We start from the raw sequence: 72,089 nt of genomic DNA on the forward strand, positions 1-72,089 counted from the left end.
AATGATATGTTCACAACATGCATTCTTGCTGCTGCATATGTATCAATTCCTATATCCACAGGAGTGGTGCGCCAAAACCGCAAAATTTAGTACACACGAGTATGCAAGGATGCAAAAAAAACTACAGAATAAAGCCTGGGGAGTCTTTCGCAGATACCGAACTCATGAGAATCTTGTTTTTTTTCAAAAAGGCGAGAGCACATGCGAGGCGTATCCGGCGCAAGTCCGAGAAGACATCATGGCAAACTTATGTCAATTCTATAAACAGCTCAACCACATAAAAAAAAAAATGTGGGAGCAAGTTCGAAAATGAAATGGCCGTTACTCACCTTTCACAATTCCTCTTCTTACAACACCCGGCACACAAACGAGTTTAGAGGAACAGGCAGACATACAGGGGGACCACTTCGCTGTAGTTTCCGGTTCAGCACACTATACGCAGTCATTTCTTAAATACAGAAATATAGTCGAAAAACAAAGGCTCCTAACATATGGAGGTACTAATGAAAAATATAATAATCTTATTAAACTCCAAGAAATCAGCACTTTACTGTCTGCCGCTAAGAAACCTGCTCCAGGACCTGACCAAATACAGTATGAAATGCTTGCTCATCTTTCCAAGCCTGCTGTCGAGGCACTTTTAAGATTATTTAACAAAGTATGGGTATCAGGGAAAATACCCAAAGCTTGGAAAGAAGCTATTATTGTACCGTTCCTTAAACCTGAAAAACCCCCCACCTCCTCTAGTAATTACAGACCCATTGCCCTGAGTAGTTGCCTCTCAAAATCTTATGAGTGTCCTTAATATAAGATTAACGTGTTTCCTTCAATCCTGTGAACTTCTTGATGCCCATCAGTGTGGTTTTAAAAAGAGATGCTGCACAACAGATCACCTAGTCTGTCTTGAAAATACTGTTCGAGAAGCTTTCATTCATAAGCAACACTGTCTCGCTGTATTTTTCGGTTTAGAAAGGGCATACGAGACAGCCTGGCGGTTCGGGATTCTTCAAGACCTTGCCGAGCTTGGCATCCGAGGAAGAATGTTGAACTGCCTAAAAGACTTCTTATCTAACCGTTCATTTCATGTCCGCCTGGGTACAACCATTACGAGAAATTTCATTCAGGAAAACAGAGTTGTTCAGGGGTGCATTTTAAGCACAACTCTCTTCGTTGTGAAAATGAACTCCCTTACGAAAATAATCCCAAGGTCCGTTATGTACTCGGTCTATGTAGACGACCTTCAAATACCTGGTACATCCTCCAATGTATCAACATGTGAAAGACAAATACAAATGGCAATAAATAAACTAGCAGCATGGGCGGATAAAAATGGTTTCCGGTTTTCCCCGCAGAAATCAGTGGCAATTCTGTTCTCATTAAACGAAGATTACAGGCACATCCGACCCCACATCTGAACGACACCGAGTTGCCCGTAAAAAATGAGCACAAATTTTTAGGTATAACATTTGACAAAAAACTCACTTTCCTGCCTCATATTAATGCATTAAAAAAGAAAACTTCCCGATCACTGAATATGCTCAAAGTCCTTTCACATAAACACTGAGGTTCTTACAGGGCAAGCCTCCTAAAAATCTACCGCTCTGTGGTACGATCTTGCTCAGATTATGGCAGTATAGTATATGGTTCAGCAAGGCCCTCGTATTTGAAACGACTGGACCGAGTGCACGATTCAGGTTTACGCCTTTCAACTGGTGCTTACAGGACGCCACCTATAAGCAGTCTTTATGTTGAAACCAACGAGCCGTCACTTACTGACAGAAGAGCCATGCTCACATGGTCGTACATTCTTAAAATTCGTTCACTGCATAAACATATTTGCTACCCCATCGCTATAGAGTGCCCATCTAGAGTACTCTTTAACAATAAACCGCAAGCTGCCCGTCCACTGCTCTTACGATTCGAAGACATATGTCAGAATCTTGACGTACTAGACATATTGCCCAGACTTTCTCGAAGACGAGGTCCACTTCCGCCATGGTACAACTTTCCGGAAATCTGTGATCTCACTCTGACAGACTTCGGTAAAAAACAAATTCCGCAAGATCATATCATACAAGAATTCTTCACGCTTGAACAAAAATACAGTAATTACACAGCTTTTTATACAGATGGTTCAAAAGAGACGCTTACGTTGGAAATGCGACGGTACACGGGAATTGGAATAAAATAGTAAGAATTCCACAGTGTGCTTCAATCTTCACTGCGGAATGTTACGCTATCTGTGTAGCCATAGAAAAAATAATAAATGAGAACCTCGCCAACAGTATTATTTGCACAGACTCACTAAGTGTGCTCACAGCCGTTCATTCTAGAAATGCAATAACCCCGCTACTTGGCGACCTCATACACAACATTACAGCAGCACTAGCTCAAGGACTAAACATAAGACTCTGCTGGGTACCCAGTCACGTCGACATAAAAGGCAATGAAAGAGCAGATTTGTGTGCTGCTCAAGCTTGTGGCAAGCAAATAAAGAATTCAAATGTGCCCTATAAAGATTGCATGAAATTACTACAATGTAAGACAAGGAAAATTGGGCAGTCCTCTTGGGACAGCGAAGTAAATAACAAGCTACACATAATAAAACCAGGGCTCGTTGAATGGAAGTCATGTGTGCATCAGAAACGTTTCAACGAAGTCATAATCTGCCGCCTGCGTATAGGCCACAAACACATTACACAAAACTTCCTGCTAACAAAAGAAGACAAACCAGTTTGTACATGTGGAGATGAAATTAGTCAGTCACATTTTAATTTCATGTTCGAAACTGGAAAAGCTTCGGAAAAAATGCTTCTCTCCGTTTTATAACCAACGTATCCCTTTTCATCCATCACTGCTTTTAGATGAAAATGCAATTGTGGACATGCCCTGCGTTTTTAGATTTTGAACAGAAGCTGCTGTTCTTAAAGATATGAAAAACATGACCCAGTACTTTGCCTGATGCACCTCAGTCACTTTCGCATTCGCTGATCTGGAGTTCCCGGGTTCGAACCCGACCGCGGCGGCTGCGTTTTTATGGAGGAAAAACGCTAAGGCGCCCGTGCGCTGTGCGATGTCAGTGCACGTTAAAGATCCCCAGGTGGTCGAGATTATTCCGGAGCCCTCCACTACGGCACCTTCTTCTTCCTTTCCTCTTTCACTCCCTCCCTTATCCCTTCCCTTACGGCGCTGTTCAGGTGTCCAACGATATATGAGACAGATACTGCGCCATTTCCTTTCCCCCAAAAAAACAATTATTATTATTATTCTATAGAAAACGGCTGAGGTTTTTTATTTTGATTGATTGGGGGCCTCCAGTCCTTGCCCAGCCAAGGACGGCTGCTGAGGGTACCCAGCCTCCTTTGAAACCTTTAATATCTTGTTTTGCTCTTAATACTGGGCAGAAGGGTATAACATTTTAGGCATTCTACACCCCCATATTTTTATACCTTTGTAAAAATCTACAGAAAACAATTTCTTATACCTTTAGCTTGGCGCATGATAGCCTTAGTCGCTGATGCGCCATTAAACTCAACTCAACTCTTCCCCTTCCTTTTCTTACCTTCGGCTTCGTTTTTTTGTCGTTTCTTTGCTCAAGCTTTGTGTTCAGCCGATTTCTTTTTCATGGCCCTTCTATTTATTTACATTTTCTTTAATTTCCTCCTTCTCATTTCTCATTTCCTCGCTGTTTCTGTTTCCTTCTTCCAACTTTCTCCTCAGCTCCCTTCATCTTTCGTTTTTCCTTTTCTCTGCTTTCTCATTTTTGCCTCCTTATCGCCGTTCCTCTTCCCTACCCTGTGTTTTCCTTCGTTCCCTTTTCTGTTCCTTCCCTTTCCTCTTCCTCCTCTTCCTTTTTGTCTCTCATCCTTCCGAGCCCAGGCAAATTACGCAGGCACTTCTAGTTTTCACCGGTGCCGCCATGTGCCGCGTGGCGCGGAACATTCGTATTCACTGCGGTAACTTCGTCTTCGGTACATGCCTTTGATTTTCTGCGGCCGCCACAAATAGATGATGTCAGAGCAGAAAATATTTTTTACGTCAGCTTTCACCGTGATGAGAGAGACTCTGTCATATATTCGCCGTGCTGGCGCAGATACGCGAAGTTCGCTACTTGCAGCGAACAGATGACACTTCTTGAAGATGTCAGGGAAGCTGAGCATGATTCCTATTCATCCTTATTTCCTCACCTTCCTTTTCTTTCTTTTTCTCCTCCTTCCCTTCCTAGAGCAGTTTCCTTCCCTCTGTCTCTTGCTTCTTTCATTTTCTTTCCTCTATCTGCCTTCCATTTCTTTTCTGTCCTCTTTCTCTTCCTTTCTTTTCCCTACTTTCTTCCTCTTCTTTCTTCATTTCCCTCTTCATTGACTTTCTTGCTTCTCTTCCGATTCCTTTTCCTTCCTTTCATTTCCTCGTGTCCCTTCCTCCTCTTTTCTTTCCTCTTCCTTCCACTCCTTTTTCTTCCTCTTTCTTCTTTTTTTACGCATCTTCTCTGCTCTCCTCTTTCTGTCCTTCGTTTCCTATTGCTTCCCCTTCCTCTTTCACTTCTTTTCTCTCCTCTCTCTTTATCTTCCTTTTTCCTATCCTTTACTTTTTCTTTTCTATTTCTCTTCTTTTTCTTCTCCTTTCTTCTACACCCTCTTTCACTTCCTTCCTCTTGCTTTCAACCCCTTTCTCTTTCTTTCCGCTCATTTTTCTTCATTCTCTTCCTTCCTTTCTCTTCCTTTTTTCCTCTCTCTTCCTATTCTTTCTTCTGCTTTCCATTGTTTTCCCTTCCTGTCGCTCCTTTTTGCCATTCATTCCTCTGTGCTCTTCATCTCCTTTACTTTCCTTACTTTCTAATTTCATTCATTCATTCATTCCTTTCTTTTTTTACTTCGTTCGCTTTCAGCGAAAAAATTGCGGCCTGTGTTTCTCTGTGAAGCCTCCACCCCCCAGCCCCTCTAGCAGACCGGAGCACATCGGGGCTTCCTCCGGCAACTATTCTGGCATCTCCCAGCTACGAGCCTTCACTCGCCAGTATACACCCACCTCTTGTCTCCAGAAGATCCTGCAAACTGAAGCCCCCGCATCAGCGGAATAAAAAAGAGACCGGGAACTGGACACCCAGCAAGCCTAACGCAGATTTGTCGCACCACATAGTATGATCGCCCGCGCATTTTTTCTTCCATCTTTCATTCATTTTCCTTCCCTTTCATTTCACGTTTCCTTTCCCTTGCTTCTCTTCTCTATTCCTTTTTCACTTTCTTCGGCCCTCTACCTTCCTTTTCCTTTGATTTTGTCTCCGCAGATGAGCGGCGATGATAAGCATTCCAAGCCAGTGCCTCCCTCTGTATTTCATTGCTATCGGCGTGTATAATAAACTTTCAGTGGGCCCGCCGCGGTGCCTTAGTTGATTTGGCGCTCGGTTGCTCATTCAATGGGTGCGGGTTCGATCCCTTCCGCGGAGGCCGCATTTCTGTTAAGACGAAATACAAATTGCGCCCGAGTGATGTGCGATGTCAGTGCACGTTAAAGAACTCGTGATAGCGTAGATTGATTCGCAGCCCTCTTGTACGGCTTCTCTCGTATAGCCTGTGACGCTTTGGGACGTTAAACATCACAATTTAAAACTTATTTTTATAATATTTTAGCCATTGTGTAAACAGTTCCTTCATTAACGTGTTCCTACATCTGCGAATTTTGACAGCAGAATAACAATTGATGTAGGCAAAAAATGCAGAGATTTTAGAGGTATTTTACGTCAGAAACACATTGGCAGCAATAATTAATTTAACGAACAAACGATTAGATTGACCAGGTGATTCCTCTCGAGAGTGACAAGCTACACGCAAGAAACAAGCAAGAGAAGAACCCAAATCTCCGAAGACGTGCGCTAACTCCGAGTGAATTTGTCACAAGAAATTCGCGCACTTAAATCCACAAATGTTATAAAGTCACATAGAAAATCCCGCCTATCTGATGCTGTTGAAGCGCACGCGGAAACTTCTGGTGATGAAATCGACGTCCGATTTGAAGACGGCGATTCTAGTGAAACACAGCGCTTTACCGCCTGAAACTATTTTCGAATGCCTTGTTAAGTTCATTCGAATGCCCTGGGAATATGCGTAGAGGGAGTAATAATGAAGTTGATTTCGGAACATTGTATTTCATGGCGGGTTTTTGTGTTTTTGTGTTTTCATCCTCTGTCAACTTTTATCGCTCTAGGCACAAAACAGGTAGCTCTGGTATCCAGTGACCTTTTTTTGTTTTTATGTTGAAAAAGCTACCTACATAAGTTCAGCATCGCTGAAAAGTACTTTTTTTACAGTGAGAACTGCTAGGACAGCCACATCCGGCGAACTACGCATCGGTCTGTTCTGCAACCCTCCTTCCCTCTCCCTTAACCCCTTTCCCTAGTCTTCCTTCCCCCACCGGCTCCTTGTTATGATAACGGGCGCGCCAGCGCTGCGAGTACACTGTGCAGCTGAGCGGGCATCCAGGGACCCTCCCCTCCCAGATTCCACCATGCTTTGCACGCGCGCCCCGCAGATGGCTGCGATCATCACCGCTCTCTCGCAGCGCCTGACAGCTTGCCCTTCTAGCAGGCCTGCCGGTGAGGGTAGGTACGCGGAAGCTGGCGCGCAGAACTCAGAGCGCTGGCGCACTCTCAATGATAGCAAATGTCATGCAAAGCCCCAAGAAGCTACACAGCACGCGCATGCAGAACAGCTTTCTCTTAGTTTAGCGCAAACGTTGCAAACTGATAGGTTGATGATTATATAGTTTTTGTTTAAATGAATGATACACAAGACATCCAGGGGACGTGTTCTATTTTTTTCCTCAAACCGGTTCGGTGCTTATTGGCTTATGGTTTATGGTTTATGGGGTCTTTACGTCCCAAAGCGACTCAGGCTATGAGAGACGCCGTAGTGAAGGGCTCCGGAAATTTCGACCACCTGGGGTTCTTTAACGTGCACTGACATCGCACAGTACACGGGCCTCGAGAATTTCGCCTCCATCGAAATTCGACCGCCGTGGCCGGGATCAAGCCCGCGTCTTTCGGGCCGGCAGCCGAGCGCCGTAACCACTCAGCCACCGCGGCGCGGCGGCCGGCGCTTATTAAAGACGGACCTGTTCCTGCTAGTGATCCGCCGTGTGCAGATGCGCATAGCCGCGAGTGGTTTCCCGCCGCGCCTGTCGGGGTGCGCTGTACGCTACATTGGTTAGCGAAGTTCGCGAATGATGGCGCTGTTGCGCTGGTATAGTAAGCGCCTTGATTACGTAATGACGTGTGTTTCGTGCCGCGCGCTTGATTCGCTGACCCGGTGGTCAAAATGGCGCATATAAGATTGGTGAGGAGGATCCTCGGAAAAGGAAGGGAGAGCTTAGCGATGAGATGTTCACACTGCGCGGTCGCCGCGCGCACCACATGATCACGATGGCGCGACGAGTGCGGATGACGATTCTCGGCCAGAAGAGCTTCGAGAGTCATGGTATAGATGGCGTTGGCCCGCGATATACGAACTTGGTATACCCACTTGCTATAAAATGGGTGAATCGTTAAGAAGTCGTTTCTCGGGGCTGATTAATGTCGATGCTAGCGTTCTTCTAGCAGACATATGGAAATACCATCAAGATTTGGCGGACATTTACGCACAGGAGACGAAGGCTCTATGGCGGAGATAGAGGGCACAAAAATGGGCTATTTTTGTTTATAATGATTACATTTTAAAAATTTGGAGCTATATACAGTTAAGGAGTACCACTGTCTCAATGTATAGATAAAGGATAGCAGAGGCTGCCTGCGAGACCAGAGGGGTGAAAAATTCAAGAAAGCGATAAAAAACGCTGTCAATAAGGATAAGGCTCTCTGGAGACATAACAAATGTAAAGTGATTCGTGGAGCCTGGAAAGGCGCCATGGTACCTGGCTTTAAGGGTGAAAACGCTGCTTGGGATCTGCCAGAAATTCTTTACATGAAATAAAAAGGGGGACAGTCGGCAGGCTTCCCTTGGGTACACATAGTACTGTAACTATTAAAGCAGTCCAAGGTAATTTGCAGAGGTCTACGGCGGAAGCGCGTGAGGCAAAAAGTAACGCTCATTGAGAAGTGGTGGGTGGAAAATATTTCAGGCACTTAAACCGCTGCAGTGTCGATAGTACAAAGAAATGCAAATAATAAAAAAGTACAGATGTCAAAGGAAAGAAGAACAGCTAACCATGCAACCAAAGCTAAGAACCTCAGAAAATACTCACTGACAAAAAAAATGCTGGTAATCCAAGTTTAGAGCGCTACAGGGCGCCTGAAGATAAGCTTAAAAGAAAAAACTCGTACAATTCGAAATGAAGCACTTCACATTTCGTTGCTAGGGCTGGGTGATTGAGAACGAAGTGCTACCGGCAAAGACTTGACACGATGGGTGACATTTTCTTTCGCTGCATTCGGAACAAAGAAGCGCTCGAGCATATTCTTATCCAGGATTAGGCCCTCCAGCCTTCAGTTCACAAAGCCACCATACAGATCTGAGATGCACTGAGGTTTAGGAACCGCCAGGTCATGCTCAACTTTCGAAACGCAGAAGGAAGTAAGAGGCGATAACAGGGTTGGTGGTAAAGGGCTACAGAGCAGTTTTCAGGCTAGGAATTAATAGCTGGGTGACAATTATCACCGTCCAGCTACAAAGGTGATACTACACGAATCATGTACCTCTTTCTGTCTCCGTAGCACCACTGCATAGTCGACCGAGGCATCTTCGCCGGTGTGTGATCTGCCGTATCGAAAACAGGAAACAAAACGTCCTACTTGCATGAGGTTGAACTGGTGACCAACGCGAGAGTGACAGCGTGAAACGCGTACGATCGCAGGCCCGCCGCTGCAGCCGCCACCCGGGCCTTCCTTCCTCTTTGTGCTGCGGCCGCCTCGTCCTTCTCTGCGTTTCCCAAGCACGGCGGAAGACAGAACCCCTAGGCACGCTGTGCGCTTTCTCCTCGCCACTGGCAGCCGTGGCGTGGGAAGTCCGATTGGGCTGTTTTTATATTCCTTACCGTACGTAACACGAGCTGCCAGAAACATCACGGCGTATTCAAAATCGACGCTCCGAAAGGGCGCAGTTCTTTGTAGACACGTTCCGCTCATTTCCTTTCTCTTCAGAATGATACTGTTCGAGAAGCTGACTGCGGAAACCCTTGTGACGTAGTGCTTGTCGATAAGCATACCCTTTAAACGGAGTGTGGGCTGGCAGACCCACGAAGCGAGAACACTTTGCGTGGTTTGTTATTCATCAGCTGTGTACTAACAATCACTGCTCGTAGTTAGCTGTCCTAGTCTCTCTTTTTAGTGCATCCATATATTCTGGAAGACTCAGGCTTGCGTTTGTTTTTAGGTCAGTGTTTCACATTCCCAGACACTGATATTTCGCACTGGCATTTTTTTCTTCGCCCCATCAAACATTACCAAAAATAGAATGAACTACCAGCGAAGTTATCAAAGTTTTTTGGAATGTTTAATGCAGAATATATTTAATGCATGCTCCCAGGGATCTTCTGTCTAGAGATATTGATCAAAAAATTTCCTTTATGATTCTTCTTCTTATTAATGCGTTTATCCAGCGCAGCTGTTTTATGCTTTTGTTATTTGTATCTTATGATCAGTGAATTTACGTATGTGACTTGTCTTCTTTTGGAGGCATATGCTCACGGTGACGTCAAGGAGCGGGTCACGTGGGCTACTGGTCTCGCTCTGCGCCAGGGTTGCAGTGAGGTGCAAAAACACCCTCGTTCTGTGCGATGTCGGTGCATATTGAAATGCACCAGACGGTCAGAATTAATTTGGAACCGTTCACTAAGGCATTTCTGATAGCTTATGTGCAGTCTTGGAGCGTTGAACCACACAGGCCGCATAACACCCCATTTGCTGAGTATACGCATCGCCTGCTGTTCGAATGGTTGCTTTTGGTCATCCGTGAAAAAAGTAAAGGTTTACATATGCGCACTAATAAGAGTTTTACTTACAGGACGTATGTCCGATATGTGCTGTGCAGCCCCCACGGCCGTCAACTCGTTATATTTTGGTACGGGCTGCTATGGCCACCACACTAAAGTTTCAGTCGGGACGCTTGGTAGGTACTAGGCTCTAATGATTTAGAAAAAAATTGACAGACACTGAGGTGGTCTCATGCGACAAACTGGGTAGAGAGAATGCGCTTCCAGGATTAGGTTTTTCTCTGTTGCCGCATCTCAGTACTGCCTGAAAGTTGCGCCAATGAATTTTCCTTTACTCATGCTGGCTTTTATGGCTCGCTGATGAGTTTATGCTTTACATTTGGTTCATTTACAGATTGGTTTATTTTCGCTGGCTAAACGGCTCACTAATGATTTTCTCGTCCTTTTGCAATTCTGGCATTATGCATACTCTCCTTACATGGCGTGCACCAACAGACCTAATTTTGAAAAGTTTTCCAATATTATGTACTAAAAACGGTTAGCTGCTGTTCGGGCCTCAAATGATTACGTTATACATGATTCCGCCAATAGCCACGAAGTTAGTAGTGCATAATACTATTCACTTAAATTCGCTAATGCTACAGGCAGTGTCCACTGCATTTGTAAAGGAGCACAATATACAGTCACGTTGTGAGAAGTGTCGAAAGCACTCCTAACGGCGAAAGGCCCGTTGGAAAGCAGCCAGAAGGTGAATCACTGTTGCAGTTCATTTCTTCTCCGGTGACCAGAGCTTCACTCCTTCACTATCGGCCCTGTAAAATGATGCAAAACTAAGAAAGTAAATAAGAATAAAACAGACGTTTTAAAGCTAGCACTGTGTGTGTAGTAAGAAATTCCACACATTGGCCGCATCGGTGGCCTAGTGGTTTGAGCAGCAGCCTCGCATGCGGGAGGTGCGGGGTTCGCTCCCCAGTGCAACAGGGTACCCGCCGTTGATACAACGGGTACAAGCTTTTGCTTTCTTCTGCCTGGTGCTCAGCTTCTTTAGGGTGAAACTGCTTGGGAAATGTGTCTTTGACCCCACTTTGAGAAGTCGTAAATACCTTGTGCCATGGCACTCTTTGGCCATAGATTCCTTTGCGCCATTAAAATCCCTAATCGTCATCATCATCATCAATTTCCACAGCTAATTTTATCCTGCGCATGAGTGCGCGTCCGCAAGAAAACGTGAAGTCTTCTAAGGGGATTTGAATTTCAGAATGTTAATTAAAGATCCGTTATGTATTCCGAATATTCTTCAGGGACTTACACGAGAACCATGATTTACTTGCAGGATGAGTGCATTTCATTGTCAGAAGAGGAAAAGAGGAGAGAAACTTTGACAAAGCCAGGAGTTGAAGGTTACCTTTGGCGCTGGCATGAGCAGGCATGACTGTCCTGCGCTATCGGTCGGCGTCTATGGCCCGGCTCAGCGTTCCAGGCATGAGGACGCGACCGCGTCTTTGGTAGCCCACGCGAGTAAAGCATCGATGTTTCTGCACTGCTTGTCCTCACCGCAGCAGGCCGACAAGCCGATGTCGGTACCGTTACCACACCGGTGGCCACCTTTACTACAAGCGGCTAATATCTTTGCGCGAGAGAGTCGCTGTCGCTGTCCGCGGCGGCGGCATTCGGATCGGCCATTAGTTTTGGAGGGTCAGCCTACTTCCTTGGTGTTCCACACCAGCAAGCACCTCGTGCACGGTAGCTAGCGAGGAGCCTCCGTGCACATCTCTTGCTTGCTCTCACATATCCAGCTGTATTAGCCAATGGGGAGAGATAGAAAGAGAGGTCTTCAATGATAAGAGAGGTGGAGAGGCCAGGTACTGGAAGGCGGCTCTGGCATGCTCCTCCACACTGGGGGAAAGAGGAAGGGAAGGAGAGAGTGCCGATAGGAGGTAATCATGTCATCATACAATGACCTGCACGCAATGTCCGATATGGTGCGCATATTCACAAAGGTTACCAACGTTCTCTTTCAAGCGGCGTTAAATCTATATATCAGAAAGTCTTTAGGCTCATCCTCAGATGTATGGTGAAGCTGAGTCACAAAACTGATCCTCGTTCGAATTTCATTTCTGTATCCAAAACTATTAACAGGTGCAGGAGGACCCGCTCCTCTCTGGTGCCAGCCCTTGTTGACGTTGAGCTGATTGGAAAGCAGGTCGGAATATGCCAGTAGATCCCGACATGAAATTCAGATCTGCGGCACCCTCTCAAATAAAACAAAGCCATATAGGCTGTTTCAACAAGGCAGTTAGGAATTTTAAGAACAGTATTCTTTTGTTTAATGGTTATTTTAGCTAAAGTTTTGTCATTGCTGGTTGCCACCAGAAGACGCCTTATGCATTCAATTACCAAGTTGGCTCACTAAAATCTAATAGTTATTTTCTAGGCTCCTTATTTACCTAGAGATTTGTAGCTCGAAATCTCTGATATCTACATAACTTTTCATTTTTCGAAAACGCCAATCTCGTTGGAGCTACAGAGCAAAAAGTACGGGCCGTTTTCACGCACCGAACAGAAACCCAAGACAAGAGCACCGCAATCAGCGCACGCCACTCGGCAGATAACGTGTCATGTGCTCCCTCCGCGCAGACGCTCCAGGGTCCGCTCTAATCTGATGTACATTTTGATACCTACCAGAGCACTCTGAAGCTTGTGGAAAACGCCTGGCTTATCAAAGGCATAGAAGAGTTGGAAGAAAAGCTCTCCCCACTATCCAAAAATTTGCAAAATGAAACATGCTATAAGCCGAGCCATAGCGTGCACAGAACGAAATCGCACCAGCCTGATATCAAATCATTGATATTGTAAAACGGTATATCTGCAGCCACCGTCGATACACAAGCGGTGCGTGTGGTGGCTTCTCTTCCCCCATTCTCCCTTCCCTAAAATTTAACTCTCTTCACGTGCAGCACAATATGACCTTTGAAATACTTTGAAAATTTAAATACCTTCCAACTATGTACGCCTTCATTATGTATGTATGTAGATGTCTAGTACAAAAGGCGTATGCAAGATAGTTTTACTAATCCACATGAAGAGCGATGTCAGATTTGAAAAACTAGAAACCGATTAGCTTACCCTGCAATACCTACATTCTATTTCAATGGGTGACTTCTTTCTAAAGCAATTAGAGCAGCACTTAACTTCAATTAGAAAAGGGGACAAGTTTCGTAGAAGGTACTGGGGCTCTATGTAACGCAGCGAATACCACTTTATTGGAAATTTGCGCCGTTTATGCAGCGTTGAATGCCAAAAATCTGTCTGTGAAATTTAAATCGGTCCTGCAGATTTCTTCTCTTAAACGGTCTGCTAACGATCTTATTCCTTTTCTCGTGCTGAATCGTGGTACTCTGCAAAGCTGTGTTCGTGAATACATAGTTTTCTCTGCATCATACTACAACCGACCTGTTTCTTCTTTCACACTGCCACACTGCATCGTGTTAGTCTAAAAAGTAAAACTGTGATCAGAATTAAACAGTGCTTCTCTGTAATCTTCTCTTAACGATTTTTTTTCTTCTCTCACCCTGCATCATGACCCTCTGCAAACAAAACTGTAAATGGGGCTGAATAGTTTCATTTCTTTTGGTAGGAGGGTTACTTTTAGTTCACAATGAGTGCACAACAGTGACAGAGATTTATTTGTCTGCATACGACGCCAATACAGAAAAATATCAGTTGTATAGAGTTGAACTTATTTCGTGAAATAAGCTCTGAGTTGCAAAAGAAATTTTATCACATAAAGATTTCAGGTTAAATAACAATTGTGCCTTAAAAAGTTAAAGTACAAGTGAGAAGTGAGCATGAAAGTAACGTAAATAACGCAGGAAAAATAAAACAATGCGGACAGACAATTTCATGCACAGCAAATATTTCCCAGAATGCGTAGGAATTGAAATAGAGTAAATAAAATCGAACTACGCATATGTACGTGATACTCACGCAAACGCTCAAGAATTACAGCGGAACGTAGAAAGAGAGTATACCACTGTAGGGTCGAGAGAAGTAGAATCAAGACAATATAATAGACGATTAGAGGGCAGGTAACGTGCGCCCAGCAGTAGTGCACTTCTAGAAATCGTTAATGAATAGAGGACGTAGCAAATCGCGAGCGCGTCACGGCGCTCAGACATGGGAGCAAAAAAAAAAAAAACCCCTCCACATGAACGCCTGGCCTATTTTTTTTTTTTTTTTGCACAACACCGATCAGAACAGAACAGCGAACAGCAACGTGGTCGCTCACGTGGTGCGGAGCAGCTCCCGGCGGCGCGGCGCCCTGGCTGGTCACGAGATTCGTCACTTGGTGCGGTTTGCAGAGAATGCGCAGACCGGGGAGGCGCGCGCGGCGACGGCGGCTTTGGCGCGCCACCTGTGCGCCGTGTGACGTCACTGCTCCTCGCGAATGCGCAGCACGGTTCTCCAGGAGCCACGTGAGACTGTTCAACCTCGGCCGGTGTAGCTTACGCTACAAAAGTTACTTCTCAGCGAGAATAAACAATATTGGACAGTGTGAAGAGAAACTGATTATTGCGGAGTTTGGTAGAAACAGAAAAGAAGCCCTAATGTTAATGTTAAAGGTTAAGGACTAGGATGAGGCTTTATGTCTCACATCCAACCGCTGTACTGAGCAAACTAAGAGCGTACAGAGTCAAATATCAAAACAAGAACGAGCGAAAAAAAACGCATGTTTGGAGGGCGTCAGGATGATTTCTGCATATTTCTTTACCGAAACTTCTGTTGCTTGCTGTCACGCAGTGCGCTGATATCACCCGAACACAATTATGTCGTCATGCATACCATTCGCATAAAATGGCTTGGCGTAAAAAGGTTTATGGAGGTTTAACGTAACAAAGCGACTCAGGCTATGAGAGACGCCGTAGTGAACGGATCCGGAAATTTCGACCACCTGGGGTTCTTTAACGTGCACTTACAACGGACAGCACACGGGCCTCTAGAATTTCGCCTGCATCGAAATTCGACCACCGCGGCCAGGATCGAAACCGCCTCTTTCGGGCCAGCAGCCGAGCGCCATAACCACTCAGCCAGCGCGGCGGCCTTGGCCTAAAAAGGTACCACTTCATTCGAGAAGAGGTTTGAGAATATAAGTATTTATTTAAAACAGCCATTTCTCTCATAAAAAGGGCGCCTCACAGAAAAAGATGACAGTTTTAGGTTGCAAAGAGTAAACTATACTGGTCGCGGCATATGGTAATGCACGCCTCCTATTTACATAAAACACAAGAATGAAGACCCCGACCAAGTTTTAAAAGTGCGTGTGCATGAATAACAGTAGAAGCTAAATGCGGGGAAAGACAGGAGATGGTAGAAAAAGAACTGGGGAACATGGCGGTGCACTGCATGTCTGATAACTTTGTGATGCAACAGCATGTATGTATGTGTTTTGAGGTTACACAGCGGCAAAGCCGAGACGCGAGGGCGGTGCGCAATACATGCGGCGAAGAAAAAGAATGCTGCAGGGGTGCGAGCCGCATCCTGCCAGAGTAACTAAATAGCAGTGGCTAACAAAAAACCTGACCAAGAATGAAGTGCCAGTATCATTTCGTAATCTGTACTGTGTAATCCCTAGAATCCACTTCCGTTACTCAAAAACTCAAGAGACGCTTAGCAAACGCATTAAGTGACAATGTTGCCGACATTCTGGCCTTCTACTCACTGCCGAATACTCTGGCTCCTGCGTTTTGTGTAGATCGTCTGGTCAGGAATTGCCAGATAGCAACAGCATGCTCGATAAGGCCCCGCCGCATGCGCATGTTCAGGCTCCTTAAGCGTAGTCATTTCTTTTAGTCACGTATCAGAGCGTCTGTATGTCTGGCCAGACGATGTTATAAAACTATACATGAAAATGTTTTGGTTTTAGTTGGTTTTATGGGGGTTTAACGTCCAAAAGCAACTCAGGCTATGAGAAACGCCGCAGTGAAGGGCTGCGGAAATTTCGACCACCTGGGGTTCTTTAACGTGCACTGACATCGCACAGCACACGGGCCTCTAGAATTTCGCCTCCGTTGAAATTCGACCACCGCGGCCGGGATAGAACCCGTGTCTTTCGGGCCAGCAGCCGAGCGCCATAACCACTCAGACACCGCGGCGGCATCCACATGAAAATGTGTTAAGGTACATCCAAAACAGCAATTTCTGTAACATTCTTACGTGGGCCCTGTGGTTTTATCCTTGGCTTTTCGACCACATTTCCGCGGCTGGCCATATGCCTCTTATCTTTATTGCAGCTGAAAAAAATAAACGCCAAAAGTGCTTTCACCTCCTCTCTGCCTTGTAGCGTCATATAGGCGGCGCGGTAATCTTTTCTCCTATTTTGCAAGCCAGACGAGAGATCATTTCGGCTTGCTGGTAAGACATGATCGTGAAGGAAATAGCACACATACACAAGGTTGGAGGCTAAGAAAGCGCTCGTCCTGTTCGTTTGTTTGCTTCCGTCCCTGTCTCTCTGCGAATCTTCCTTTATGCTCGCAATCCACCTCAGCTAACCGCCTATTAACGTCGAATAAGTGATAGATATATTAGGCAATACTGAAATGCTAACAAAACAGCAGTTAATAATTATAACACTAATTGACTACCTGCCGGCTGTAATTACTTACCATTATTAGAGTATCTCTATAAACACTCTTAATTATTACTGATCACTAAAATAATTTACTGCTAATCAGTTACGGCAAGGCACGAACGACTTTGACCTTTTCGGCACATTGTCTACGATTGTGCACGCGAGATTTCAAAATACTCTTGTAAGCGCCTAGCGCTGTTTTCATGAAGTGAATGATGCCTCCTGCATTCGAAATTTATGCTGCACTCAATAGAAGGGTCATTCTATGTCTAGAAAAAGAATCTCTTTTTACGAAGCAAAAAATAGCAATAGATGTCGCAAAGTTCTACGGTGCACCCAGAAAGGGCTGCATGATGCTGTCACTTGTTTCTTCTCTGACGTGGTGGAATGTTTTACAAAAGGACACATAGCTGAGTTTTTTCGGCGTAAACAGCCTTGGATGATAACATTATTAATTGGATATGAGGTGCGCGGCTTGTGTGCATACCTAAAGCCATTTGAGCCGCCACCACCCAATGATGCATTCATGCTGTTAGAAAGCCGCAGGCGTATGTATATTCTTTGTTCCGAGAAAATTGTTTTTTATAGTTTTATTTCCTTCGTCCATATTAGCCCAAGCAGGGTAGAGCCTTTTAGCCGACACGATCGTCGCAGCGGTAAACAGGAAAATCGTAATGCTCTAGCGAAAGGGATCGCGAAAGGCTTGAGTTCAAAAGGTACTCAGATTCAAAAAGCTGCGGGCGCCATATTCAGTAGTGAAAGTTAAGCTCTGAACCACACCAAAGTTATAGGAAAAGGTCATCAACGAAGAAGGGAAAAAAGGCCGCCAAGTTCAGCTCGTTATGCAGAGTGTTTAAATTTACACACTGGATTCTGAGCTGCCTTTGGAGGCTTCCCGCACGCATCGCGCCATCGAACAGGGCATTCTTTAGCAGGAAAATAAGTTGAACGCCCGCGCGAAGTGCAAATTGAGGCTTCTCGCGGTGGCAGGCTTTGGTCGATGCCTACTGGTCTAGCTGCATCGGTGGACGCCTGTAGGCTGGTCCGACGGCGCATCTTGTAAGCGATTTGCTTCTTTTAATTACGATTCATAGCATGATCAGATAAAGCACTTCAATGCATGTCAATACCGGAAACCGCTTTTACAGAGGCGTCGTAAAAGCGTCTCATTAGCCGAGTAGTGGACGTGTTGCACGAGCCAAACTTGGCGTGCTCATATAACCTCCAGCCCGATAGTATAGTATCCTAGTATACTGTCGAGGGAAAGAAATTAAATTTTATTTAGAGTAGGCGAGAATTCTTCACGCTACGTGGAAAGCGTAGGTGAGCAGGAAGGTAAATAAATTCAATACCCGCGGAAAAAATCACTAAAATAAGGCGATAGCGACGGAGCAGGATCTGGCTAAATGAACGGGCTACAGTTGAACCTCGTTATAGCAAAGTCGAAGGGCTCGCTATTACTTTGTTATAGCTGCTGGCGACTTCGGCTACAACTTTTACATGCCAAGTGGTTTACCTTCTCTCATGAACACTGAAGGCAACATAGATGGCATTCAGTCTGCCGCCATTTGTGTGTGACGTCATTGGTAGCCAGTGTAATTGTGCGCTCAAAACCGGCCCTCCATCCAAGCCATCCAAAACGGGTACTCGAGACAAATTCGCTGCTACGTGCAGGCTTGACCATATAGGCCTCAGCTACGTGAAGCAGGTGCTTAAAATTCGGAAAATGTGATTTCCTGTTCACATTGTTCCTGTATGAAGATATTCGATACGCGCACAGAGCGCTTTGATGTGACTGAATATGGGTACACAAAGTGAATACATCTGCCTCGTCAAAGAGTATATATTTCTTCCACGGCCCGCATAGGCTTCAATGCCTCGAAAACGGGCCTTGGAGGACTAATGTAAATGACGGGGCACACTACTGTGGATATTTCTTGGCGCAAAAGGCGGTACGGATGGCGTTAAAAACGGGCGCGTGATTCCAATTCCATCGCGATTACACGTTTTGGTTCGTTCCCTCGCATGAAGCACGAGCACACAGCTCTCAGCAGCGCCACCACGCGGCTTCACTGCCTGAGACCATTGGAGAGTTTTAGCACCATCGTACAACGAATACAGTAATTTAACCGCACGGTAAATGGGGTCATGCAAGCACGACTATGGTTGCAACGACAATCGTAACTGCATTGGCTGTACGGCTGTCCGGCTTTGGTAGAACTCGACTGTTACATGGCGCAGGGTGGATACGTCAAACCAAAGGCTATCGAAGCTTTGATCATTGCCGCCTTTTGGTCAAGGGAAATCGTTTTTCAATTTCATTTTTCCCGCCGTCACTCATGTTGCCGCTGTGAAATCAGCAGGACATCGATGTAGTTAGGCACACCAAATGCGCTTCCAAACCAAACCTAAACTGCACACGGCACCTAAAACGACAACACGGAGTGGTTAGCGAGAAAGCTGTCGAACGGGCGAACCCCACTGACGTTCACAATTCTGTCGCGATGCAGCGGGCCACACACATCCATGCTTTGTGGCATCGCTCAGCGGGACGCGTGGTCGAGTTTCGACGATGAGGGGCGCGCCGACGTCGGAGTTTTGCAGTGCTGAAGTCGATCCGGAAAACGCTCCATGTGGGCCTCGCTTCAGGCGGCAAAAAGTTTTGAGCCTGTTTTGTGCGTTTTTTGACAGGGCAGGTTATGCGCGGTAATTTTTTTTTTACCGAATTGATTGGCTAGGGAACTGTTGCGCACCGTTACAAACAGGTACGCTCAGCGCAAGATGACGAGTTAAGTTCACTGAGGGTTCAACATATTGCGCCGTAAGAGCATTTTACTTCGTAAAAATAAGACATCATGCACATTGTGTATGAGAGCTTACAAGTGAAATAGCTATTCTTTCATTATCGGCATTATTTCGTTTTAAACCGGTTTGTTAATATAGATGTTTGACTCTATTATGAAAAGTACCGTCTGCAGGCCTATATGTCTTTAGTTCCGTTTAAGAAATGATAAAAACACTTAAGCTTTTGTTACGATTTGAATCAGAAACCAGGAAATGGAGAGGAATATTCGTAGGCAAATATTTTACCGGAAATCTGTAATAGACTTGCAGTTCTCCAGTGTTTGTATGCACGCGTTAAATTGTCCCGGTGCATATTGGTCATAAAAAGCGCTGTGCACAGCTTTGGTTTTTGCAGATTAGCCAAAACTGAGGTACACTGTTCACGAGAACTGATGGATGTCGATGGAGCCGCCCTCGCAGAAGATTCGAACGACCTCGTAACTCTCTGAATTAAGACTATGATTAGTCGGAGAAAAATGAGATGTAGAGGATTAGAACGCAGCAACGATGCCAGAATTTTAGAATTCGAAATGCTTCCGCAGTTATAGAGCCATTTGCTGATTCTAAATAAAAATGGACTAGAATGGTCGTCACTGCAGGAGAGACAGAGAGTACGTGAATCCTTTTTTTTTTACGCTGAGTTGAGTGTATTCTGTTTTATACAAATGCGACTTCGGTGATGTCATGCTCCACGTCCAACCTGATGCTGAAAACCGTCTGAGGTTTCAACCAAAGGCTAGTAAGTGAAAAGCGCACTCATAAAGGAAAGAAACTAATTTATACGCTTGCTTTGTTTGAATCCTTCTGACGCACTGCGATTCGTCTGTGCATGATCAGTGTTATACGCGAGACAACACGATCTCTATCGAAATCTTTTCACTATTGCGGACACTTTTTGCTGGTACTTCAGTATCTGTAGCGCTTTATTCTAGCTTTTCTTTACATGTTGGATCTCAGAATGAACCGCGCTTCAAAATCATAAGGTACTGTGTCATACTGCATAAACGATGTACCAGGCGGTTGCCTGGTAGCCTCGCTAACATTGCTAACATATCGGCTAACAATGCGGCCCTAATGCAATCAAAAGGAAGGCATGTTAATATTGGTTCCCCAAGTTAAGGAGTGCTTGCGCGCAAAACGTAGAGCCATGAGCGGCGACTCTTTGTGCAGAATGATGTTTCAAATATACTTTCTTCACTCTGAGTCCTAATTTACGCCTTTACCACCACAACAAATTACCCAAACATGCAGGTTCCTGATTCCTCACGCGGAGCCGACTACCTCGACGTGACGAGTGCTCCTGGCCGCCAACATTTCCAGTCTTTCTCTCTCTTATCTCTGTGAAAACCCTTATTTGTTTTTTTTTCAGCATTTCTCAACGTTTCAGTGTACGAGGGGGGAATGTTGTGAACTTCGGTTTTGATTATATTGTGACCAGTTTCGTTTCTTTTTCACAGTAGTACATGACGCTTTCAACTGCATCTTGGCTCCCTGTGACAAGTGTTGGAGTGGCATGCTCCTGCGACCAGGCACGTGCCATATCAATACTAAGCTTGGAATCCTGGCGCTTCAATGCTTAATACCAATGCTTAATACCCTAACAACTTCCACTCCTTTTTTTAAAAGTTATGTGCAATGTTTAACTAGAGCGCGGTGTACATGGTGCTGTCACTGATTATGACGACAGGCAAGTGAGCTTACACTAACGCCACCACCGAGCTTCTCTTTTTTCCAGGGCCGGTGTTGAAGAGTGTTTGCGGATCCCTTTCACGCTTATCGTTTCCTATGACCGGTTTTCAACAGCCCATATGGGCTACCTCCTCCAAAGCCAAGAACAAAGACTGACATACTAGAAAACACGCCGGCCAACCAGGGCCTAGAAGCATGCAAATTTAGCATATTCGTGTGGCATAATGGCGATAGAATTATAAATGATTGTTGATGACTGTGTTATTTTGCTTAAGAAGCATACAGGACACTGTCGCAAACAGCAGTACAAGGCCTTCGCGACCTATACTGTACGCCTGTTCGTGGCAGTCCTGCAGTGTGCTAAACACTAAACATAATTTTTCTGTGTGGGTGCAGAGATGGCCAAACAGAATATATGCTTCAGTTACTCAACGTTAGAAAGCAGGCGTACATAAATCACTTGATGCGCGGCGAAGGTCGAGCGCAACGGATGAGCTGACGAAGGTTGAAAAAAGAAAACGCGCGATAACTTCTTTAGCTACTGGACGAGACGTGTAACCTTAAAAAGGGTATATCGCTAATACATCTTAAGGAACTCATTCGCTTAGAAGATCCCCATTCCAGAGCTACAGCACCATTACGTGCACTTTAAGGATTTGGCTTTCGGGGCGCTGAAGCAAAACCGCACTATAAAACTAAAGCGCCGCAGCCACAGGGTAGGGAGCGAGAGGGAGGAGTTGGGGGACAGTTTGCGCAGTCCGTCGCTGCTGCGACGATAGACTACACCCAAGCACCTAGCGACTGCTGGTTCTAGGATAAAGGGAGCGCTTGCGGCGACGGTTACTGCGTTTTTCTTCCTTTCATATACTGCTCAGAGCCAAAATGCGACCGCGCTCGATTGCGCGTATACGAAGTATGCGCTACGAGCCCCGTTTACTGCGATTTTTCTTTTATCATAACCTTTTTTTTTCGCAAGGCTATTTGCGATTCAGCATGAGCGCCCGGGGGGGCAACTGATACCTCGCCGTTTTTTTTTTCTCGCAAAGTCAAACAGCCGGAAAAACCGGACTTCCTCAAGACCGCAGTGATACTGTAAACTTAAACTGGAAAGTGGAAGTGTAGCGTACAGTGGAGACAGTTGCACCGGCACGCCGGTTGAGACACGCTGACTAGAGTTAACGAGCTCGAACTCTCAGTGAGAACCCCCGTGTAGCCACTGCGAACCACTTTGTGAGGGTTCAAAACTGGGTGCGCCCCCGAAGGGGCGCAGTGAGGTTTGCGCAACCTCTTTCAAGCGCACACCCCTGAGGAAGCCGCGCGCCAGGCCGGGGAATGCTTGTACCCATTTTTTGCCCGTGGGTGTCCGGCGGTTGGTTGTGAACCAACCACCTCCCGCAACCTCAGCTTTCGACCAGACCGCTAGGCCACGACTGGGGTTGTCTGCGCTTTCGAGGTTGAGCTTGTGGGCTCCCGAATAGGGCAAATAATTGCGAGACACTACTAGTCAGTACGAGCAAGAGAAAGCTCTGTTTTCTCGAGTACGCGCTGTTCGTGCCTGGGTCGGGATTGCAGGTGGTGTCTTTTCGCCCCATGAGTCTTCCGATCAGACGTTGGAGACAACTTCTCCGACTAAAAACAGCTGCTCCGACGGGACACGTTTGTGATAGGCTCAAAAAGTAAGCTGAGGAGCTTAAAATTTTTATAGCGTTCGGGTTAGGTGTACTTGGGAGACTACTGTACGGCGCTCAGCCTTGATACATTTCGAATTACGTTTTCAGTGTGTCGTCAGCGTGTGGTTCTTTGCATTTGTGGAGCGTTGTGTCCATCCTTATTGATTCACGGCTACTTCCCCATTCCCGCAAGATTTAAGTACTACAAATGGACTCAACTATTATGTTCTTCAGTTTTATGGAATCATTTCGTCACGCTTATCTAATACTGTGCCACCATAGAACTTTTGCTTCTTGTTTAGCGTTTGTATGAATGCAGTGGAAACAAGCAAAGAGGACAGAAGCAAAAAGGACAAAAACGCAGAAGGCCCAAAATAATGCGCCAGTTTGGGAGCTTCCTTTTGTTTGTGGGGCCACACTTTTCCTTCGGGCACCGCCGTCCTTGATTACTGCGATGCAATAGAGATGGCGGAAGTTTGTGACAGTCGGCTGTCCTTGAGCACCACCCTCGATGAGCAGGAAGCCGCTCTTACCTTTTTATTCCTCATTATAACGCTCTCGGTAATTTCACTCTTTTATCATCATCCCAAAACAGATATCTTCTAGGCGCTTAAAATAAAATAGTCATCGCACGTTGTTTCAGTCTGTACCTTGCCTTGTGGAGACATTTAGCACCGAAAAATCTGTTCGGTCCTTGAGGCATGTTTCGCAGATATTACAATTCAACGGTAACTGCAATAAACGATGTTCTTGCAGCATGATGCAGCAATTTCACGCCCAGCGTGTGCTTATATTTGGTAGAACAAACACCTAAATATTGATGTTCTCTCCGTGGAACGGTGTCTGAAGCGACGTAGTTGTGGTCAGAAATATAGAAAACTCAACGGAGCGAAACGATTATACATTTAATAAATCATAGAAGACGATGAAATGTGCAACGGGACTGAGGTTTACAAAAATTTGCAAGCGTGTTCATGCGCCGTAAAGACGGTCTCCCGCAGTATGGCCGAGCCATGTGGGGAAAACATCAACGTACAGAAAACGTGCCGCCACCGAGGGCTATTCGTTACGCACGATGTTCATTTAATATGCAATCTTAGTATCCAGTAGCTTTACGGTGTCGTCACAGATGCATCGAAAATTAGCTTCGAGGGAAAGAAAGACGGCTGCGGTTGGATCACACTTGTTCAGAAACGAACGACACTACTCCGACGCAGAAAGGTCGCCTACGCGCGCGCCATCTGCCGGGTCAGCGTCGTGCATGGCGAAGGGGGTTTCAGTGGATACCACACGATGGCGCTGCAACTGCACGCCAAGCACGGAGGAAATTTACGAGAAACGCATGGTACTCGAGGAATTCTGGCATCCGTAATTTACATGCTCATAATTCCTCATGTACGCCTCAGTACAGATATCGAAAACACGTTTCTAAGAAGCCCATACATTCGCTAGACACGCCTTTATTCATGTTCAAATGTCGAGTCGTAGTGGCGGAGTGGCAGTGTACCCGTCTCGAACGCTAACGCCCTTGTTCGATGCCTGGCCTAGACAGAGATTCCCCAATTTTATTCATTTAGTCGGCGTGGGCTTTTATGCAAGTCCGCGAATATTTCGGTCATGTGATGCGCACAACAACAACCACTACGACGCTGACAGCTTTTCGACGGAACTAGCTATATGCGCTGCCGCGGAAAAAGTGGAATTGACCACCAGGGTGTCTTTGCCCTGCCCTGATACCACACAGCACACGGGCATTTCTGCGTGTCCTGGCCGGTGTTCACTCGGTAGCGTTAAAGGGACACTGAGGAGAAATTGAAGTTGGCTTGTATCGATAGAATAGCAGCTCCTGATCACAAAAACGCCTCTCTTACTGAAAACAAAGCTCTTGTAATGTAGAAAAAAGCAAGAACCAAAATACAGGTGTCGCCGCCACAGGCCAATCTCGCAAGTACAAACGTGATGACTTCCTAGGACAAGAGGCGCCACCTTGGAGGAATTTTCTTTACTTCATGGAAACCACGAATCTCTGAGGCTGGCAAAGGAAGGTTGCGCACCACACCGCTAGCCGTCAGAAATCACGGAGTCTGCGTTTACGTCACGTATCACGTCACTGCGTTCTGTGACGTCATAAGAGTTCTCCGTGTCGTCAGAAGAGTTCTCGAGTTTGAATCAGAGCGGCGGGAAAACCTTTCTCAACTTCGTATCCAAATTTCTTTGAAATAAATGCATCTTTCGCGCCCGGACAAGCGGCAACAAAGCCATGAAATGCCGAACTATCAGATTTTGCTAACAAAAAAAAAATGATAGAGTTCTCCTCAGTGTCACTTTAAAAATTCAGTTCAGCGGAAAAGCCGGCGTTGCAGCTGTTGCCACTGTGTAGGGAAAATCCAGATTGGTCGAGAGGGCCGTGACGTCACAAACGCATTACTTCGGATGGGTAATTCAAACACCCCGCAATCTTCACAAAGTACAAGAGTGATGACGTCACTACACGGTTCTTCATTAGTCTACACTGCCGTAACGTCATTCCCCTCGAGGAATTCCGTAGTGCCCCTGAAGAAAGAAAAGCAATGCGCTGAAAATGAAAATGGTGCAACCGGGACTCGAACCTCTGTCTGTTTGGTTGTGAGCCGCGCGGGCCATCCTTCGACCACTGAGGAAAGTCCATTTGGCTGTCTTAAAGAGAGGCGTTGTGCATCTTGCGCTAAAAAATAACTAAAATGAAGATACGAAAGAAATGAATACATAAAGAACGGTGTTAGTGTCGGCGAAGTGATATGCGAAGAGGTATGCCGACCGCGGAAAAGACCCATTAACCTTATCGCGTCATACCCTTAGGTTGGAGCTTATGTGCCCCACGCATTTTGAATTCCGTGTTCTTGCGCTCTGCATCCGAACGCGAAAGCCACTGAGCCACCCTGGCTGGTATTTGAATTCTTCCGTTGGAAGCGGAATGACTATGCTAAATAGACTGCAAACATTGAATCGCCCGCTCTTTCTGCTAGGTTGACGCTTGTACGACAGCAGTAGAACGTTTCCTGGCCGGAAAGATGGATTTGAAAATATACCTGCTGGTCGATTCAAATTCGCGACGTCCTTACCCGAAAGGAACGGTTGCTACCGCTTTGAAGTCAATGTTGGTGTAGCGTAGCCTCCGGGATCCGGGTTAAAATTATGGGCTCTTACATTTTGACACACTCTCGTCTACATCAAGAGTCCTTCGCATAAATAAAATTGTCGGATTAGGATCACATAATTCTAATTGTTATGAAAAGCATACCATTTCATGATCACAATTGCGCCTGCGACAGAGGCTGAAAAATTTTAAGTTTACTCCCAATACGAAGTATCGGTGATGATGAGCTCTGTACGCGCGTGGGTAGTTTGGCTACTTGAATTGTTGCGAAGCCTTATATTACTCATGTGAGCGTCGTGTGGAATTAGTTTATTACAAGTATTACGAAAAAGTTTACGCCTGGAAGATTGACATTGCTAGTGAAAAATTGCGCTGTGAAAAAAAGACGCAAATATTTTGCCCATATCTTGCAAAACGCGCTCGACAAACAGTGAACGCCAAACAGGATTTTGTCTAAAGGACACCTTGAGGCTAATACTCTGTATAACGTGGAAGACAAACTAAATTATTTTGCTTCACCAGAACAGCCTACTTGCCTCTACTCGTTGATCCATAACTAAGAACAAAAACGATAAAGGGGCAAAAAAATGCTTCGTCATTTATGTTGTTCTGCGCCAAAGTTTCGATTCTAATAGCGATATATCACACACATTAACACCTTAGAAGAATTTATATTTGTAATGTCCACTTCCATATACCAAAGGCAATGAAGTCAGTGTGCTCCGTATGATTGTCTGTATGCTTTACAAGCTTTATTCTACAACCGTTCACGTCATTACAAAAGTAAAGGTCGCTGTCTACGCAAAGTTTTTTGCGCAATGATATTGGAATTTTTTTACTTGCTGTGTTTTGTTTGAGGTGCAGTACCACAAAAAATTTGCTTCGTGAGCGTCTCTACACAGTAAGAATTTTATGCCCAAATTTTTATTTGTTTAAATTCGTAAACATTCTTCATAATTTGCCGCTTCTCTTTGTAATCTAGTAATCAGAAGCTCAGTGCGTGCATTTCACCAGTATTGTCGAGTATATTTATTCTACGAAGTGACTTGGGCGTGGCTTCAAGGAAAAAAAAATCTTGTACGCCAAAAGACACTGAATTTCCGCGTCTACTCACGTCTCTGAACCAGGAATTTTTGCCTGCAAATTTTTCACTGTAATTTCAACGTCCTCTGCGCGCATCGCTTGTTTTGTTTTCTGAAGATTGGGCGTTAGAAAGGGCTTGAAATATATTCGGGTAGTTTACTGTGCCCGAAAAGTGCCACATCTTCAGCCAGCTTACTTTTCCCCAAACTCAATTAATGGCAGCGAAGCACAAGTGCTGACAGGAAGGGCATTCAACTCAACGCCCCGCACAAGAGAGGCAAACACGAGCCGTAAGCATCACGCGCTATAGTGGCGCACATATGTGAATACTGCAGGGCAAGAAAACAACGACAGGTGCTCATGCTCATGCTACAGCACGGAAAAGCCTGCACGAAACAGAAGGTCTTATCAGGCGGCTATTCTCGCTTTTGGTCTACCATTGTCGCTGAACATGAAAGCTTGAAGATCTGCATACTGTAGTATGACGACGTCCATTACGGGGTTGGTGGAGTCCGAGAGGACCTAATGGACAATCAGTCTGGCTGCGGATTTCTTCAGTTGCTTTATTGCCTTGGTCGGACCAAAAACAAGCATCCTCGCAAGGCAGAAGAATGGTTTATTATGATACGTGCTCGCTTTTGGTTCTGAGTGCCCACTGATCCTAAGGACAGATATGACTAAAGCGTAACAAGACACGTTCGCTGTATCCTTGCGCTTGGACACTGCAAATGTGAAGCCGTTGAATGTGGTTCGTGATGCAATATGTTACTTACAAAATACATCTTGAATCTCGGACTACTTTCAAAGTCATCACACACTCACCGAACACAGGAAACGTCAGCGTGCCTCATCACAACGAAAAAAAAGGAAGCTCACCTAGAGGGCTCAATGAATGTTCCAAGTGGCTGTACCTTTGGTTTTACGGCGCTGGTGAAGCCCCAGTCTGCTTCTGCGGTACGACGTGAGGAGCCCCGACATGGCAACGGGTGACCACTCCGCAGCCCTCGAGATCGACTAGTCGTGAGAGCACAGTATCGACGCGACTGAGCGACACACTCAACTGTCAACTTTTGAAAGTTGTTTTTTCCTGATGCGCGAGATTCTTTTTTCTTTTTGTATGTGTAAAACAGCATTCATCTTTTTATTATGCGTGCTTTCATCGCTTTATTCTCCAATTGAGATTGTGTGCTTTTATTGGTACCGATATGTTGCGCTAACGTTTACGACTGGTTTTCTGTACTGATACAAATATCTGAAACTTGAACCATGCTCACAAAATAAGAGACTTAAAACAACGGCTTTCTGCCCTTGATTAGGAAAACAGAAAACGCCTTTACTTTACTGAAACACCAAGTGCTGCGTTACCAAGCCAAGGCAGTACTGAAGCGCACAACTAAAGTTTTCTCGTATGTGCAAGAAGCTAGGGAGGCGGAGTGAGCCGGTTCGCTCATGAAATATACTGATTTAGAGCAAGCGAGGCGACTTTCAATCCTGTTCACCTGGAGTTGTCAGTGCAACTCTCCTGCTAATACTCTGGGAGGTTTGGTTCAAATGCGTAGAGTACGTGAATTGCCTTCATGCTCAGAATAATGCAGTTTTTCGCTCTATCTAAATTTCCGTCGTCAGTAAATCCTTGAAGGTCGCTTTGACATCGTAGCTTATAGTTGATGAGATAGAGATGTGTTGTATTCTGTTCTGTTGTATGACGCACAACCAACTAGGACTACTATGCACCGAACGGCGAAGAGGAATACTGCAACTGAATTTTTGGGGTGATTGCTGACCTGAAATTACAACACGAATATCAGCCGCGGCTGAAATTTGCACTGTATATGTACGCAAGAGATTCCCGATTGCTCAATATTGATCGGATGGTAGCAGTGATTTCCTATCGAACGATATCGCTTCTTAACGGTTAAAAATCGCTAAGTGAAATAATTCGTTGAACCCCGCCGTGCGTACCGAACTTAATATAGGCTATCGCTTTGCCTTTGATGAGTCATAATAATTATTATCAACGTCATCATTATCAGGGCAACTGCGTCCTCTGCAAGACAGATACCTCTCTCATTGGCTTAAAACTAATATCCTGCGCCAGCTGCAGCCATCATATCCCCACCAACTTCCCAATCTCAACCACTAGTTTGATTCCTTTGGCAACATGCCTTCTTTGACAGTAATCACTTATAACAAGCCTAAACACAGGTCGTTTCTACGGTAAGAAAAATGATGTGTGCAATGACTGGTATGGTATGGTATGCGGCGTATAATGCTCTAAAGCTGCACATGAGTTATGGGAGACGCCGTAGTTCGTCTGGGGTTCTTTAAAGGGGCCGTGAAACACTGTTTGATGGGATGTCGATTATACTTCATGTGAATTCTTTATGTCACACAGATGGCGACTCAGAACGAATTCCAGGAATCGGCGCGTAGGAACGGGAGTTATTGAATGAACGAATTTCAAAATACAAGCAAGAAACTGCTGCCCTCATCTCGATTTTCGCGGTGCTGCCCATTCCCATTTCACTTTCCTAAAGACATTGGGTGGGACCAATCAAAACCTATCTGAGCACGTCGCGTAAGTTTGCACACCATGGTTGTCTGTTCGCTGAATTATGTTCTTTCCAAGGCTGGCATTGTTTCGATGGTTAGAATAGTTAAAACAACCATGTGCATGCCCAGCTGGCCCACCGATGCCTCACTGCGCTTCACCGTCACTTCGACGGCGCAGGAGGAAGCATTGACCTATGGCCTTCCCTCACTTATCCGAAATCTAGAGCGGGATATTGGCACGGAGTGACCACCTGCGCGAGATACTTTTTAGCATAACGCGCAGCGCAACCACCACCCCTCACCGCGTACCGTGCCTTGCCACTGATCGCTGTTGACGAGAACGTGGCGCCATATAGAGCCGCCGCCCGGTGATCCTCCATAAGTTCACGGTGTGCACTGGTAAATGTGAAACGAGATGGCTTTTTTCTTTGTGTTCTTCCTTCGGACCGAAATGAACGCTCGCAGAATGCAATGGCTCGATCACGTCGATTCCGCCAAGCCGTTCTCAGATACACAAAGAACAGCCTTAATTCCTGTGCGCTAGGTCGTAGATGGATATGAACAGAGTGGTGTAAAGTCCTTCGATGCACAGCAATAACCAGAGCCTGTGGTGGTGTTTTTTTGTTTTTATTGCTTTGCAGTGCTTTTATGTACGGCAAAAATGTTGGCTTTGTTGACCTAATATAAAACCCAAAAACGTGATGAAACGTATCTTCATTTATTGCCCCAGTTTGCAGTATATTTACTTCCTGTCCAATCACCAAGATCCCACCCGATGATGTCATATCCACTGCTAAAAACCGCCACTGTGTGGTGACACCGTCAGCGCCATGAATTTGCTCTTGCGGGAAAGTTTAAATACTAAAAACCGGACTATCGCCGTCCCACCGATGAAAATACCATCACTATAAATCATTCTATGCAGCCAACAGGAAAAAAAATGCACTGAAAATGTATTTCGGGGCCCCTTTAAAGTGCGCCGATATTGCACCGCACATGGGTATTTCTGTATTTCACCTGCATCAACACGAAGTCGCCGCGGTTCGAATTTGAACCAGGCTGCTTGGGTTGAGGAACCGAACTCCAAAACCACTAAGTCGCCACGGAGGACTCATGCGTGCTGCCCTTGTGTGTGCTTGGTCGTTCTTTTTTTTTCTTCCCTCAGTGTTTCTCTTGCAATGGTCATCGAGTGCAGGTGCCTAGCGCTCATCCAGGACAGCTTCATTAGGCTCCATTTCGCCACCATGAAAGTACATTAAATGCAACCACAGACTGAAAATTCGCAACTGTTGCAAAAATTTTCGTTTCCCATCGTAGCCATGAATACTGCAGGTAGGTGATCATGAACTTCCGCCCCTTTGTGATGGTAAGTCAAGCCAAACTAAAAAATGGTCTCGTTTGTGAAGGACTGGATTTTATAGATGTCTAATTCTCCACATTAACAGTACCAACAAGCAGTTAATTAAATGAGATTCGGACACAAATAATAGACGCCGAAGTCATTAGTTTTTTTTATGGCGAAATTTATTGCTCCATGGCATCAATAATGGGTGAATGTGTGATGAAATATGTAGTAGTGATTAAATGAATGGAAAAAGGCTAGCTGATTTGATGAAGCCCAGTAGAGAACGATGTTAAGGTCCCTGCATCCAGGCAATGTATGAAGCAGGGTTGCTTGGTGAAAGACCCGCTACATTGACGTTCCAGATCCTTGTAGGCTTGAGAGCTGGCCAGTCCCACAGCAAGTGATGAATTTCTGCTTCAATGTACTCGTGTTTACATATCGGACACCCTGGCAGAGGAAACAAATCTCGGTACTGAGGACACTTCCGAGTGACGGCAGGTGTGAGGGCAACCCCGACCCGGATCCTCCTAAGCGCAACCTCCTCTGCACGGGTAAGACCGCGGGGAAGGGTTACCGCACACGGAGGGATGAGAGCGCGTGTGTGGCGTCGGAGGAGTTCCTTTCCTGATGAAAGGAGTGTAAAATTGTCCAAATGAAGCAGCCGAGTCAGTGATGAGGCTGGCTTCGCAAGGCGGGCCGCTAAATCTGCCTGGCTTTGAGTGGTCAGCAGATCCCGTGGGACCCACTCAATACGTACTGGCTGCGGGATGCGTGCCGCGAGCCGGTGGATGTCCTGACATATCGTTGGACAGCGGGTAACACGTCGTAGCAACCGTACAACTTGAAGGGCGTCAGTGCGGATAACAACGCGGGCCGCAGGGAGCATAGGTATGGCGGCCACGGAGCAGAGTGCTTCTTGAACGGCAGCGAGCTCAGCACAAAAGGACGAAGGGGGTTCCGTAAGCTGAAGCCAAGAGGTTTGATTCAGCGCAGGTCTGCACTGGCAGTAGATAGCTCTTGTTGCTTTGCAGTCTTGTATGCTTGCGTCTATGTAGACAACAATGGATCCTTCAGGCAGGCAAGCATCTTGTTCCTCAAATTTCTGGCGAAGCAATGATGCCGAATGAGCAGATGTTGGCTGGCGATTATCTGTTGGCTTGCTGTCGCTGAGCTGTACAAACTTCCATGGGGGAAGAACTGGCGTTGGCGGCTGAAGAATGGAGTGTGGCGTTGCATAAGTCCTCAGTGCATGCATGGAGTGCGACAGACTGGCCTTAAGGCTGCACGCATCACGGTGCTGCTGCACCAGCTCCTCAATGGTATTAAGCTGTGCATTCTCTTGTAAAGCTATGACCGCTGTGATGCGTGGAAGGCCCGTAATGGTCCTCATAGCCTCATAGCCTCTCGGTTCACGGCTTCAAGGCGATCCCATTGGGCTCTTGTAAGATGTTGAAACTGGGCTTGATAAACAATACGTGGCTGCAGAACTGCCCTCACCAATTGCTGTGCAAGGAACGAGCCTGCGCCACCCGTTTTAGGAGCAATTCTTCTAATCAAACAAAATGTCTAAATTGCTTTCCTTTTTGCCTGAGAAAGCCATGCTGTTGCTGATCCTGATTAGTGAATCATTAAGCCAAGGATTTTTACACTCGGACTTTCCTGTAGTGGGGTGCCTGATAGACAAAGACGGATTAAGCTTGCAGCAAGTTTCCGGCGTCCCTAGCGGTTGGCGGCTGACGTTTGTGTTGTTTTATGCACAGATAGCTGAAGTCCGATGGATGGCGCGTAATTAGATGTTACATCCAAGGCAGATTGAAGGGCAGCCTCCTGAGTACGGAGATCTTGGTGAGTACTCCACACCGTGATGTCATCATCGTGCTCAAGCCTAGATTTTCCCAGGTGATTTAGATTTTGGCGATCTTTCAGTGTATCAGGAGGCAGCGACGCATAGGTATACGACTGAGATTTTGTTCCCAGGACATTCAATGTTTTAACTCCTGAAGCCTATGGAAACATACAAAATTGAAATTCTTTTGTGGAGACGACAACTTTATGTGTTAAGAATCTACTGCTACAATCCTTTTTTGACAAACTAATCACATAGAGTACGGATTCAGCTTTATGCTGTTCAAATATTTGTTTGTCCGAACGACCAAGAAAAGTGTCCAAAATTGACATTTTCAGAACACATGTCTAATCCCGAATGAATGAATCAATGAATGGATGAATGGATGGATGGATCGATGTATGTATGTATGTATGTATGTATGTATGTATGTATGTATGTATGTATGTATGTATGTATGTATGTATGTATGTATGTATGTATGTATGTATGTATGTATGTATGTATGTATGTATGTATGTATGTATGTATGTATGTATGTATGTATGTATGTATGTATGTATGTATGTATGTATGTATGTATGTATGTATGTATGTATGTATGTATGTATGTATGTATGTATGTATGTATGTATGTATGTATGTATGTATGTATGTATGTATGTATGTATGTATGTATGTATGTATGTATGTATGTATGTATGTATGTATGTATGTATGTATGTATGTATGTATGTATGTATGTATGTATGGATGGATGGATGGATGGATGGATGGATGGATGGATGGATGGATGGATGGATGGATGGATGGATGGATGGATGGATGGATGGATGGACGGACGGACGGACGGATGGAGGGCATCTTGTAAACTATTCCATTGACCTTTGAACTAGGCGCAGCATCTTTAACATTTGCAAGATCCCCGCGCACAGTGATAGCACATGGGCAATATTCACCTAGTGCTTTTCGAAGACTCGTGCTCATCGCTTGTCTGGAATGTACAAGGCCGTCCACCCTTAGTATGAATACGATGGATGGATGGATGGACGGATGGACGGAGGGACGGATGGATGGATGGATAAGGCTAAAATATTTAAATCGGGCGGTGCCTCAAGCCACCTAGCCATGACTCGGGAAATCTCACTCTTGTTTTTATTTTAGCCACCAATCAGAAAACCTTCGCTGTATCACTTCCACCCGCTTAAAATCTGCTTTTTGTTTACTGCCCTTAAAACCCAAAGCTTTGAATAAAACAGCCCCGACACTTTCCACTGCAAGGTAAAGCCCTTTACAGAACAGTATCAAGTTTGGTTGGTTTGGTTTATGGGGGTTTAACGTCCCAAAGCGACTCAGTCTATGAGAGACGCCGTAGTGAAGGGCTCCGGAAATTTCGACCACCTGGGGTTCTTTAACGTGCACTGACATCGCACAGTACACGGGCCTCTAGAATTTCGCCTCCATCGAAATTCGACCGCCGCGGCCGGGATCGAACCCGCGTCTTTCGGGCCGGCAGCCGAGCGCCGTAACCACTCAGCCACCGCGGCGGCAGAACAGTATCAAGTGTTCACTCATTTCCTCCTCCTCTCCAAGCGCACCGCCTAACGGGTCTATCTCGTGATACCTGACTTTATATGCCTTATTCCGCAAAACTCTCGTCCTGCTCTGGAACAACAAAGAGCTTCCGTACAAATATCATCGATAATTTCTTTGGCTGTTTCGTGCTCAAAGATTCTGCATGTTCCCAGTTCCGATTTCATCATCACTGCTTTCCACAGAGATATCTTTCTGTTTATTAAACCTTTTTCTTAAGCGATAAATTCTGATCTGCCCCCAACTGCTGGCGAGATATTGTTTCTCAGTTTTCTAGGTCGCTGTCTTTATTTTTGGTCCACATTTCTTATGTACAGGTACCTAAAAACTTTCCTAGCCCAATGCTTTTCCACTATTTTTCTTAATCGCTCCTCAAACGATATCTTACTCTCGAACGCCGCCCATGCCATATAACCCTGTACTTATGATTTGGTGTATTGCCATGTGCTCCCAAAGCTAGCCTCTCTACGCCACGCTGTTTGATTTCTAACACTGCTTTAACATCTGGTCTCATGCACAGGAGCGCATTGCTGAGAGTCAGACTAGGAACCACCACCCCTTTCTATATTGCTCTTTTCACTTCGTACCTATTGTAATCCCGCAATGCCCTAATTTTCATGACAGCTGCATTCCTACTAGTTTTTTTTCATTACGTATATTTCATTCTCTGTCAGATTCTCAGCACCATTATTTATCCACCTCCCAAGATACTTGTACCTGCCCGTAACGTTCCGAGACTGAGTCCAATAAAAATATGCGTTTAACATTGAAATAATTTGTGCAGCACCCCTTCGAAATAGTCTCGCTTGCAGTCTATACACAGCTTCCAACGTTTCTTGAGGTCTTGGAATCAGTTAGAAAACGTATCTTTTCGCAGGGCTGTCAGCTCCTTTGACGTGGCGTCTTGAATACCCTCCACGCTCCCCATCCAGCCGCCGTTTGGGGCTCTCTTGACACGAGGAAACAAGAAAATATCGCATAGGGAGAGGTCAGACGAGTATGGCGGATGGAGAAGTACAGTAATGCTGTGCTTGGCGAGCAATTTTGTCAGGCTGAGAGCAGTGCTCGGCCTTGCGTTATCGTGGAGAAGGCGCCATTGTCCAGATGCCCATAGGTCAGGGCGACGGCGTCGCAGTGCATCACGCATGTGTTGGAGCCCTTCTGGGATGAACTCGTGTTGTGTGACACCTCTGGCATCGAAAAAAGCTACCAGCATCGTCGTTGCTTTGGTCTTCTGTCGCCGCACCTTTCTCAATGCCGGAAAGCTTGTGGACCGCCATTCGGTGCTCTGACTCTTTCTTTGAGGATCGTATTAAAAACACCATGTTTCTTCTTCAGCAATGATACTGTCGGAAAATGCAGCATCCTTCTTTGCCTCGGAGAGCAAATCCGCCCTCACTGAGGCTCGAGTGTCCTTATGGTTCTGTGTGAGGGAGTGCGGCACAAGTCCGGTATTCAGATTTCGTTTCCCCAAGCTTTCACGCAAAACATGGTGGCATGTTGTCTTCCTATGTGTCGAGAGCATCTGATAGCATGCGTATTGTAATGGTGCGGTCTTGCTGTACGATTTCCCTGATCCTAGCCCCTGCCTTGTGTCGTCTTCCACGGACGTTCTGCCCGATACGAACCTCTTGTGCCGCTCCAAAACTCGCGCCCGCGATAATGTTTCTTTGCCGTAAGCATCACGAAGGAGCTCTTACGTCTGTGTGGCGGTCTTGCCAAGCTTCGTACAGAATTTTATGTTTACACGCTGCTCGAGGTGGACGTCCATCTCTCCACATTCACTCATAGTGGAAAGCGCAGACGACTACAGTATTTCCCGCTCAATTTAATCCAAACGCCAGAATATTTAATCTGAGTGGCATTGAATTTAATCCAGGTGCCACAGAAAAAAATCCAAGCTCCAAAGCATTTAATTCAAACGCCAGCGAATCTAATGCTCATGCATTCTCAGCACGAGACCGCTCAAACTTAAAACGCGGTCTATATAACCCAGGCGCCTTATCGATGAGTTGTTACGAACGAAGCTTTAGACACCCAGTGAGCAAGTAATATCAACTTTTTTAATCATAATAAATAAGGGCTGCGTTTTTATACCACCCACTACATCAACCGAAGTACAAGGTGAGTGCGAAGAATATTGCAGATATGCAACTGCGGTGTCCTGCAACTCACATCATAATGGCACACCTTTATTATCCTGATAAGTTTAGCGACTCACAATAAAGTGATTACTGAGATAAACTCCCTGTGATCAGCCGATAGTCCACTCACATGACTGTGCATCACACTCAACCTCACGTCCCACATTCTCAACAAAATTCATGAGGGGTATGGAACGAAACGTTATGTCGAATGCAATGACGCTATCACTTCGATCGACACACGTTTAGCTAGCACATTCAGTGTATTCCTACATGACATCAATAAACTGCACAAAGAAGTGCACTTCTTCCCGCCTTATAAAGTCACGTGACTTTCAGCAAAGGGGACGCACTTTCTCGACCCAACAACATTGGTATCGAATTTCCCTGGAGAATACGGCTATCCTTTGCACACAACTATTTCCTTGAGTCCACTCTCATGTCTCCCGCAACTTAAAATACCATGCATCACATCAAGTCACTATTGCAATATTATCGCTATCGCTAACTCTAAACGCTTTCGCTGTGTCATTACAAGTTGTGACGTCACAAGGAGCGACTTTCATCATGACGGGATGTTATGGCAACCCTGCAGTGATGAGCATCACACCAATCGGATTTCCTGTGTAATAAGGCTGTTGTGATGATGATACGTGTTAGCCAAGTCATGTGACTTGCGGTATCATGAATTACGACACGTGACTTTCGCAGCCCTATGATGTTGGGTATGAAACGAATCGGTTTTTCGTGCGAAATAAGGCTGTCGTTAGATTGAAAACACTATTGATGCGGCACTATGTGCTGTGACGTCAAAAGGATCGACTTTAATCATGACGAGACTTTAATGCTACCTTGCAGTGATGAGCATCAAAGGGTTCAGTTTTCCCACTTTAATAAGGCTGTCGTGAAGATGATACATTTTCGCCGAGTCATCATGCGGGGCCACCTGACATATGGAGTATCGTGAATCACGACACGTCACTTTGGCAACCCTATGAAGTTGAGTATCAAGCAAAACGGTTTTCCTAGAGTAAGAAGCTTATCGCAAATATGATACAATTTCGCCGAGTTATCATCCGGGGTCACGTGACTTGCAGTTTCATGCATAACAAGTCTTTGTCATTTCTCTGATGTTGAATGTAAAACCAATCGGTTTTCCTAGTGTAATAAGGCTGTCGTGATGATAATACATTTTCGCCGAGTCATCATCCGTGGTCACGTGACTTGGAATATCGTGAGTAACGACACGACCCTTTGGCAACCCTATGAAGTTGGGTATCAAACGAATAGTTTTTTAGTGCAATAAGGTTGCCGTGAAAATTATTCATTGTCGCCGAGACATCATCGGGGGCACGTGACTTGCAGTATCATGCTTCAGGAGAAGTCTCTTTTCTCAATCCTGCGACATTCGGTATGAAACCAATCGGTTTTATGTGCGGAGTAAGGCTGTCTTGAAGAAAACACATTTTCGCTGAGTCACCATGCGGGCCACGGAGTATGGAGTATAGTGAATCACGACACGTCACTTTGGCAACCCTATGAAGTTGAGTATCAAGCAAAACGGTTTTCCTAGAGTAAGAAGCTTATCGCAAATATGATACAATTTCGCCGAGTTATCATCCGGGGTCACGTGACTTGCAGTTTCATGCATAACAAGTCTTTGTCATTTCTCTGATGTTGAATGTAAAACCAATCGGTTTTCCTAGTGTAATAAGGCTGTCGTGATGATAATACATTTTCGCCGAGTCATCATCCGTGGTCACGTGACTTGGAATATCGTGAGTAACGACACGACCCTTTGGCAACCCTATGAAGTTGGGTATCAAACGAATAGTTTTTTAGTGCAATAAGGTTGCCGTGAAAATTATTCATTGTCGCCGAGACATCATCGGGGGCACGTGACTTGCAGTATCATGCTTCAGGAGAAGTCTCTTTTCTCAATCCTGCGACATTCGGTATGAAACCAATCGGTTTTATGTGCGGAGTAAGGCTGTCTTGAAGAAAACACATTTTCGCTGAGTCACCATGCGGGCCACGGAGTATGGATTATAGTGGATCACGACACGTCACTTTGGCAACCCTATGAAGATGAGTATCAAACCAATCGGTTTTTCTAGCGTAAAGGCTGCCGTGAAAATGACATGTTTCCCCCGAATCATCACCCGGGGTAATGTGACTTGCAGTATCATGCATCACGACGGGTCACTTTGTCAACCCTATGAAGTTGGATGTCAAACCAATCGGTTTTCCTAGTGTAATAAACCTGTCGTGAAGATGATTCATTTTCGCCGTCATCATCCAGAGTCACGTGTCTTGGAGGATCGTGAATCACGACACGTCACTTTGGCAACCCTATGAAGTTGGGTATCAAACGAATTGGTTTTCCTAGTGCAATAAGGCTGCCGTGAAGATGATACTTGTTAGCCAAGTCACGTGACTTGCAGTATCATGAATGACGACACGTAACTTTCGCAAACCTATGATGTTGGGTATGAAACAAATCGGTTTTTCGTGCGGAATAAGGCTGTCGTTAGGCTGAAAAACACTTTTGATGAGGCACTATGAGCTGTGACGTCACATGGATTGACTTTAATCATGACGAGACTTTATTGCTACCTTGCAGTGATGGGCTTCAAAGGGTTCTGTTTTCCCAGTTTAATAAGGCTGTCGGGATTGATAGATTTTCGCCAAGTCGTCATGCGGGGTCGCGTGACATATGGAGTATCGTGAATCAAGAGACGTCACTTTAGCAACCCTATGTAGTTAGGTATCAAGCCAATCTGTTTTCTTAGAGTAATATGCTTGTCGCGAAGATGATCAAATTTCGCCGAGTCACCATCGGGAGTCACGTGACTTGCAGTGTCATGCATCACAACATGTCATTTGTCAACCCTATGATGTTAAATGTAAAACCAATCGGTTTTTCTAGTGCAATAAGGCTGTCCTGAAGACAATACATTTTCGCCGAGTCATATTTCGTGGTCACGTGACTTGGAGGATTGTGAATAACGACGCGTCAATTTGGCAACCCTATGAAGTTGGTTATCAAACGATTAGTTATTCCAGTGCAATAAGGCTGCCGTGAGAACGGTTCATTTTAGCCGAGTCATCATCGGGGTCTAGTGACTTGCAGTATCATGCATCACGACAAATCTCTTTGGCAACCCTATGATATTGTGTATCAAACCAATCGGTTTTACGTGCGGAATAAGGCTGTCTTGAAGAAAATACATTTTCGCCGAGTCATCATGCCTGGTCACGCGACATGGAGTATCATGAATCATGACCCGCCACTTTCGCAACCCTATAAAGTTGTGTATCAAACCAATCGGTTTTTCTAGGGTAATAAGGCGGTCGTGAAGATGACACTTTTTCGCCGTATGATCATGCGGGGTCACATGACATAGAGTATCGTGAAACACGACACGTCAATTTGGCAACCCTATGAAGTTGGCTATCAAGCCAATCGGTTTTTCTAGCGTAATAAGCCCGTCGTGAAGATGATACAATTTCGCCGAGTTATTATCGGTGGTCACGTGACTTGCAGTGTAATGTATTTCCGGGATTCCATCCCATGTGCCGCCGGGTACCCACTGGTGATACAATAAGTGCAAGCTTTCCCCTGGCCTGATGCTCGGATAGTAAGGAGTGAAATGCTTGGAAAATGGATCTTTGATCCCATCTTTAGTTGTAGAAAAATACCTTGCGTTATGACGCTCCTTGGCCATAGACGCCCTTGCGCGATAAAAATTCATAATCATCAGTATCATGCATCACGACAAGTCTGTTTGGCAAACCTATGATTTGGGGCGCTGTGGGTACTGAATAAATGAAATGAAATGAATGAATCAAACGAACCGATGTTTCGTGCATAATAAGACAGTTGCTACGTCTAAACACTTTCGCTTCGGCATTACGAGCTGAGACGTCATATGGAGTGACTTTGACCCTGACGGGACATTATTGCGACCTTGCAGTAGTGGCCATTAGACGATTAGATTCTGGCAGTCTTATAATGTTGTGAAGGTTATACATTTTCGCCGAGACTTCATAAGGGGTCACGTGACCTGCAGTATCAGGCATCACGATACGTCACTTTGGCAACTCTATCATATAAGGTGTGAAAAGAATCGGGTTTTCGTGCGGAATAATGCTATCGCTGGGTCCAAGCACTTTCGCATCGTCTTTACGAGGCGTCAGGTGACATGAAGCAACTTATCAGGATGGGCATATTAGTGACAATAGAGTGATTGATATGAAATGAATCGTTCTTTTTTTCCAGAGTAATAAGGCTGTCGTAGGGCCTATGTGTTTTTCAGGCTTGCAGACCCAAGTGGCATGTGGTATCGTGCGCCATAACACGTTACTTTTACAATCCTAGTATGCTTGTTATGGATTTAATCTGTTTTGAGAGAGAAAATAAACTGTCGATAGGTCTGCACCACAGCAGCATTTATGTGGAGGCAACACAGATTTGTTCCACAGTAGCTATTACCGGTCCGGCGCAGAGTGAATGATTTGGATGACCTACAGACAGAATAATCAAGAATACTTCGCCGCCAAATCAGCGTCAGTGTGAAGGGTTAGCCTTTCAGGGATTTACAGCATTTCCATACCTTTGTTGAAAACCTTGTATATAACTTTCTGCATGTGAATTTGATGACTAAACATGCGTTCCGAAACTGGACAAATTTTTTCGTGGCAGACGAGGCAGGACTGGTTCGTAAGCCGAGAGAGTCAAATTACTTACATGCGAAGAGTGATTTAATTGCAGTTCATAGCGGAGGTGCGTGGGTCGCCTTGCATCGCGAGTTCCATGTCACATGTCTTCAGAATTCAGCGCGGGAGACACGAAGGAGAAGTGTTGCCTTTCGCATGCGGCGCACTCGGAAGGAGTAATCTGCTGCAAGGATACTCCACGGCCCTGGTCAGTAGTGCGCGCCTATAAGCTTTCTTTGTGAGATTTACTGGGGTTGCCAGAAAAATGTGTTCATGCTCATGGAGGAAGCCTTTCTCGGAGGATTTGAATTTTGAAAAAAAGTTCTTCTCTGGGATTAAAAAACGGACTGTATGGAGGAAGCCGCCTCACGGAGTGCTGTTCCGTAGCGAGGATAGCACTTTCGGCGCGGCTGTGCGCTGGCGCGTGGTCGAATAGGAACACTGCCTGTGTATCGGGGTCCTGTTCGCGTACCTTTCGCGAAGCCTCAGCAAGGAAATCCTTGAATGTGGCCCAGTGAACTTTGTCCACTATGCTGTAATGGAGCAGTCCTTCTGAAGACATTCAAACCGGGATATTCAGGTTTCTGCCTTTATGGTTTGGCCCGAGTCTCACAGCTGGCACGCCGCGCTGTGTTCTCGCGATGCTTCGTGAACGCCAAACAGTGTAGTTCGTTTCATCCACAGAGTAGTGGGCCAGAGCGGTTCCTTGGTTCTGCAGCCATTGCGCGTAATCTCTGCGGTCGCGCTTCACGTCAAGGCGGTTTCTTTCAACATGCCTCGGCCTTGCAAGTTTCAGTGTGTAGCCGTGGCCATCGAGAAGGCGATCAACACTGGACTTGCTGACCTGAATCTCCGGGAACCTCTTAATCAGGGCGTTTCTTATCTCATCCAGTGTCGAAGCAGAAATTCTGTCGACAATATCGCACAAAGCCCTCTTGACAGTCTGGGAGAAGTTATTGGTTGAGCCACGGCATTTCTTTGCCGCTTTTATATCAGTCGCTGCAATCCACCGAACAGACTATATATTTATATCAAGTGCAGCAGTGAGCTGGTTGAGTTCGCCACCGCGCCTCGACACATTGACGATCCTTGTCCGATCCTTTACGGACACCGGCTGGTACTTTTTCGTCTCCTCGCCAGGCAGTTTTCTAGATCGTCCTCGCTTCTTCACACTCTCCATCTCAGTCGATTGTGGAGTGTGCTTTCTGTACGGTCGTGCGAACAGTAGGCTTGAAGCTTCACAAGAAGACCGCAACAACGGACAATACAAATTGTGCTGCCAGCGGCACTTCTGTGTGTCTGCTTACCCGGACACACGAGAGCATCCTTATTACACTAGGAAAACCGATTGGTTTGATACCCAACTTCATATGGTTGTCAAAGTAACGTGTCGGAATTCACGATCCGCCAAGTCACGTGACCACCGATGATGACTTAGCGAAAGTGAATCATCTTCACGGCAGCCTTATTGCACTAGGAAAACCTATTCGTTTGATACACAACTTCATAGGGTTGCCAAATTGACGTGTCGTGATTCACACTCCTCTAAGTCATGTGACCCCGGATGATGACCAGGCGAAAATTATTATCTTCACGACCGCATTATCACACAAGGAAAACCGGTTGGTTTGACACCCAACTTCATAAGGTTGACAAAGTGACGCGTCGTGATGCATGGTACTGCAAGTCACATGACCTCGACTGATGACTCAGGTAAAATGTGCCACCTTCACGACAGCCTTATTACGCTAGAAAAACTGATTCGTTTGATACCCAACCTAATAGAGTTGCCAAAGTGACGTGTCGTGATTCACACTCCTCTAAGTCATCTGACCCCGGATGATGACCAGGCGAAAATCAATTTTCTTCACGACAGCATTATTACACTAGGAAAACCGGTTGGTTTGACCCCCCAACTTCATAGGGTTGACAAAGTGACGCGTCGTGATGCATGGTACTGCAAGTCACGTGACCTAGCATAATGACTCGACGAAAATGTTTTTTCTTCTAGACAGCCTTATTCCGCACGTAAAACCGATTGGTTTGATACGCAACATCATAGGGTTGCCAAAGAGTACTGTGATGAATGATACTTCTAATCAGGTGACCCCCGATGATCGCTCTGTGTAAATGAATCATATTCCCTACAGCCTTATTACGCCAAGAAAACCGATTGGCTTCATACCCAACTGCATAGGGTCGCCAAAGTGACCTGTCGTCATTCACGACCCCCCAAGTCACTTGACCCCAGAGGATGTCTCTGCGAAAATATAATATCTTCACGACAGCCTTACTACACAAGGAAAACCGATTGGCTTGATACCCACATTCGTAGGGTTGCCAAAGTGACGTTTCGTGATTCACGATACTCCAAGTCACGTGACCCCTCATGATGACTGGGTGAAAATGTATTGTCTTCAAAACAGACTTATTCCGCACGTAAAACCGATTGGTTTGATACCCAGCTTCATAGTGTTGCAAAAGTGACGTGCCTTCAAGTGTGGTACTGCAAGTCACGAAATGTATCATCTTCACAACAGCCTTATTACGCTAGGAAAATCGATTTGTTTGATACCCAACATCATAGGCTTGCCAAAGTGACTTGTCGTGATTCACGATCCTTCAAGTCACGTGACCCCCGATGATGACTCGGTGAAAATGTATCTTCACGACAGCCTCATTACACTAGGAAAACCGATTGGTTTGATACCAAACTTCATAGGGTTGCCAAACAGACGTGTCGTGATTCACGCTCCTCCAAGTCACGTGACCCCCGATGAGGACTCGTCGAGAATGAACTATCTTCACGACAGCCGTATTACACTTGGAAATTGAAAACCGATTGGTTTCACATCTAACTTCATAGGGTTGACGAAGTAACCGATGCACGATGCTACAAGTCACGTGACCCGCGACGATGACTCGGCGAAATTGTATCATCGTCGGGACAGGCTTATTACTCTAGGAAAACCGATTGGCTTGATACCCAACTTCATATGGTTGCCATAGTGAATTGTAGTGATTCACGATAGTCCATGTCACGTGACCCCGCATGATGACTGAGCGAAAATGTATCATCTTCACGACATGCTTATTAAACTGGGAAAACCAAACCATTTCATGCACATCACTACAAGGTAGCAGTAAAGTCTCGTTATGACTAAAGTCGATCCATGTGACGTCACAGCTCATAGCGCCGCTTTCTGCACAAAAACCGATTCGTTTCATACCCAACATCATAGGGTTGCGAAAGTGACGTGTCGTAATTCATAATACCGCAAGTTACATGACGAATAACACGTATCATCACCGCGACAGCCTTATTACACTGGGCAAACCGAGTAGTTTGATGCTCATCACTGCAGGGTTGCCATAACGCCCCGTCATGATGAAAGTCGCTCCTTGTGTGGTCACAACTTGTAATGACGCATCGAAAGCGTTTAGAGTTAGCGATCGCGATAACATTGCAATAGCGACTTGATGTGATGCATGATACTTTAAGTCGCGGGAGACAGGAGAGTGGACTCAACGAAATAGCTGTGTGCAAAGGATAGCCGTATTCTCCAAGGAAATTCGGTACCAATGTTGTTGGGTCGCGAAAGTGCCTTCCCTTTGCTGAAAGTCGCGTGACTTAAAAAGGCGGGAAGAATTGCACTTCTTTGTGCAGTTTATTGATGTCATGTAGGAATACACTGAATGTGCTAGCTAAACGTGTGTCGAAGTGATAGCGTCATTACATTCGACATAACGTTGCGTTCCATACCCGTCATGATTTTCGTTGAGAATGTGGGACGTGAGGTTGAATGTGATGCACAGTCATGTGAGTGGACTATCGGCTGATAACAGGGAGTTTATCTCAGTAATCACCTTAGTGTGAGTCTCTAAACTTATCAGGGTAATAAAGGTGTGACATTATGATGCGAGTTGCAGGACACCGCGGTTGCATATCTGCAAAATGCTTCGCGCTCACCTGGTACTTTGGTTGATGGGGGGGTGGTATAAATACACAGCCCTTATTTGTTATAAATAAAAAAGTTAATATTACTTGCTCATTGGGTGTCTAATGCTTCGTGAGTAACAACTCATCGATAACGCGTCTGGGATTTATGGACCGCGTTTTAAGTTTGAGCGGTCTAGGGCTGAAAATGCAGGAGGTTTAAATTCGCTGGCGTTTAGATTAAATGCTTTGGCACTTGGATTAATTTCTGTGGTACCTGGAATAAATGGAATGGCACTCAAATTAACCAATCTGGCGTTTCGATTAAATTGAGTACGAAATACTGTAATAACAACGTATTTTTCTACATGTAGTTCCATCTAGTGGCTGCCACAGCAATTAGCATAAATAGCTGAAATGACGCTACACCTGCGAACCAACACTTGTTTTGTGGAATCATTTCAAGATAAAAAAAATAAATCAGTCGCAAAACTTTACGGACAAAGGTTGTATCCACTAGTTTTAGGTGAAGTCTTGTATTCTATGCTTGCCGCCCTTATTATTAATTGTCATGACTGCAATTTTTTTTTTACTAAATTTGAAGCCTAATCATGTCCCTCAGTAACGAAGATGTCTAAACTTCAAATCTTCCTTGTTGTCAGCCATTAGCCCTATAACACTATATAATTGATAAACCACAGATGTCTATCAACTTCTGCAAATTATCCTTATTGTCAGCCATTAGCACACCATCTGCATGCTTTAGTCGCGGTAATGAGTGTTTAAACCAGTCGCCTTGCTGGTAAAATGAAAGGTCGAAGCCTAGGCTGCTGCTCTCTAGTTTAGTCTCTAACCCCTGTAGGAACAACATGAACAACAAAAGAGATAGAAGACGTCCTTGCCTAAGCCCTCCTGTATCTATACGCCCTGACACATTTTCTCCCATTTTATAAACACTCCACTACAATCATAGACATCTTTTAAACATTATTTTACTACATGTTCCACATCCAGTGTGCCTAGTATGTCCTACAAATCCTCGAATTACTTTGTCGTAGGCTCCCCTGATATCCAGAAATGCTAGCCATAGGGGCTTGTGTTCCTTTTACAACAATCCGTATCATCATCATCAGCTTGACTACGCCCACGGCAGCGCTAAGGCTTCTCACATGTCTCTCCAATTAGCCCTGTCCTTTGCCAGTTGCGCCCACAGTATGCCCGCAAACTTCTTAATCTCACCCGGCTACCCAACATTCTTTCCGCCCCCTGTTACGCTTGCCTTCTCTTGAAATCAACTGCGTTAGTCTTATGGAGCAGTGGTTATTTTGCATCCACATTACATGCCCTGCCCAAGCCTATTTCTGCACCTTGATATCAACTAGGATATAATTAACAGGCGTTTGTTCCTCCCCCATTCTACCCGCTGCCGGTCTCTTAACGTTGCACCAATCAATTTTCTTTCCACAGCCCACTGCGTTGTCCGAAACTTGAGCCCCGTAGGTGAGTGCCGGCAATACCCCTGCCACATGGCAAATTTAATGTCATTCCCATCGATTGACACTCGCAACTAATGCCAGTAATTTGGTGCTACACGGCAGCATTTAATGTCATTCCCATCGAATGACATTCGTCACCGAATGAGTTTGGGCAACTCACTCGCATTCGATCTCGAAGCGAATGTGTACTCTGGACACCAGATACGCAACAAAAACAAGTGACGCAAAAAAAGCATGCGCACTGCCAAAGTTAGAAATTGTATTTATTTAGTTCTGATAAAGAAATATTGATTTTTGTGCGAACTTCTTGACACTAGAAGCTGTCGTGGATAACTGCTACTCTCGGTCCCAGCAGGAGCCAATGGCAGCGGCTGACTGTGAAGCAGGGCCTTTCTCGCGACCGTCGATCATTTCGGGTTGCGTGTTCCTTGCTGGTTGGCGTTCCATGTTCGTTTAGCTCGCAGGTACTTAAAGATGTAACTGAGCACTTTACCTTTTCGAAGTCATTTCCACGCTCCGCGCGCCGCCGCGTCAGCCATTTGGTTTGTTTACATTTAAGGGATTTGTGGTTGACTTTTTATGGATTAAATGCTGGAGAATCGCCGGAAATAATATATTAAGCTTATAATATTGTACAGAAATGTTCTCACCCGCCTTAAAACACCACATAATAATTTCAAACATCTTTTATGCGTGCTGATGTCTTTCAATTGTACTATTTTTTTTCACTGATCGTCACTGCCATCATTTTCGAATGACATTATTTTTTACCGTGTAGCACCGAATGAGTCTGAATGACATTCGATACATCGAATGACATTTGGTTAGAATGACATTAAATTTGCCGTGTGGCAGGGGTATAAGATACAGCTGTTGTAGACTTTTCTCTTGAGGGATACTGGCGAACTGCCTTTCATGATCTGAGGAACCTGCCATATGCGCTCCACCCAAATCTTATTCTTCTAGTTGTTTCTCTTTCATGATCCGGATCAGCGGTCACTATCTTCCCTAAGTAGGCATATTCCTCTACCACTTCCAGCACCTCGCTACCAATTGTGAAGTGCTGTTACCTTGCTTGACTGTTGAACAGAGCTTTGCTTGTCAACATGTTAATTTTTAGACCCACCGTTCTGCTCTGCCTGTCTAACTCATTGATCGTGTTTTAGTGCATCTCCTGAGTGACTCAGCATAGCAATGTGATCAACGAATCGGTGATTAGTTAGGTACTCTCCATTGACTCTCATCCCAAACTGTTCCCAATTTAGGCCTCGGAGTACCTCCTGTAAACAGGCGGTGAATAGCAATGGCGAGATCATGTCTCCCTGCCTGACGCCCTTCCTTATTGGAATTTTATTGCTCTCTTTATGGGGGACTATCGTAGCTATGCAGTTGCTATAGACATCGTCCAGTATTTTCACATAAGGCTCTTCTACACCTGCATGGCTACTGAAGTTTCCATTACGTACAATGCTTTCTCGTAATTCATAAAGGCTGTAGATAGGGTTTTTTTATATTCCGCCCATTTCTCTACCACCTGATTGTTTGTCTGAATATGATCTATTATTTAATATCCTTTACGAAATTCTGCTTGATTATTTGGTTGACTGAAGTCTAAGGTTGCCCTGTCTCTGTTAACGATTACCTTAGTAAATACCTTGTGGCAACATACAGTAATCTGATCGGCTTGTTATTTTTCAAGTCCTCGGCGTCTCCTTTCTTATGATTAGCGTTCTTCCAAGATTCTGTTAGGGTCGAGGTCATGAGGCATTGCGTATACAGGTTGGCTAGTTTCTCTAGCACACTCTCACCTTCGTCCTTCAACAGATCTACTGCTGCCTGATTCTCACCAGCTACTTTTCCGCTTTGCATTGCTCCTAAGACTTTCTTTACTTCCTCTTTCGTTACTGACGGGATGACGCATTGCTGTTCGCTACTGCCTCTGTCGTTAACGTCCTGATTACATTGCCTACTGAGTAGATTTGTGTAGAACTCTTCGGCTACTTTAACCATGTTATCCATGTTGCTAATGACATTGCAATCCTTGTCTCTTAACGCATACATCTGGTTTTTACCGATGCATAGCCTCCTCTTCGCCGCTTTTAGGCTACCTCCGTTCTTTACAGCATGCTCGATTCTCTCCATATTAAGCTTTTCTTATATCGGCTACCTTGCGCCTATTCTTCGATAGCTCTGCTAGTTCAATTTTGTCTCGAGCGTTAGACGCCCTCATGTATTGGCGTTTCTTAACCAGATCTCCTGTCTCATGAGGCAGCTTGCCGGTATTCTGTTGAACCATCCTACGAGCTACTTACACGGTGCACTCTGTAATGATAGCAATAAGATTATTCAGTAACATTCACTGCTTGAACGATAACAAATTGTCCTCCAACTTCTATTGTTTCTGGAACCTGAATTGTAGCTCCCCTAGCACCCTCTTATTCTCCACTCAAGGCGGAAGTCTGTCCTTAATAATCATCATCACCACCCTGTAAACCACAGACCCCACTGTTATTGGACAGTAGTTGTTAATGTCAGCTTTCTCTTCGTCTCCCTTATATATTGCCGCATGCATGAAGACGCCAAAGATGAAGACTTGGTGTACGAGTGCGAGGCAAGAAGAAGAAGAATCTGAAGTGCGCAGGGACCTTTTCTGATTAACCAGTAGACCGTTTTACCTTCAGCTCTCCTCGGGGTTCTACCGAGTCCTGACACTGGTGGAGCGTGCTGGGTATGCACAGGACTCCTTCCGGCAGTCCACAGCGAGTCCCGGACATCGACACGCCTGTCCATCGCGCTAGCCGCCGACGTCTTGGCCTTTCCCCGGAGTACAACCATCTACCGGGCGACTCTTCAAACGTCCAAGTTCGCCGGGTCTTCCAAGCCATGGCACCTCCCACCCCTACGTCGGTGACTCTTCACAACACCAAGGTACCGGAGTGCTTCCGCGGGAACGCGTTTGAAGATGTGGAAGACTGGCTTGACCAGTTTGAACGAGTGGCCAAGTTCAACCAGTGGAGCGTGGACCGGAAGCTTTGCAATGCTTATTTTGCACTTCAAGATACTGCTAGAACTTGGTATGAAAAAAAACGAGGCCAGCTTGTCCACATGGAATGACTTCCGCCGCCAGCTGGTGAACACTTTTGGCACTACTGATCGACAAGAGAATGCGCTGCGCCTGCTTGAAGTGCGCGTTCAGAAGCCAAATGAAAGCGTAGCTATGTTTACGGAAGACATGGCTCGACTTTTTCGCCGTGCCGACCCCGATATGACTGCGCAGAGGAAGCTACGACATCTCATGCATGGCGTCAAGGAGCAGGTGTTTGCCGGCTTGGTGCGCAACCCACCTCAAACCGTCAGTGAGTTCTTCAAGGACGCTACAGCTATAGAGCGAGCCCTCCAAGAACGGTGCCGCCAGTACGACCGACCCTTCACCGGTGTTCCACCGACTGCGGCGGCACTCACTGCATCCGATAGGAACACTCTTCGAGTCCTCATTCGAGAAATTGTCCTTGAGGAGCTGCAGCGAATTACTGCTACGAGCGTTCAGTCACCAGAGGCCGTCGCAGCAGCCGTTAGGAAAGAGCTCCGGCATGCTCTGTCACCGTCTGCGCCATACCACGAGTCTCATCCAGTTGACAGCGCGGCAGCCGTTTGCGAACCATACCACGTGCCGCAACCCAGCAGCAACACGGCCGTCAACACGGCGCCTTACTATGAGCCGGAGCTGCAACCCGCGAGCTATGCGGAAGTCCTTCGTCGCCCGCCGCCAGACCACGCCCCAACGAGCTCAGGGAGCCGTCAGCAGACGCGGTTCTTCCAGGAGCCTCAGTGGGCACGTCCCGGCCGCCCTCAGCCGCGCCGAACTGACCTGTGGCGCTCTTATGACAGCCGACCACTCTGCTTCTTCTGCGTACAACCTGGCCATGTGTATCTGTACTGCCGCTACCGCCAAGAGGGGCAGGCCTTTCCGCCTGGTTCTGCTCGATGACATTTCAACGCTGGCCGTGCCCAACTCGACGACCCGCCGCTCAGCAGGAAAGCCGACTCACCGGGCTTCCGCCGCCGCTCCCCATCTCCACGGCGTTATTCTTCACCGACGCGTCGTAGCGATGCTGGCGTTGGCGGACGGCGGACCCGGAGCCCTCGCCAGGGAAACTAACCGCCGCAACCTCGCGAGGGGAGGTTGCAACCAGTCGAATAGTTAAGAACCCCCTCGCTACCGCCGCAACTGCCGACCGCAACCCATGACTGTGACGCCTCTGTTCACATTGACGCTGCCGCACTACCACCGAAAATGCCGCCTACATTAGCGCCGAACATGCCGAACGAAATAAGCAGCCCCGACGACGAAAATAACAGCGCCGACCTTACCGCACTTCCGCCGCAAATGCCGAGAGAGACGAGCAACCCAGACGACGTTGTTAGCGCTGACCTCGCCGTTTGCATTGATGGGCTGGAGGTACACGCTCTGGTGGATACCGGGGCGGATTTTTCAATCATTAGTAAAAACCTGGCGGAAAAGCTGCCCAAAGTAAAAACCGAATGAACTGGGCCAGTAATAAGAAGTGCTAGCTGTCAGCTACTCGCACCGACTGGGAAGTGCACTGCCCGCATAGGAATTGGAAACTCAGTGTTCGTTGGCAGCTTCGTTATCCTCTCAGACTGTTGCAAAGACCTCATCTTGGGCATGGACTTTCTGCGCCTTCATGAGGCTGTGATCAGCTTTCGGGACAACGTCGTTGCCTTCACCAAAAATCATGGAGACCTTAGTTAAGCGCAAGTACCATTGATGCTCTTACGAGTTGCCAATGAGGGGGTGACATTACCTCCGCGACCGTGCTTTCTTGTTGAAGTGAAGTGCGACGTGGCGCATATTGGCGATGGCGTCGCCGAACGGGCCATCACCCTGACACTCAGCCGAGGTGTTTCTATAGCTCGAGGACTAATCAGTTTGGCCAATGGGCACGCCGAAGTGCTTCTGACAAACTTCAGCGATGAGCGTCAGCAAATTCCGAAAGGCTCAACTGTGGCCTTCTTCGATAGCGTCCCAAGTGACCAAGACTATTTCGTGCTGCAACTGGAAGGATCAGTGAGCAAGGCGCCCGCACCCATAGTCGATGTCAGCCCAAATCTGTCGTCTTCAGAACGGGAACGTCTTTTGGATCTCATAGATCACTTTCGAGACTGTTTTGCTCCATAATCGCGGGTCGGCCAAACACCTTTGACCAAACATCGCAATATCACGAATGACGCGATTCGCCCGATTCGACAAAATCCTTACCGTGTGGCTCCGAAAGAGCGCGAGGCTATTCAGAGTCAGGTGGCCGAAATGCTTCGAGACGACGTTATCCAGCCGTCACAGAGTCCCTGGGCTTCCCCCGTGGTACTTGTTAAAAAAAGAGACGGCAGCCTACGATTTAGCATTGACTACCGCAAGCTCAATCAAGTGACCAAAAAAGACGTGTACCCCCTCCCTCGCATCGATGATTCCCTTGATCGGCTATGAAATGCACGTTACTTCTCTTCAATGGATTTGAAAAGTGGATATTGGCAAATTGAAGTAGATGAGAGGGATCGGGAGAAGACAGCATTCCTCACTCCTGACGGATTGTATGAGTTTAAGGTTCTTCCATTCGGTTTATGCTCGGCACCAGCAACATTTCAGAGGCTGATAGACACTGTGCTCTCAGGACTCAAGCGGCAAACATGCCTGGTGTATCTTGACGACGTGATCGTGTTTTCGGCAACCTTCGAAGAGCATCTGCGCTGTTTGGTAGCTGTTTTTCAGGCCATACGATCTGCGGGCCTCACCCTAAAACCCGAGAAGTGCCACTTTGGTTACGAGGAGCTGCAATTCTTAGGACACATTGTTAGCCAAGAAGGTGTCCGGCCTGACCCCGAAAAGCTCTCCGCAGTCGCCAAGTTCCCAACACCTACGGACAAAAAGACGCTTAGGCGCTTCTTGGGGCTTTGAGCCCATTACCGTCGATTTATTGCTTGCTTCTCACGAGTTTCCTGACCATTAACTTCACTGACACGCGACAACGCTGTCTTTCGCTGGGGTGAAGAAGAGCACCAAGCTTTTAATGAACTCCGGAGACGCCTACAGACGCCACCTGTCCTGGCGCACTTTGATGACGACGCCCCTACCCTGCTTCATATCGATGCAAGCAATGTGGGTTTAGCTGCTGTATTGGTGCAGTGCCAGGATGGTGTTGAAAAAGTGATTGCTTATGCCATCAGGACTCTGTATAAAGCTGAAGCGAACTACTCGGCAACAGAAAAGCAATGCCTTGGAGTTGTATGGGCGGTTATGAAATTCCGCCCTTACTTGTACGCTCGCCCCTTTCAAGTCGTTAGTGACCATCACTCTCTCTCTTGGCTGACGAACTTAAAGGACCCTTCAGGGAGACTCGCGCGTTGGAGCCTTCGGTTACAAGAGTTCGACATGACGGTTATTTACAAATCCGGAAAGAAGCATGCGGATGCTGACTACCTTTCGCGAGCACCAGTCGGACCCTCCACAATGACCGATGAAGACACTGCTTTTTTAGGAGTCATAGATGACGCAACTGTTGCCCAACAGCAGAGAGAGGACCAGGAATTGCTCCCTCTTATTGGTTTCTTCGAGAAGCGAACTACGGATGTGCCTAAGATTTTCGCGCGCAGCTTCTCGTCATTCTTTCTTCGCAACGACGTAATTTACAAGAAGAACTTCCGTCCTGGGGGGAACAGGCATCTACTCGTCGTCCCAACAGCTCTTCGCACGGAAGTCTTGCAAGCTTGTCACGACGAGCCAACCGCCGGCCACCTAGGCTACACCCGCACGTTGGCTAGAGTACAGCGCGGATACTACTGGCCGAAACTACCGGCGACAGTGAAGCACTATGTACGGACGTGCGTAGACTGCCAACGTCGTAAATCACCCCCCGAAAAAGCATCCGGTCTACTCCACCCTCTTCAAGTGCCACAGACACCTTTCAAGCAAATTGGCATGGATCTTCTGGGACCATTTCCGACGTCTACTGCCGAGAATCAATTGATAATTGTCGCCACCAATTATCTAAATCGCTACGCGGAGACAAAGGCTCTGCCCAGGGGTACCGCCGCCGAAGCAGCTCGGTTCTTTGTTGAGAACATTGTCCTCAGGCATGGCGCTCCGGCACTCATTATAACTGACTGCGGAACTGCCTTTACGGCCGAGCTTTTGGAAACCGTTCTCCGCCTCAGCGGTACCAGTCATCGTAAAGCGACGGCCTATCACCCCACAACCAATGGATTGACGGAACGCCTCAATAAGACAAGCGCCGACATGCTCTGTATGTACGTGGACGTAGACCGCAAGAATTGGGACAAAATTATTCCCTACGTCCTGTTCGCCTACAATACGGCCCAACAAGACACCACTCGCATGACGCCTTTCAGCCTTCTTCATGGCCGACCAGTGGCAACTATGCTAGATGCCATGCTGCTCCCGGATGCCGACGGCGACGGTGTCGATCAGGACGCCGAGGAATTCGCACAGCGCGCAGAGGAAGCTCGCCAACTAGCGCGTGTGCGCATCAGAACTCAGCAGGAGGCTGACGCATGACGCTACAATCTTCGCCACAGACATGTCATGTATGAACCTGGCCACAAAGTGTGGGTCTGGACGCCTATTCGCCGTCGTGGACTCTGAAAAATTATTACGGCGGTACTTCGGGCCCTATGTTGGGCTGCGACGTTTAACCGACGTCACGTGTGAGGTGGTGCCGGACGGATTATCGACATCCAAGCGACGCCAGCAACAAGTCGACGTCGTCCATGTTGTACGTATGAAGCCGTACTACTCGGACCGATCTTGACCTCCTACTTCCTTTTGTTACCATCGAGACGATGCTTCCTGAGGAGGGGGGCAAATGCCGCATGCAAGAAGACGCCTAAGATGAAGACTTGGTCTACGAGCGCGAGGCAAGAAGAAGCTGAAGTGCGCAGGGACTTTTTCTGTTTAACCAGTAAACCGTTTTACCTTCAGCTCTCCTCGTGGTTTTACCGAGTCCTGACAATATCATGTTCATTCTGCTTAATAGCCATCCGTCGGGGGCTTTGCCATCCACTATTATTTTTTCTCACTGCCTCTCTTAATGTTTTCGTGGATTTTGGTTGGTCCTAGCTTCTTTATTAACATAATCGGAATACCATCCAGTCCCGTCGACGTGCTACTAGGATCCTTCTCTGCCATTTCCCACTCTCTTTGTCCAAGCGAAACAATTGCGTAACCGGTTTATCCTCCTTCCAGAATATATGCGCAACATTTCTTGGTTCTTTAAATTTTTCTCTCATCCATGTTTCTATAACATTTGGCCGTAACGTTTCGAGACTGATTTATTTTCTTCTCCAGAAATAATTTCCCAAAACAAACGTTGGCATGTATGTTGTCACAATCTCTTCGGGCTAACCTGAGCTATTTATGTTAATTTCTGTGGCAGCCGCAAGATACCACTACGTGTTGAAAAAGACATTCTCACTAGTGGTCTGCGCATTCTAGTGCAAGTGAATGCGGAGAGATGGACGTCCACCTCGAACAGCGTGTAAACAAAAAATTCTGTGTGAAGCTTGGCAAGACAGCCACACAGACGTATGAACTCCTTCGTCACGCTTATGTCCAAGGGACATTATCGCGGGCGCGAGTTTTCGAGTGGCACAAGAGGTTCGTATCGGGGAGAACATCAGTGGAAGACGACACAAGGCAGGGGTTCTCTTGAACCTCACGGAATGAAAACAACGTGGCTCGGATCAGGGAAATCGTACAGAAAGACCGCACCATTACAGTCCACATGCTATGAGATGCTGTCGACATCTAGTAAGACAACATGGCACCAAATTTTGCGTGAGAACTTGGGGAAACGGAAGCTGAATGCCAGACTTGTGCCGCATTCCCGCACACTGAACCAGAAGGACACGCGGCCATCAGTAAGCGCTGATTTGCTCTCCGAGGCAGGGAAAGATGCTGCATTCGTCGACAGAATCATTGCTGAAGACAGAACATGGTGTTTTCAATACGATCCTCAAAAAAAGAGACAGAGCGCCCAATGGCTGTCCACAAGCTCTCCGGCGTCGAGAAGAGTGCGGCGAGAAAAGACAAAAACAAAGACGATGCTGATAGTTTTTTTCGATGCCAGAGGTGTCATAAACCACGAGTTAGTACCACAAGGTCAGACGGTGAATCTGGAGTTTTATATCCGCGTGCTCCAACACATGCGTGATGCACTGTGACGGCGTCGCCCGGACTTATGGGCATCTGGACAATGGAGCCTTCTCCACGATAGCGTAAGGCCGCACATTGCTCTCAGCGTGACAAAATTTCTCGCCAAGCACAGCATTACTGTACTTCCCCATCCGCCATACTCGCTACACCTCTCCCCATGCGATTTTTTTCTGCTTCCTCGTGTGAAGAGATCCCTAAAAGGTCACTAGGTGGGGAGCGTAGAGGCCATTCAAGATGCCATGACAAAGGAGCTGACAGCCCTTTGTGATGGCGTTAGAAGCGTTAGAAGCTGTGTATAGACTGCAATGGAGACTATTTTGAAGGGGTGCTGCAGAAATGATTTCAATGTTAATCGTAATTTTTTAATAGACTCAGTCCCGGAATTTTGCGGACAAAGGTTGTATATGCTTCAAGGCTTCCACCCCTTCCAGCTGAATACCCGATGTGTTAGAATTAACCTTCGCGCTAGCTTAGTCTTATTACTCATGGAGTTGCTGCTCATTTCTGAGCTGCTTTTCTATTCTTTTTATTCACTTTTAACATCCATTGGGCATCTTTTTTCTAATTTTATCATTGGTCAAATAGGATGCTTCCCTTCTGCACTATAAGAATGCATGGCAGTTTGCTTCAGCTTCTGTTTCTCCCCTCTCTTGTCATATCTGCCTTCCTTGGACGATTTCTGACGTTTTTTATGGCCTTTTCGACCTCTTCATCCCACCAGCTCGTTGGTTTGCGTATTCCTTTCTCTTTTCGCCTGACTCGCACCTTAGTCATCTCTAGCTCAAATCGAGTTAATTTGGCATAAGTCCATTGTGGTTCCTTATCCTAAAATATTATTTCTCAGTTTTCTTGGCTGTTGCTTCCAATTGCTTTTCTGAGTAAGAGCTCCCCTCTAATTGTTCATCTCGCTTCAGTCCTTCAATGGTTTCTCTTCTAGAACTCAACTTGGTACGTTTGTGGTCCCTACCCACACTTCTTGAGCTATGTTCATCTATGCTCATTGTCCCTCACGTATTTTACATCTGATGTGACATAAGTGCATAATCTATCGTCGAGTGAAAAATCCCTGCCTCTTGGTACTGTTGCATATAAATAAATCATGCCTGTTATACATGTCCAGCAGCATGCTTCCTGTTCAATCTGTGTACCCATCCAGGTCTTCAATATGCGCATTCATGTCGCCTAATCTAATTATCTCGCCCTTTCTTTCTAGCTCATCAATGTCGCTTGCAATACATTCGAGCATTTTCCTGTTTTCCTCTTTTGCATTACCTCCTATCCATAAGTATACAAAGCCAGGGAGTGTTTGCTCTCCTGTCACTCTTTCTTGTAGCCATAAATATTCCTTGCATTCCTGATTAACCCTGTGTCAATTCATACTTTTATGAACGAATGCCCCAATTCCACCCCCTTTCTGCTGCCCTCTGTTCTATGGCAATATTCTCATGCATTGTCTGGAGTACAGGGTGATTGCTCTATGTCATAAAGATCTCTTTCCACTCATCTATATACAATTAATTCGTCCTGCCTTAACTGTTCTCTTTACTTCCATTTGAGCCTATTCCTTGTCTACACTGGTGCCCTCAAGGCTCAGGGTCCCCCAAAAAAGCTGCTTCCTGGTGACCTATCCTATCCCCTACCCTTTTGCCAGTGGCACCACTGTAGTGAATGTGGAATGGTGTATGTAGGAAGCTTGGATGGATGCATGATTGCTTGCTTGATTGCTTGCTCGCTTGATTGATTGATTGCTTTCTTGCTTGCTTGAATACTTGCCTGATTGATTGATTGATTGATTGATTGATTGATTGATTGATTGATTGATTGATTGATTGATTGATTGATTGACTGTTGGATGGATGGATGGATGGATGGATGGATGGATGGATGGATGGATGGATGGATGGATATGGCTGAACCCTTTAAATTGGGCGGTGGCTCAAGCCACCTAGCCATAGCATGACATTTTACACTTGTCTTGATTTTAGCCACCAATCAGATAACCTTCGTTTGGTTACTTCTACCCGCTTAAAATCTACTTTCCCTTCACTGTCCTTAAACCCCAATGCCTTGGATAAATTAGCCTTGCTGCTTTTCACTGTAGGGTAAGCCCTTTACAGAAAAATATCAAGTTTTCAGCCGTTCCCTCCTCTTCTCCGCACGCAACGCACAACGCGTCTGTCTCGTGTTACCTGACTCTATGTTTTAGTCCGCAAAACTCGTGTGCTGGCCTTAAAGAACCAAGTTTCCCCTACAATTATCATAGATATTTTCTTTGGCAACTTCCTGCTTAAAGGTCCTGTATGTTCCCTGTGCCGATTTCGTCACCAACCCGGTTTTCGACGAGCTCTCTCTGTTTCTTTAGCCTTTTTTAAACCAATAATTACTGCTTTGCCCCCCCTCCTACTGCTGTCCAGCTATTTGCTTGCCAATTTTATAGTTCGCTTTTTCCATTTCGTGTCAACATTCCTTATGTACAGGTATCTGAAAACTTTCCTAGCCCACTGCTTTTCCCCCATGTTTCTCAATCGCTCCGTCAAATTCTACCTTACTGCTATGCTAGCTTCTCTTCTCTCGAACGACGCTCATGCTATATCACCTTGTACCCTCTGATATGGCCTATTGCCATGTGCTCCCAAAGCTAGCCTCCCTACGCCACGTTTAATTTCTAACATCGCTTGAACTTCTGGTCTCATGCACAGGACTGCATTACCGAAAGTCAGGCTAGCAACCATCACCCCTTTCCAGATCCCTCTTACCACTTCATACCCATTATAATTCCACAGTGCCCTATATTTCATGAAAGCTTCATTCCTACTAGCTTCATTCATTACATATTTTTCATGCTCTGTCAGATACTCAGCAGCGTTATTTATCCACACCCAAAGATACTTGTACTCATCCACTTCTTCTAGTGCGAACTCCAGTATTCTATGCTCGCCGCCCTCATCATTATATATCTTGACTGCAGATTTTTCTTTACTAAACTCGAAACCTAATCTATTTCCCTCTGTACCACATATGTCTATCAACTTCTGAAAATCTTCCTTTTTGTCAGCCATTAGCCCATGCGCCTATATTAATCCCAGTAATTACTGTTTAATTCATTCCCCTTGTTTGAAAAAAGATAGGGTGAAGCCAAGTCCACTCCTGTCTAGGTTGGTCTCCAACCCTTGCAGGTACAACATGAACAACAAAGGAGACAGGGCATCCTTGTCTAATTCCCTGCTGCTGTTTCTCTAGAGGCTGATACATTTTCCCCCATTTTATTAGCACTCTCCTTTATATATATATATATATATATATATATATATATATATATATATATATATATATATATATATATATGCAAATGCCAAGTTTCTGCTCTCGCCATTAGATGACGTTCTACGTCACACTTGCGGCGTTACAGGACGTGCTGCGTCCACCGCTATGGACGAGGGTGGCCCTGGTGAACACTCTCAAGGTTGGCTTACACGCAAAAACATAAATACCCAGGAAAGCAGCAGATTGGACAGCCGTCACCGTAGCTCAGTTCGTAAGAGCACCGGACGCGATATTCGGAGGTCGTGGGTTCGGATTCCACCGGCGGCATGGTTGTTTTTTCTGCTTGTTTATAAATAATTTTCTTTAAAAGGCAATTCATTGGCACTAGAAATTTAAAAAAATAGAAAAAATTCCCCTATGCACCTGGATTTTCGGTGACTGTTGGTTTCTTTAATATGTTTGTCAAACGAGCCCCTCATTTCATTTGTTTGTCTGCTAATAGCTTAAGGGGGTCTCGGTTCTGGCAGTCTTGATGCCATGGGTGGCATGGGAGGGCTCTCGCACAGTTTCTGCTCTCGCCATTTGATGACGTTCTACGTCACACTTGCGGTGTTACAGGACGTGCTGCGTCCACCGCTATGGACGAGGGTGGCGCTGGTGAACACTCTCAAGGTTCGCTTACACGCAAAAACATAAATACCCACGAAAGCAGTAGATTGGACAGCCGTAGCTCAGTTGGTAAGAGCACCGGACGCGATATTCGGAGGTCGTGGGTTCGGATCCCACCGGCGGCATGTTTGTTGTTTCTGCTGGTTTATAAATAATTTTCTTTAAATAGCAATTCATTGGCACTAGAAATTAAAAAATAGAAAAAATTCCCCTATGCACCTGGGTTTTCGGTGACTGTTGGTTTCCTTAATATGTTTGTCAAACGAGCCCCTCATTTCAACTGTATATATATATATATATATATATATATATATATATATATATATATATATATATATATATATATTAAGGAAGCCAACAGTCACCGAAACCAAGGTGCATAGGGGAACGTTTTCTATTTTTTTTGTTTAATTTCTAACGCCAATCGATTGATTTAAAGAAAATTACTTATATATATATATCTTTTAAACGATTACCTACTCCATCTCCAACAATCCAATGTGCCCAGTATGTCCCAGAAATACACTTGAATAACGTTGTCGTCGGCTCTCCTAATATCTAGAAACGCTAGCTAGGGGCCTGTGTTCCTTTTCAGCAATGTCTATACACTGCCTCATTGAAAACAGATTGTCCTCCACCCTACTTTGTTTCCGGAACCCATTTTGTAGCTCCCCTAGCACCCCCTCGTTCTCCACCCAAGCCAGCAATCTGACCTTTATAATCTGCATCACCACCCTGTAAACCACAGATGTCTCTTTTATGGGACGGTAGTTACTTATGTCAGCTTTGTCCCCTTTTCCTTATATATCATGTTCATTCTACTTAATCGCAATTCATCGGAGTATTTCCCATCCACTATAATTTTATTCACTACCTGTATTATTGTTTGCTTGGATTTTGGTCCCGGCTTCTTTATTAGCATAATTGGAATACCATTAACCGTAAAGCGTGTGTCACCTGGTGGTGGCCAATTGAGCTACGACTGCTTGTCGTGAATACCTTGTAATGATGTTAGTACGGATTATTTCGCTTGTGTGTTAGGACGCCATGACGACGTCGTTTACAATAAATAAATTCCATATGCAACAGTCACGGATGAATGCTTAAAGCATGTCAATTCACTTGGTTTAATGCCGGACTTAGTTCTCTGGAGTAACACGGACAGTTGAGCGAGTTGGTACATCATTTTAAAACTTTCGAAAGCGCTGCTACGGGGGACACCAAGAGAAAGAAGACGAAGAAGCAGCGCTTTGGAAAGTTTTAAAAAGTTCTCTGGGAATCCGCGCTTTCATCTGCAATCTCATTGCAGCTCTTATGTATAAGACCGCACTTTCCCGAAGCTTGGCATGTGGCCGCCCATCTGCAGCATTCCATGAGGGCCAAGATAGAGCCGTTGGATAGGTGGAGGATTGAAAAAATAAACAGAGAAAAAAGTCGAGGATAGTAATGAAAAGCCCGGATATATGTTGGCAGTTCCTAAGGGTCAAGATCTGTTGCAGTATTATTTCCAACTCGAAAAGAAATAAAAATGCGCGCATACATCCACACGAAGTTTACAGGATAAATAAACGCACTACACAGACCTTTTGTTTTTCACCTGTCGTCCAGTGCTCGCGAATTTTCAGTGGAGTACTTCTCTAGTTTATGAACACTCAGCTGCGTAAAACCTCTGCCACATGTGCGGTTGTGAACGCTGTGGCTTTAGCAAGCGAGCTTTTACAGTCCAACCGTGCGTTTTCTTGCAATCAATTTAACAGTGCGTGCTGTGTATCTTCTCCCGTATGCAGCCTTTTAATTCTTCTGTCGAAACATACAGGGATCCATTTAAGTAAAAGTCCAGCTTTTTCGGTCAACAGTTCTGAAAATGGGAAATTTCTAAGACACTGCACTGTTATAAAAATATTGAAGGTAATGATTAAAGAGAGTACCCTAGAGGGCAACTTAATGGTTCACTATTCTGATATGTCGCAATATCTTTCTTTTAAAGCGTTTCCATCGATCGCATCAAACAGCCAAGATTGACATATAAAATGAATGGAGAACGCTTATGACGATAGCAAAAACGTAAATCGAAAAAATACAAGCCTGCCGTCGGGTGATTTTCGAATATATTGATAGTTATAGTGAAGTTTTGCATTATATAAAAAGATTGCGTTCATAAATGATTTCTTGCACAAAAATGCTTTTGTCCAGAATTGCTCGGTATGGACTGTCATATGTTATCCGAGTGTTTGCGAAGTTTTAAGACCACATGTGAAAGATTCTGCGCAGTTAAAGACTCTTCACGGGGACGTGCTGCCGTCAAGTAGAATGTCCTAAGGAATGCTTTGATACAGCGCCGCCCAAGCGACTCAGCCACTTCTAAATCCTGCGAATGCAGAGAGCGAGATAAATTCTTTACTGAAAAAGCAGAGAATTTAGCGGGCGTTTGAAAATCGCTGGCATGCTACTCTGCGTGGGGAGGGGAATTTGGGAGATAAAAATGGAAGGAGAGTGATGCGGGAAAGGTTAAATTACAGAAAGAAAAAAAGGGAAGAACAAAAAATGCGACCATTAAATGCCTACTGATGTGCATCGACGAGAAATGATGTAACATATAAAATGATAAAGTGCATAGTCTGATAAACGGTATAACAAAGTTCCCTGCGAGAACAATGCATGAGGGCAACATGAAAGAGAAAATTTGAGCTTGTCAAGATGTGCAATGTGCTTTAAATGTGTAAACGAAAAGTTCATTGCATGTCTTTGTTGTCTAGGGCGGGCTAAGGGACCTAGAACGCCATCCTTTGTTAGAGGCACTGGGGAGAGCTTTTCAAAGCACTGTTCACAGTATGCACGCTCGTCAACATATGCAGGGCACTCAACCAGAATATGTTCCACAGATTCGATCGTGTCGCAGTTGCCACAAAGCAGACTGTTTACTTGACTGAAACTGTATCGCAAGCCGTTTGCAAATGCAGCGTTCAGGCGTAGCCGGTGATAATGTGTTTCCAGGTGGCGAGAAATTCTGGGTGGGAGCTTGATCTGATATGTGGGTCGACTGAGCAAAAAAACTGTTAGTGATGTGCCAGCAAGCTCCAGAGCCACCGCCGGGATTCTTTCGTTCAAAGGCTTACGACCGTCCGAGTAATCATCTATTTCCCAGTTTCCTGCAAGACTGCCTGTTTTCCGACACTCAGCATCCGACACTCAGCACGTGATACTCAAGACTCAGCAATCTCTCCGCAACAGTCGACGCTTTTAAAGCCGCCAGCGCAGCAGACTTTCCGCCAGAGAGCAAGCAAGGATAGCACTACTTTCCACTGAGGAGAAATTGAAGCTGGTTTGGATGGATAGAATATCGGCTCCTAACCACAAAAACAACACTTTTACGGAAAGCTCCTATAAACACAAAACCTTCTTAAAATCTCACAGAAATATCCCATCAGGACATTTGGAATGTCCACAGGAGGTGCTCATTTTTCCCGAAGACATCCAAAAAACGTCCCCACTACTAGCCGTGTCCAAAAAGTTGTGCTTCTCCGGGACGGCCCCAAAAGGTTAATGCTAGATTTCTCGGCTCTGGCTCAATAAAATTATTTGCTTGTTTGTTTGTTTATTGATACTGTAAGCCCAAGAAGGCTTTTTATAGGAGTGGAGAAAAAATATACCACAAAGAAAAGGCAAGTCCCGCTCCAAGTCAACAACGAAAAGACAACTAGAATGCAAAGCAGAGGTAGTATATGTAAAAAGTGGCACGCAGTGAACAAGTGAGGAAAAAAAACGCTCGTATTATACGCATCAGAAACAGAATTCTACAGAGACGCAGTCATGTCATGGAAGATTTGAGCCTCTAATCCAGCTGTAAAAGCACTGACAGGTTAAGATATGGCAACTGAATCTGGTAGTTCATTCCCTTCTCTAACCGCCCTTAGAAAAATGGTTTATGAGGGTTCAACGTCCCAAAGCGACTCAGGCTATGATAAGAGGGACGCCGTAGTGAAGGGCTCCGGAAATTTCGAACACCTGCGGTTCTTTTGCGTGCACTGACATCGCACAGCACACGCACCTTCAGAATTTCGCCTCCATCGAAATTCGACCACCGCTGCCGGGATCGAACCCGCGTCGTTTGGGCCGGCAGCCGAGCGCCATAACCACTCAGCCACCGCGGCGACCCCTTGCAGAAAAGCTCTATTTGAAAGTATCATTGCGTGTAACCGGTGGCTGTATGTATAAACTGTGCCCCGTGTCTGGAGCGTTGGTCAGGTGAAAAACACAAAATTCAGGTAAGTTAATCTTATCCTGGTTATGAAAAATTAGAAATAAAAATTTTAGTCGGTCGAACTTCATCCTTAGTTCTAAGGGGGAAGGTTTGCACGCCTGCATAGTTCAGTAGGAGAGTGCCCATGCTAGTATTTATTAATTATGAATCTCGAAGCCAGTCGTTGAATCCTGTCCAATTTATGTCTGTTAGTTGCAGAGTGTTGGCCTCATATTTTATTTTTATTTTTTATTTATTTATTCATACTGTTAACCCTCTGCATGAGGGTCATTACAGGGAGGGAAACATATACAGACACAAGTGCAATTCTCTTCGCTAAAAAAAAAAACACTCAAATGCACAGAATTACAGATTTGCAAAGCAATCTTCCAGAAACGCGTTCACACCTATCAGAAATTTTTCTACATCTGTTTGGTCCACAACGTCACTTGGTAGTTGATTCCAAATTTCTACAGCATCGGGAAAAAAGGAGTAGCGATAGACATCAGTACGTGTAATAATAGGTTGTAATACCTTACTGTGACTTTTCCGAGGGCAACGCTTCAGGGGAGGTGTAACATAGTGATGTTTATTAACTTTGACTTTATCATTCATTATCAGAAAAAAAAGTTTCAATTTCTGCTTTGTTCTTCTTACTTCTAGTGATTCTAACTGACACTCTTTTAGCATTGCTGTGACTGAATCAGTGCGGTGGTATTTAGAGCATATAAAGCGTGCTTACATCCTTTGCAATCTTTCCAGTTGCCATTTTAAATCCTTTTGATGAGGACTCCACACTGCACTTGCGTACTCTATGATTGGCCGCACGAACGTCTTGTACGCAATCAATTTAATTTCTCTAGTCGCATTCGGCAACTTCCTCCTCAGGAAACAGACCTTCTGGTAGGCTTTTAAATAGACATTTTCAATATGGGTGCGCCAGTCAAGATTATTTGTTAATATCACTCCGAAGTATTTGAGACACTTTACTTGATCTAAGGAATTTTCGCCGATATTGTATCGTAACATCATAACATTCTGCTTCCTTGTTATTTGCATGTAATTAGATTTTGGTAGTTTATTTCCATACCCCATTTCAGGCACCACGAGTTTAACGACTGAAGACACCTATTTATGTTCATCTGATCTGCCGGGGAAGCCACAGGAGAGTAAATTAAACAATCATCGGCAAAAAGTTTCATTCTGACAGGCGAATCGACGATAGCAGAAATATCATTTATATACAATAAAAACAAAAGCGGACCTAAAACGGAGCCCTGTGGCACCCCCGACAGAAGTTCACGCCTATCCGATACTGCACTTTCTATTTTGACGACTTGACAGCGGTTACTTAGATAGGCCTGAATCCATAGTACTGTATTTTCAGCGATTCCTAATCTGCGTAGTTTAAAAAGAAGCTTATGATGCGGAACTTTATCGAAAGCCTTCGAGAAGTCTACACAGACCACATCTACCTGCTGACGTTAATCTATAGCCTTGCAAAAGTCGTTCACTGTTTCAATTACCTGCGTTACTGTCGAAAGGCCGGTCCGAAAACCATGCTGAAATGGACATAATAGGTCATTTATTTCCAAAAAATGAAGTATGTGTTTAGCTATTAAGTGTTCAAAAACCTTGCAACATACGGAAGTGGGTGAAACTGGCCTGTAGTTTTTTACAAGAAGTCGATTACCGCCTTTAAATATCGGAACTACTATTGCGCTGCGCCAGTCACGAGGTAAAGAATGATCCCGCAATGACTTTTCAAATAAAATCTGCAAATAATATGATAACCACTCAGCATACCGTTTAAGTAATTCCGTCGGTATTTCATCGGGACCGCTCGATTTCTTCGGGTCCAGAGACAGCAGCTGCTCACAGATGCCCTCCCTATTGATGCGAATCTCGTGCATTGAGTATGGCAACGGGTAAATTGTTGTATGATCACTCTCAATATCATTGTCATCCCTACTAAAGACCGACTGGAAGAAATCATTAAACAGATTTGCAATATCGTTTTTATCAGTCACCTCATCGTCCCCATCCATTACCTGTGTGATTGCGTTCTTTTTCGCTGAAAAATATCGCCAGAACTTTTGTGGTGAGCTTGTGAGAAAATTAGTCAGTGTTGTATTGAAGTAAGTTTTTTTCGAATCTAATAACACTGTTTTGAGCTTCTTTTTGATGTTTGAAAGTTCTGTCGCTCTATTTTTTTGCTTTCGTAGCCTTTTTACCTTGCGCTTTAACTGAATGATCTCTCTAGTGAACCAAGGATTGAGCTGCTTCGATTTCTTTGAGCGAGTGGGAACAAACCTATCAATGCAATATTTTAGTGTGCCCTTTAAAAGTTGCCACAATTCCTCGACACTTTCATGGTGTGATGCAGTTGTAAACTGATTCAAGTTTTCTTCTAAGACGTCTAAGATAGACGTATCGTCTGCCCGGCTGTAATCTTTGACCCGTATTAAAACATGCGATTTTTTGCGAACTTGTGTGTTCAACCGCACATTCAAACAGATCATCTTGTGGTCAGATAATCCCGCCTTGACAGATATAGTGTGGTCTGCCACTTTAGGGGATAAGAAAACCAAGTCCAACAATGACTGGGACCCCGATGTAACCCTTGTAAAATCTTTTACTATTTGCTTAAGGTGATGAGTAAGCATAATTTCCATTACTTTATTCGCACTGCTTATTTCTACCTTACCTGTTGACAAAGTTTCCCAATTAATATGTGGCAAATTAAAGTCGCCAGCCATTATCAGTCTGGTGTTCTTATTTACATGAGAGTTAAGGAACAAAAGCAATTGATCCAAAAATTCAGGAGATGTAGAAGGCGGCCTGTACACAACACCTACTAAATGTACAAGGTTCCCACAAGAAACCTTGCACCACACCATTTCAAAAAGGCTGCAGTTAAGAGCGACTGCAGATACTGTGCTTTTCATAACAATAGCCACCCCCCCTCCTTTAGAATTTCTATCCCATCTAAAAACATGGTAGCCTGGTGGGAAAATGCTATCGTTACTAATTCCCTCATGTAACCAGGTCTCGATTATTAACAATAAGTCAGGGTTCTCGAAAATTAGCAAATGTTCTAAATCAGTTGTTTTGTTTGCTACACTGCGGGCGTTTAACAGAATAATTCTGAGCTATATTTGCGAGGAATCGCTATGATCATCAGAATCTGCAGTTGATTTGGTCGGGGATAGCGAACTATGACCAGCAGACTCATCGTTAACTTTGGGTCGTCCTATCTTATCTTGGTGGGTTCGGTACAGACAACGCTCTTGTCGTTCATGATCACCATGCGTAAATGGTGTTGTTAATCTTAAGTTTATCATGTATCAGTTTGACCTTTGTTCCGTTATCTCTTTCTGCTTTACTACTTTGCCACAGTTTTTTTCGTACTGCTACTGTTTCCTTCGCATAGTCTGGGCTTACACTTATCGGGCCGCCTTTCAACTTCCCGCAATTCTTAAATACCAACTCTCTTTCTCTAGAGTCGAAAAAGTGCATAATGACAGGTCTATGGCTACCAGTTTTTTTCTTGCCTATACGATGAATTCTGTCTATAGTTTTCGCCTGAACGCCCAATTTTTCCTTAAATATCTTCTGAACCACAGCTTTCCTCAGATCGGAATCTGATTCGTCTTTTGCTTCTTTGACACCAAAAACCAAAATATTATTACTTCTGCTCCTGTTCTCGTATTCAGTCAACTTATCTGCCTGCTGACGAACAAGTGTCTCTAAAGTTTGCATTCGTTTGTTCATTTCTTCGATAATATCAAGAAATCCAGTCATCATATCGCATTTTGCATTAAGTTCGGTCATTTCTGTTCTCAGTTTATCTATTTTAGCATCCGACGTGGCCTGGTTTTCTATAATTAACTGCAACATTTCAGCAGTCTTTGGCCCCGGGTTTTCCTCAATATCAACAGAAACCAACAAAGACAATAACATAGACCAAGTGTCACTCAAAACAGTCAACAATCTTCCAGGGCACGGCAGAACTAACAGAAAGCGGTTGTCACTCCTAACACTTCCAATATTAGTCAAATAACGAACCTGTAACAGCAGGATCGGAGGCTTAGAGATGTTGCCGATTGTCCAGGTGCCGTGCCCTCTGAATGCCCCGGCGTCGCGCAGTTCCTTTTGTAGGCTAGCCACTGGTGACGTCACTGTCATCGACGGAAGACGCCCCTTGAACAGGTTATCGCTGATATCGCTGTCGTGATGGGTCGCGTAGAAAAATGGTGTTTCATCCGTTCCACAGGTGGAAATGCTTGCGGCAACAATCCACGGCAGGACCTGTAACAGCAGGATCGGAGGCTTAGACATGTTGCCGATTGTCCAGGTGCCGTGCCCTCTGCACGGCACCTAATTTGCCTTATTAGACATGTTGCCGATTGTCCAGGTGCCGTGCCCTCTGCACGGCACCTAATTTGCCTTATTAGCATCTTGTAGGCTATGGTTTTTACTTCAGGAGTTGCATTATAAAGTCTGCGCCTTAGTCCCCACAGTACTTTATTTGCCTTACTACATACTTCATTGATGTGCGTGTTCCAGCTCAAATCCGGAGTGAATATTAATCTTAAATATTTATATTCTGTAGCCATTTTTAGTTCGTGTGAATCAATACTGTAATTATAGCTCAGGGGCACCTTCTTCCTTGCGATAGTCATAGAGCCTGATTTTACTGTGTTCAGTGACATTTGCCATTCATTGCACCAGTTTAGAATTTTTTGTAAGTTGTTAAGGTCTAGCTCGTCACTTAAAGAGTCAACCCTATTATATATGACGCAGTCGTCTGCGACAATTTTATTGGAACGGTTATATCAGAAGGCAAATAATTAATAAAGATTAGAAATAATAGAGGCCTCAAAACACTGCCTTGAGGTACTCCAGACCGAGCAAGTTTAGACCTGGATTTAATTTTCTTTATTTCAACATACTGCTCACGAGACTGAAGGTAGGATGTAAACCATTTAGTAGATTTTAATTTCTAAATATTGCATTCATTTTTAGCAAGTTTTGGATGTGATACTTTATCAAACGCTTTGGCGAAGTCTAAGAAAGTTATCTCAATCTATCCTTGGATATTTATTGTTTGTGAGAGATCTTGAACTGTCTGAACAAGCTGCGGTATTGTAGACAACCTCTTACGAAAACCATGTTGCACTTGTGATAATAAGCTGTAAGTTTCTAGATAATTTGATAGATTATTACACACTATGTGCTCAAGCAGTTTGGTGCAGGTACTCGTAAGATAAATGGGACTGTAGCTACTGCGTCAGATATGCTCCCACTTTTGTGAACCGGAATTATTTTGGCTTGTTTCCAGGCTGTAGGTAAGCGAAGATTGAATGTGGGTAAGTGGGTAAGGATTGAAGTGGGTGAGCGAAGATTGAAAGATTATAGCAAGATATTTAGCGACCCACTGAGCATACCTATATAAAAACACATTCGGGATGTTTTCGGGGCCGGTGGATTTCTTTGTGTTAATGCGCCGAAGAAGGTTCAGGACTCCTTCTTCGTTGATCCGAAGGTCAGAGACTGGAGGGCGATCAGAGTAGTCATAATAAAAGTATGGGAGTATGCCATCATCGTTGGTGAACACGGAGGAAAAAAAAGGAATTGAAATTTTCAGCCCGAACTTGAGTACATCGTTCATCCTCAGCTTTATGTTGCTTCTTTGTGGGGTTTACATTTCTCCAAAATTTGCTAGGTGATTCACGTAGAAAAGTTTTCAGTGTTAGATTAAAGAATCTCTCCTTGGATTCCTTCAAAAGACGATTTAGATCGAGCCTCATGTTATGAAGTAAAGTCTTGTTCTGGGCACTCGGGTCTCGAGAACAAGCTTTTCGTTTCCTTTTAATCCTCCGTTTTACATGAAGCATCTCTCTTGTAATCCATGGGTTCTTTCTTTTGCACTTTTTGACGCTCGTAGGAATAAATTGCCTAATACAATGCATCGTAACCTTGGAAAAAAATCCCACAGGTCATCAGTGCCACCATTTGATTCATAAATAGACATCAAGCTATCAAACGACCTTTCCAAGTAATCCAAAACACTAACATCATCAGCAGCTTTAAAGTCCAGATATTGGATGCTTGATTCCTGGTACATGTAGTACGAGGACATCTTCAAGGACAAAATAACCATTTTATGGTCGGATAACCTTTCATCAACAAGGCATGCATTCACATACGTTGTTAAAGCACTGGAGATTAAAATAAGATCAAGTGCTGACGACCTGGTTGCACATACCGTAGTACATTCGTTAACAAGCTGAGTTAAATTGTACGAAAATAATAATACCAAAAGCACCTCAGAAGAACAAACATCTGTGTCTCCGACCACGTACGAATCCCAGTCAATACCTGGGAGATTAAAGTCACCTAGTAGCAGTATGCTGTCTTGCTGTTTCATTTACGTTTCCATAAATACTCTTAATTGCAAGATATGTTCTAGAGGAGTGTTTGGAGCCCTGTATACGCCACCAATAAATACAGTGCGATTATTTAATTTCGTTTTAATCCATACAGCCTCAATATCACCTGGTACTTCTAAAGTGGAGAAGATGATGTTTCTTTTTTTTCATGCTTTATGAACCGTTTATGAACGAAAAGTTTTCAAATAATGCAATATTTCATTATAACAATCAATATATCCACAGGACACCCAACGGCGGTCTTGTAATTGTTTTTTTTAATATTCACGTTTTTGCTATCCTCAAAAGCGTTCCCGATTGGTGGCAAACTACAACCCTCAACAACGCCGCCACAGTGCGCACACACTCCCCCACTGCTGCCGAAGAGTTCGCGATCGCGCTGGCCATCGCAGATCCTCACAAACACACGATTCTCAGTGATTTTAAACGAGCCATTCAAAATTTCCCGATAAACTCAATTTGTCTACCTGCCGCACATATCCTAGGCAGATGCTCTCTCGACCGCACTGTAAGCTTAGTGTGGGTACCTGCGCATGCGGGGAACTTTGGGAATGAAGGGGTCGACCGTTTTGCCCGAGGGCTAACCAACCGGGCTTCCGGCCCCTCGAACACGGATGCTCTTGCCGAGGCCCCCCTATCCTATGCGGAAACCACCAACTTCTATAAAGAGATAAGACGCGTGTACCCACCTCACCACCCCGACCTCGACCGAACGCAAGCCACCATGCTTCGCAGGCTGCAGACCAGTTCGATTCTCAGTCATTCTAGACTATACGTCATCACTGATGGGGAATGTGACCCCGTCTGTCCTAATTGCGACCATGGAGTGTTTGCCACTCAGGCACACATACTCTTGGGATGCGAGGGTAACCCACCCGCACAAACATTACTGCCAGCTCCCTCCGCGGAGGGTTGGATCAATCTTCTTGCGAGACCAGACAAGATGACAACTCGCACTCGTCTCGTGGGCTCAAGAAGTCACAATCACCTGGGGGGCTACACTCGACCCACCTGCCCTAACTCCCATCCCTCAAGTGGCTAATCAAGTTGTTCTTTCGCTCTCTCTGATTGGCTTTCTATGGCAATCCTAATAGTTCATTGCGACCGCAGGAAACACTTTATAAGAAAGATTTTCCTGCATGTCAGAATAATGGAGCATTACCTTAAATATTTTCGTAACAGTGTCTTACAATTTTTCAATTTTCAAAATTTTTGCTTGAGAAAGGTGTACTTGTACAAGTACAAAAGTTGCTGATGACGAGGAGGCAGACTGCCTAAATCGGCAGTCATTACAGAACAAAACGCTTCCAGTTGTCACTGGATGGTTAGCGTGTCCAACATCATTACAAATATTCGCTTTTGCGGTATGGTGACTGTATTTTCGTTCTTGTTAAGGTTGCAATCTCTGGCGCCAAGAACTTCCGCTTTTCAGGTCGCTGTGTTGTCTTTATTCGTAGCCAGACATCTTGGCAGTATTTATGCAAATTGCATGAGCAAGAAGGTGGCGAAGAAGAAGAAGGTTGAAGGGAGACACGGAGCCCTGAGAAGGTCCACACAGCGCTTGAAAAAAAAATATTGGTGCCATTTATGATGACAGCCTCACATGGTGCTCC

Source organism: Amblyomma americanum, chromosome 1, assembly GCF_052857255.1.
Source record: "Amblyomma americanum isolate KBUSLIRL-KWMA chromosome 1, ASM5285725v1, whole genome shotgun sequence".
Classification (NCBI taxonomy): Eukaryota; Metazoa; Arthropoda; class Arachnida; order Ixodida; family Ixodidae; genus Amblyomma; species Amblyomma americanum.